General features: G+C 31.8%; 9 protein-coding genes and 1 non-coding gene across 14 annotated transcripts; 8 read left to right on the top strand and 2 right to left on the bottom strand.

Annotated features, from left to right (window-relative positions):
* Positions 1-353: 353 nt before the first annotated feature.
* On the top strand, positions 354-426 carry TRNAR-CCU (transfer RNA arginine (anticodon CCU)). Its single transcript has one exon. It is a non-coding gene; the product is annotated as a tRNA-Arg (tRNA).
* A 495-nt stretch (positions 427-921) lies between these two features.
* Positions 922-7856, bottom strand: LOC25495520 (probable inactive ATP-dependent zinc metalloprotease FTSHI 3, chloroplastic). The gene is made up of 4 exons (XM_024786640.2): positions 6593-7856; positions 5034-5357; positions 2187-2487; positions 922-1314 (listed from the first exon to the last, which is right to left on the bottom strand). Exons 1-4 carry the CDS (start codon positions 7592-7594, stop codon positions 1112-1114), a joined length of 1830 nt encoding a protein of 609 aa, XP_024642408.1. The 5' UTR covers positions 7595-7856; the 3' UTR covers positions 922-1111.
* Positions 7857-10172: 2316 nt separating this feature from the next.
* Positions 10173-16682, top strand: LOC25495518 (EVI5-like protein). 4 transcript variants are annotated; one of them, XM_013595742.3, is made up of 9 exons: positions 10173-10375; positions 12383-12605; positions 12718-12919; positions 13066-13236; positions 13319-13435; positions 14333-14530; positions 14616-14675; positions 14755-14853; positions 16138-16682. In XM_013595742.3, the coding sequence occupies exons 2-9, from the start codon at positions 12463-12465 to the stop codon at positions 16249-16251; spliced, it is 1104 nt and encodes a 367-aa protein (XP_013451196.1). In that variant the 5' UTR covers positions 10173-10375; positions 12383-12462; the 3' UTR covers positions 16252-16682. The 4 variants fall into 4 exon arrangements, with proteins under 4 accessions (XP_013451196.1, XP_039682585.1, XP_039682586.1 ...); XM_039826651.1 differs by lacking the exon at positions 10173-10375 and adding an exon at positions 11200-12016 and having other exon boundaries at positions 16138-16470; XM_039826652.1 differs by lacking the exon at positions 10173-10375 and adding an exon at positions 12051-12070 and having other exon boundaries at positions 16138-16470.
* Positions 16683-17685: 1003 nt separating this feature from the next.
* On the top strand, positions 17686-20154 carry LOC112422707 (protein MAINTENANCE OF MERISTEMS). 2 transcript variants are annotated; one of them, XM_024786278.2, is made up of 3 exons: positions 17686-18244; positions 18378-19099; positions 19202-20154. In XM_024786278.2, exons 2-3 carry the CDS (start codon positions 18896-18898, stop codon positions 19643-19645), a joined length of 648 nt encoding a protein of 215 aa, XP_024642046.1. In that variant the 5' UTR covers positions 17686-18244; positions 18378-18895; the 3' UTR covers positions 19646-20154. Both variants share the same exon structure in this region, with proteins under 2 accessions (XP_024642046.1, XP_024642047.1).
* Positions 20155-21659: 1505 nt separating this feature from the next.
* LOC25495516 (stress-induced protein KIN2) lies at positions 21660-23213 on the bottom strand. The gene is made up of 3 exons (XM_013595741.2): positions 23101-23213; positions 22777-22845; positions 21660-21763 (listed from the first exon to the last, which is right to left on the bottom strand). The coding sequence occupies exons 1-3, from the start codon at positions 23152-23154 to the stop codon at positions 21686-21688; spliced, it is 201 nt and encodes a 66-aa protein (XP_013451195.1). The 5' UTR covers positions 23155-23213; the 3' UTR covers positions 21660-21685.
* Positions 23214-24346: 1133 nt separating this feature from the next.
* Positions 24347-26012, top strand: LOC120575894 (stress-induced protein KIN2). The gene is made up of 3 exons (XM_039826755.1): positions 24347-24652; positions 24824-24892; positions 25760-26012. The coding sequence occupies exons 1-3, from the start codon at positions 24596-24598 to the stop codon at positions 25829-25831; spliced, it is 198 nt and encodes a 65-aa protein (XP_039682689.1). The 5' UTR covers positions 24347-24595; the 3' UTR covers positions 25832-26012.
* A 6323-nt stretch (positions 26013-32335) lies between these two features.
* On the top strand, positions 32336-33074 carry LOC25495514 (late embryogenesis abundant protein 2). Its single transcript, XM_013595739.2, has 3 exons — positions 32336-32420; positions 32714-32782; positions 32902-33074. Exons 1-3 carry the CDS (start codon positions 32367-32369, stop codon positions 32974-32976), a joined length of 198 nt encoding a protein of 65 aa, XP_013451193.1. The 5' UTR covers positions 32336-32366; the 3' UTR covers positions 32977-33074.
* Positions 33075-45740: 12666 nt separating this feature from the next.
* On the top strand, positions 45741-46400 carry LOC25495511 (stress-induced protein KIN2). The gene is made up of 3 exons (XM_013595736.1): positions 45741-45794; positions 46154-46222; positions 46329-46400. Exons 1-3 carry the CDS (start codon positions 45741-45743, stop codon positions 46398-46400), a joined length of 195 nt encoding a protein of 64 aa, XP_013451190.1.
* A 5736-nt stretch (positions 46401-52136) lies between these two features.
* LOC25495510 (late embryogenesis abundant protein 2) lies at positions 52137-52981 on the top strand. Its single transcript, XM_013595735.2, has 3 exons — positions 52137-52190; positions 52561-52629; positions 52740-52981. Exons 1-3 carry the CDS (start codon positions 52137-52139, stop codon positions 52809-52811), a joined length of 195 nt encoding a protein of 64 aa, XP_013451189.1. The 3' UTR covers positions 52812-52981.
* Positions 52982-57310: 4329 nt separating this feature from the next.
* LOC25495509 (stress-induced protein KIN2) lies at positions 57311-57990 on the top strand. Its single transcript, XM_013595734.2, has 3 exons — positions 57311-57369; positions 57742-57810; positions 57918-57990. Exons 1-3 carry the CDS (start codon positions 57316-57318, stop codon positions 57987-57989), a joined length of 195 nt encoding a protein of 64 aa, XP_013451188.1. The 5' UTR covers positions 57311-57315; the 3' UTR covers position 57990.
* Positions 57991-60948: the final 2958 nt, after the last annotated feature.

Here is a 60948-nt window from a genome sequence, read left to right as displayed (position 1 = left end):
GTGGTTGACCTGATAGCGAAAACCCGATAGAATGTGACTTAATAGATCTTAATAGAGGCTCTAATATCATCATCTTAGAAATCATGATTACGCCTAACACAACTCCACAAAATTGACTTTAATATAAGGATTACACCCACTTATAAACATATTGTTATGCCATCTTTTATTTTTTTATGTGGAACTCTTTTCCTGCTAAAGCGTTGTGTAACTTTTGTGAAATAAGCAAATTTTTCATTTGCATCCTCCAATAGGAAAAATATTGACAATTATTTCAAATACCACATTTTGTAGGTGCATATCATGTAAATTACATCAATGACTAATCAGTTAAACTACTTGTCCACCAGATGGCGCCTGTAGCTCAGTGGATAGAGCGTCTGTTTCCTAAGCAGAAGGTCGTAGGTTCGACCCCTATCTGGCGTGTATTTTTTTTTTATAGTAAATATGTTATTAACACCGTTTTTTTTCCCCCTTACACTTGAAAATATTGTTTTTTACTTATCAATTAATGACTAGAATTTCACTCCTTGAACCATTATCGCGGCAATAGCGAACCAAAGTAGTAGTATTTGAAGTGAATCCCCCAGTTAACTTAAATAGTCATGCATTACAATAGACGCACTCAATTCTCTAGCAAATACAAAATTTTTTTATTATCATTTTTTCACGTGTGCCTGCACTAGCATTCAAATAATGTCATTTGATTTCATCAGCATGTGCTTTATAAATAGTTTCGAACCTTGACCCTTGCATATTGCGATATACCTATCAATTGAGTTACTTAAAAGAAAAGGTTTACAAATACTCGTTACACACATAAGTAGTTGACAAATATCACTAAAAGGAAGGGACTAAATAATTCTTTCAAATTTTAAAGTGATAAAAATAGAAAAAATATATAATTTACAAAGACCAAAATCAAAACTAATTCATTTTATAGGTACATAACATATTTAACCTATAAATAAATACAACGGCTTCTCATTTTCTGTGAGAATATTTTCTTGAGCACATCATAAATGTGAACAAAACTTTTTGCATACAAGGAAATAAGTGTGAACAATGAAAAGGAAAAAAATGTACAAGTAAATTTGACAGGAAAACCAAATCATGAATTCAATGATTGATAACCTAATGGTCCTTGTATGTCATCTTGTTTCCTATCACTTCTTCCCATCAATGATGGCATCCAAGGGAACAGCTTACCTAGCTCCTTGCTTATTTTGCTAGACCTTAGTTGCTTATCATTGATTCCAAATTTTGCTCTTTCAATAGCTTCGATTATATCTTCCCTTGCCACAGTTTCACTACCTGCAGAGTGCAAATATGGATTCATATGACGTATCATTCGTGCAATTAAAAACGACTTAAATATATATACATATCATCATTTAATGTGAAGGTGAAAAGCTTAAAAAAAAATGTGAAGGTGAAAGGTCAATGAAGGCAGAGGGAAGCAGCAGGGGTGGGTGTAGGGAGGCCAATGGCCAACTAAGAGTGTATGTGGAAGAGCTTATTTGTATTTATCATGTCACATAAGCACTTAGGCATGGTTTGGAAAAACGATTTAATTTTACCGCTTATATCATAAAAGCCTTCATATAAGTGCTTTATGTATAATCAATTTCTATAACAAAAGATGAAGTAAAGTCTAATTGTTTTCATATAAGCTATAAGTTGTTTTTATGTTATTCTAAAGAGCTTATAGACATGTCATAAGTTGTTTTCATAAGCTCTCCAAAATAGCCTCAAAACTGCTTGTGCCATAGTTAACTCAAATAAGTCAATTCAAACAGACCCTTAGATATAACTACTTCAGAGAGCTTATAAAAGTAAGCTTACGACATGCTCATAAAGTTGTTTTCAACTTACTTTCATAAGTTTCCCAGATAGCATATAAAATCAGCTCAGAGAGCTTATATAGAGTTTACCTTCATACATTCTTTGATTTTAGAAACAACTTATACGTAAATGCTTATCATGTAAGCATATAAATTATAATTATGTTTATTCATTCAAACACTCCAAAACCCAATTTATATAGAATTAAGCGTCACACAAGTTAATACTATACGGTCAAATGATATTCAGTACATATTACATAGACAATCTAACAAAGAATTATCATTGGTGAATGCAAAAATGCTATAGTAACTATAAAAATTGTTAAGTTATTCTTATACCTCTTCGAGCAGCGAGCAAAGCGGATTCATTGACGATGTTTGCAAGATCAGCACCTACGAGACCATCAGTGACTGTGGCAATTAAATGACATATGATGTTAGCATCCTCCTCCAAAGGAACTCCTCTCAAATGCACAGCTAATATTTTTCTCCTTCCTTCTTCATCAGGTTCCCCTACAAATACTTTCCTCGAGAAACGACCGGGACGACACAGGGCTGGATCCAAGGCTTCTGGTCGGTTAGTTGCTGCAATGACAACCACTCTGATTTCTGATTCAAATCCATCCATTTCTGTCAGCAACTACATCAACAAAAAATTCTTTAAAGGTCGGATTAGAGCAAATAACAACACTATTGAGAGCACATGAATTATTTTACTTAAATTCCAATGAACATATGGAATATTTGTTTTCCATGTAGAAAGTATATACTACAAGTCTAATGCTATGAAATAATCTGATAAAGAAACTGGACTTCTAAACATTTTGACCATGGTTATCAAAAGGCCTATTTTCCGAATCATGAATCAAATCCTTATCCTTATCCTTATTATCTAATCCTAATGTACAATGTAAACAAGCCTTTCAAAACCTTAAACCTAGATTTTGAGCGGGAAATCTGGCTTCCAATCTCATTTAATGCAGAATTTGAATTTCAAATCTCCCACTAAATGTTTACAACTATGACCTAATCACACTGATTACTAAGTACATTAAATGTTGATATTCAAATCCTTATTATCTAATCCTAATGTACAATGTAAACAAGCCTTTCAAAACCTTAAACCTAGATTTTGAGCGGGAAATCTGGCTTCCAATCTCATTTAATGCAGAATTTGAATTTCAAATCTCCCACTAAATGTTTACAACTATGACCTAATCACACTGATTACTAAGTACATTAAATGTTGATATTCAAATTCAAATTTTCTTCCAAACCTCTTCCACTAACCCAAGGCATACCAGAGCTTTCATCTTCCACCTACATTAAATAATAACTGCGTAATTCCAATGCACCATACATCTTCTCATATATCATGTCCTCTCCCTATATATATACTACTCTACTGAGCCTCCTTTGTCCTACCCGCAACTCTTATCTCACGTTCATCAAGCAATGACTCACAACAATGTCTACGCTTTGCTATAATACCATTGTTTGACAGGTAAATGTTGATTCTCCATGGGAAAAAAATAAACATACTCTGTAGCTAATTTTTTGTTGTGTTTACGTGGCAGCACCTTTGGATCCCAATCATGTAGCTAAAAAAAAATTGAATTTCACTTCTCTCATTGATGCGCTATTTCTTCTCTCTGCCTTCTCTCCCTCGCCGCCTTCTCTGTTTTCGCCGTCGATTCATTCCGACATATGTGAAAATATTGCTGTTTTGGGTTTTTTTTTGTTTAAAAAAGGTTGTTGTTGTTGTTTTTTGGAGAAGAGTGTGAGGCAAAGAAAACAAATATGGAGATGAGGGAGGGTGAGGACGACAGTGACGGTGGTGATGACGAATGTGTTGCTTTTGTTCTACCCGCAGCTCACACAACAAGCGTTATGTTTTGGCATCTTTTATTTAGATCCTTGTCTGTCAAGGTTTTGTGGATGTATTGGATGTTTTGTGGTGTAATGGATCATTTGTTGCTATCTATGGTTTACGATGGATAATTCCAATCTTATTTTATCTAATATGTTCTGATTAATATTGAGTTAATAAGTTGATAATATACATGTCAATTTTCTACTACAGAAGTTGAAAGGGCTCAGACTCTTCTGGAAATTTAGAAAAATATACCCTATTGTGGCATACTAAAATGTTATGGTTCTGCTTTGGTGATAATATTCTTTTTTGGAGGATTAATGCAAATGTTTTGGCAAGTTGAAAGTTGAAGAATGCACTTATATTATTTCTATAGCATAGTGTTGTTGCCATAATTAAATTACTAGCCTATTCAGTAATAACAACCTAGAATATTAACTCTTATATTGTGTGTGTGATCATATGAAGACCTTAGTGTAATGACATGGATTGTAATCAGCAATAAACATGTTAGATTAAAATTCCTTAATATGTTGTGCTTCTACGAAATGAGTCGGATGGTGGCTGTTCGTTTTGCGTGCAAGGATGTCTTTATCTTAAATGACTCTGTATCTTATGCTTCTAAACTCCATCTCCAAGGTGTATTAATCAAAGCACAAGATTGTTGTTTCCTATACCATACCATGTGATTAGTAGATGCTATAAGCCACTAATGTTTCATTTTCCCAATGGCCATTATAGTTGGAATACAAACTGATTTCTTAACAAACCTTAAAGACTATTATTTTGAGATGAACAGAGTACTAAAAAATAATGACATTAAAACTATAAATTGTAATTGAGCTATTAAACTTTGTTTTTGCCTACTAGATATACAATGTATATGACCCGTGCGGCAGCACGGGTGCATAGTCTAGTCTTATTATGAATTATAGAATACATTACTAATAAACCCCTGTCATTTTTAAGTAAAAATTATAAGCTGATATATCATATGCGAACTTTACAGTAATTCAAGATTCAAATCATAAATCAAATGACATAAGAAAATTGATTGGTTATACAGACATAAAAAAAGTGGTTGGCTACATCAAGTTTAAGTAGAAGCTTAAAAAAGAATCGGGATCCATCATAATGAATCAACATTCAAGACAAGATTCATGTCCCAAAAAATACACACCAGAGATTCATATCGATTGAGTTCAGTATAGTATCGAATAAAGATACGACTCGCATGCATTATATGATATTGATAACTATGAGTTCAATAAATTGTTGCTAGAAAAGAAATACAAAATGATGACTAAACTTGCCTGATTTAGCGTTTGGTCCCGTTCCTCATTGAAGCCTCTTCCACGCTTGCCACCAACCGCATCAAGTTCATCAATGAATATGATTGATGGTGCAAATTTCCTTGCTCTACTGAACAGGTCTCTGATTCTAGCTGCACCTCTTCCAACAAACATTTCTACAAACTCACTAGCAGATACTGTGAAAAAGGGTACACCTGCTTCCCCCGCTACTGCACGTGCAAGTAATGTCTTGCCAGTTCCTGGAGGACCGACTAGCAACACTCCTCTGGGTAGCTTTGCCCCTAGCTTTTGGTAATTTATATCTCCTTGCAGACATGAAACTATCTACAAATAAAGGAAAGTGTCAATCTATGGAAAACAATTAGTTGATTAACCATGGACAAAAAAGGTTTACCAAACTTAGAAATGATCAAAACAAAAAGGCATGGCCATTTTCTTACTCACTCTAGATGCTATTAATTGACAGATTATGATGTAATATTCCTCCAATCTCCATGATTCATCCTTACCTTTTAACATTATTTCTAGAGTAAACCTTCAATTTGGTTCCTGAACTCTCACTCTCCTTGGTCTCTAAACAATAGAATATAATAAAAAGTCCCTAAATTATTCTCGATCCATTAAGTTAGTCCTTCAGTTGCTTTTATAATATGAGAGAGTGATAGTTCAAGGACTAACTTGATAGATTGAGAATAATTTCAGGGACCAAATAGGAGAGAGAGTGATAGTCTATAAAGCACGGACGGCACGACACCTATCATTACATTGAATTATATCATTTTCTCAAATTATTATCCATGTCGGCGTGTTGGTGTCCGGTGTCCGTGTTTGTGCTTCATAGGTGAGAGTTTATGGACCAAATTGAAGATTTATTCTTGTTTCTATTTCTATTTATCTCCCTCTCTTCCTTTGTCCCTCCATAACTATTCCAAACATTTAGTTTCTCTCTAATATGTTTTATCAGATGCAATGGTCAAATCTCAAAGCAATACAGAATGGAAATCAGTGAATACTCCATGCATATCAAACATTTCAAAGTCTAATATTTTGATGCAATCAGGGTTATTTTTGTGACAATGCATCTAAATGCCACAGGCTATACTATATGTCACCAATGTCACCCAACTCTTATGTCACACAAGTGCTACCCCTTATAACCATGAGAGCAGGGTAGCTTTAAAAACAACCTTTTAGCATAACTACTAAGTAACCTGGATAAATAATCAAATGGATTTGAACTTAATTATTGTTCTGCGATATAGAATTCTGAATTTGATTATCAGGAAATAATGATATAATCTATATTCTATAATATAAGTACAACCATTCCACGTCTCAAAAATCCAAAATCAAGAAGTTAGTTGAACTTTCTTTACTTCGGATACTCAAAGCTTTTATGTTTTGGTACCATGTCATCTACCACTTATCTATAATCCCAACTTCCAATAGATCAATTACTAGAAATTCCTAATGAGATAAATATCATTAGCAAAATTATCAATACAGCAAAATTATTTCTGTTACAAAATTATTGTAAATACTACTTCAGAAATAATTACCTCCATGAGTTCTACTTTTGCAGAATCAACACCTTGAACATCTTCAAATCCAACTGTCTGACTCTTAGGTTTCCGCTTTTTCGCTGGACTATTAGCGGCAGAAAGTTGACGATATAGAACCCACATCAACGGAATCAAAGGTATCCACAGTGTGATCACAGTTATCAAAGTACCCCTCATCGCTGCTAACACAGATTGAGGAGCCGAGCTAAATGTAACCTCCTTTTCCCTCATCAAACTAAGAAGGAATTTTTCGTCATGATCTATTTTTCTCGTGGAATACTGCCACTCAGGAACTGAAGCTCGTCTCTTAGAGAATTTCTTCAATTTATTCAACACAGGAATTCCACCAGATTTTACAGCATTCTCACTCACAACCTCGTCTATATCCTTATCCATCGAAACATCTACTACTTGTTGTGATTCTTCTTCATCAGAAACCGTATTGTAATATATACGCCGAGACCCTTCTTCAACTAAAACTTTCTCCACATTTCCATTTCGAAGACTCGCAATCAAGTCCGAATACGGAACCATTTTCACAGGCGGAAGTGAAGTAAATTTCAAAAACAAGAAACAAAGTGTAAACACAATCGAAAACGAAGTAGCAAACGCCACCGTCCTAATATTCTTCCTAACAAACACTCCAACCTCATTGAAAACAGATTCAACAGAAGCCCTTTTCATCCTCATAACCAATAACCGTAACCTTGGCCGCAATCTCAACGAAAATCTCTTCTTTAACCTGTTACCACGCCCCCCTTTACCATAATCACTCTTCCTATCATCCCTACTTCTACTACTAACAAGTGGCTCAATTTCATTACCAACACTATTTTGTTGAAACCTCAATGAAAAATTTCTACTTTTTCTACCATAATACTCAAATTTCTTATTCCATAAAAACCCATTTTCAAAATTATAGCATTGATTAAACTTAATTTTTAACCTATTTGGTGTCAAAAATGACCCAGTACAACAAGGTAAAGAAAAACAAGCCATTTCTATTCAAAATCAAATCTATATATTCATGAAAGCTTCTAGTGTTGTATAAACTGAATTATTTCACAGAATTCAACAAAAAAGTTGGAGCTTGAAGATGTAAAAGATAAAGAATTTTTCAGTGAAATTATTGAATGTGGAAATGGGTGTTATAGAAAAATGTGTAGAATTGAAGAAGTGGAATCTTGTGGAAGAGGAAGAACAGAGTGGTTTCTATTGGTTGTTTTGTTGGTGTCAGTGTTTGAGTATATCTATCTACTGAAAACTACTAGTTTCACCCACATGATTCTATGTTACACCCCTTGTAAGGTATTGAGAAGTTTGAATTGACTAAATTGTCCTTGAATTGAGTTAGTGTGTAAAGCTTGAATTGGGATTGTATAAAGGTAATTAAATTGGGTTTAATGGCATTTTGGGAATTAAGATATTTAATTTGTGTGAGAGAAGTGTGTAACTGGAAATTAATGGTGTAACTCATAAATATAAGTCTTTTTTTTTTTTTAATTTAAAAATTTGTTGTTTTTTGGGACATTCGATTTGTGAAAATTATATAACCCCACCACATGTTTAAACTTTAAAAATTAGAATAATATTAACAACACACTCTTAGATTATATTTTCAATACACACTTTTTTATCAATTAAATTTATATGGATTCAACCAGTATGATACACAAGTCATATATTTTGGTGGGATCCACACAATTTTTAATTGATAAAAAGAATCAAAAGCAAATCAATATGTCATGTGAGCATAGCTCGGTTGATAGGACAATGCATTATTATATGCAATGGTCGGAATTCGAACCTCGGACATCCTACTTATTCATCTTATAATGTGAATTATAGCCGCTAGGCTACCTAACAAAAAAAAAAGCAAATCAATATTAAATCTCTTAAGAGAAGGATTTTATTGTTGATTGTGATCTTACCTGTTCCGATATTTACATTAATTTTTCTTCGGATTTCAATTTCGATGATTTAGTTTAACTTCTTCAAAAGAAAAATATTTAAGATCCATAGAGAGTATATGAAATAATTAAATTCTATCGTTATTAGAAAAAAAATTCTACAAGTAAATACACACATTTTTTCATTTAGTTAAGTTTGTAAATTTATATCTCAATTGTTAAAAATGTCTAAATTGTTAGGCAAAACGTCGTGATCAGAATTCAAACCACGACTCTTTCGCATGTCGTGTGAGTTTGTGTTGGCAATTATAATTTCATCTATCTAAAAATACTACTGCTAGATAAAAAAAAGTTCTACTTGAAATATATTACAATACCCTTTTCTTCCTCTCTCTTCTCTCCTTTCCAAACCCAAGCCGTCACCCCTTTTCTTCTTCTTCTTTTTAGAGGGGTGATTTAGAGTTAATTTTGACCTAAAAAAATCATTCTTCCGAATTGTTTTTTCCTTCTACCCTAATTGAATAAGTGGTTTCACATATTTTCTAGTTTCTTTCGTTTGTTTTTGTGATTTCGTCGTCTCTGAACGACTTTGCTTGTTTTGATTTCCCGTCTTTGTGCGGTGTGTTTTTTATTTTCCGTCTTAGTGCAGTGTTTATTTGATTCAGGTTAAAAGATTAACTTTGAGCAAATGCAGATCCGATCAATGACAATGATTTTGGCGTGGTAAACATTGCAGATCCAGAGACATGAGTACTTCGGAGACATGAATGTAGTCATATTAATCATATTTGTAGACATAAGTACTTTGCCGTTTTATGTTATTAACATGGATGTTGTGAGTTTGTTCACGGATTCGTCATTTTTGTTTTTAGCAAATTTGAATTTGTATTGTATCGATGTACTCTATCAATTTGAATGAATGAATATTATTTATTTTTGTCAAAAAAAAATATTCTGCTTGGAATAAAAATTGTTGAATATTTTTTTTCCATCTAATCATTTTGCTTGGAATATTTTTTTAATAATTTATTTCCATTTAATCAAAGTTTGTAATAAGGGAGCTTCTACGGTACACCTCACAAATTGAGGTGTATCGGTACTCTGCTTCATAAATTTATAAATTAATGATATTTTATTAAATAAGTTGTTATTTGTCATTATTTATATTTTAGAAAACACCATCTCATGAGAAAAAAAAACATCATTTCATTGTTTATATGAATTATATTAAATTTTTAACATTTTCTCATAAAAAATAATCAATATTCTTCATTATGAGCAATAAAAATTCAAAAAAAGTAAATTTTATTTCATCGACGCTTTTGGTGAATAAGATTTAATTATTATAATTGTCAATGATAGAAAATAATTATTTTTTCTTCAAAAAACAATCAATTTAATTATTAATTTAATGTTTGATGTATAGTACACTCAAAATGTTGGGTGTATCATAGAATTTATCTTATAATAATCATATTGAATACACTTAATTAAATTCTTTACTTATGTACATATGAATAATTAATCAATCTTTCATTTCACTTGTCAAAGAAAAAAATCAATCTTCCATTTCAATTCTTTTAAAAAAATCAATTATTAATCAATCTTCCTTCCTTCAAAAAATAATAATTAATCAATTAATTCTTCAAAAAAATAAAATCCATATTAATCAATCAATAATTACACCAAGATTTCTTTATCATAGATGGTAAGTGCATTCAATTTCATCTTTACATTAACAACAACATAACTCACTTTTTCATCGTTTCTTCCTTCTTCCATCGATCGAACCTTCATTTCCGATTTCCGAGGTTTTTCCAACCACACCCACATCCAAAAATCTTCACTTTTCATCATTCACATTTACAAGGTTTGATCTTTTCTATATTTTCATTATTTTGGGTACCCGTTTTGACCCTTTTGTTATTACTGTTCATTTTCATAATTAGATCGATTCTTCTGTTATTTCTTCAACGCTGAAATGAAATTACATTGTATAATCTCAGATTTGTTGTATGGTTATGAAAAAAACCACTTTATTATTATTTTTTTAAAATTTTTGTGAAGTGTGTTTTTTTAGCTATTTCGTGAAGTTTAGAAGTAGAAGTAGCTAGTTTGTTGCTGTTGGTTTTTTGTGTTCAACATTGAATGTAAAAAACTTAAATTTATAGATATTGTGTCTGTGAAGCACAATCTATGAAACACTGATGCCAGACACAGACACCAGACACGGCACTCACACATCAACACTGATAATAATTTGAGAAAATGAATTAATTGAATGCAATCGCATGTGTTGGTGCCTGGGCCGTTCCTATGAAATAGGAGGCTCTGTTCTCACAATTTTTTTTGTAGCTAAGCTTCATTAAAAAAAATCAGAATCAAAAGAACTTCTAAACATGAAACAAAATAAAATAAAATTATGTGAAAGAGAGGTGAAATTTACCTAACGGTGTCGTTTGGAATGTCACTCCTACGTCGTGGGAAAGGGGAAAACGAATAGTTTATGCGAAAAAGAAATGATTGTTGTGATTCTTTCAATGAAATTGCTTTTCAAATTGATGATGGTTTGATAGCATCAAATTTATGCCCAAAAAGTAGAACTAGAGTCTAGAAAAAACTCATACATGTACCAAGAAAGTAAAAGAAGTAACATTTAATTTTTTTAATTTTTTAATTTTTTTTTTTAGGCCCATAGTTTTTAGAGGCCCGGCTTGGTTGAGATCCTTGCGCTCTCCAAGGTCCGGCCCTGGTTGGTGCTACAAACTGCACAATTATATCCTTCAGTTTGAAGCATGTTTTCACTTTTAATTTAATGAAGTATGTAAGAAGCATGCTTTTACTTTACCTTTTGTGATCTCAATTAATTTTCAGTAGTCAGTTACTCCATATTTGATAGTGGGGGCAAAGGGGGTGGTGGCAAGGTTCGGAATTGTGGTTGCAGTTACGCTACGAACATTTATATTGCCGTATAATGCAGGCAATTGCAAAGACCTCTATAACCTTTATATTGCAACCGTAATTTAGAACTATGGGTGGTGTAAGTTTTGCTTCTATAGGTTTATGAGTTTGTTATAACTTAGCACGTTAGTCTATTTATTAAGCATAGCAGAGATGAGGATGTTGTGTTGGATGTGTGGTAAAATTAGACTAGATATGATTAAAATGAGGTGGGGTGGTACCTATAGTACAAAATATGGTGGAAACTAGGTTCAGGTGGTTTGGGCATGTAGAGAGAACACCTGTAGATTATGTAATAAGGAGAGTAAATCAGATGAAGGATAGTCAAATCACTAGAGGAAGATCTAGAAAAACTAAAATAGAAACTATTAGGAAATATCTAGATATTAATGAGTTAGATAGAAATATGGTATATGATAGAGCATTATGGCAACGTTTGGTCAATGTAGCCGACCCCACTTAGTGGGATAAGGCTTGGTTGCGGTTGTTGTTGTAGCACCTTAGCCAATTTCATTTTGTTGATAATTTTGATTGACATATATCTGATAAGGTTTGGATGGTTACTTTATTTGTGTTATGGTTATGGCACAGGAAAGGGCATACTGTAATACTGTCCAAATTGATATTAATTATTGTATACTTGGTGTAAATTTTGCTTTTGTAGCTTGTGAATTTGTTATTAGTACCTTGGTCAATTTCATTTTGTAGTTAATTATTTTTGGTCAATGTAGTTAATTTTTTTATTAAAGTATATAGTCCAAATTGATCTTAACTATTGTATAACTGCAGTGCATGTTAATTACTTTAGATCAATTAAGAAAATGCTTTGTGTGTATGTGCAGATTTATTCTCTTTTCTTTTCAGTGGTTTTAGTAAAATGATAACGACGTCATCTTTTTTGCACTTCTGTTTTCAGGTTTTTGTCGTTGTATTGTTTATGGAGGCAAGCTATTTCATCGGTGTTCTGGTTTTAGAAAGCTAATTTGTGGTTTTTGAATGGAAAAGAAAAGAACCGATGACTATGAACCAAGTCCAGTTCCTGAACCAAGAGCGTTGGATAGGTTCGGTTTTATAAAACAGGATGCTAACACTTCTGAGGGTGTAGCTAAGACGAGTAGATCAGCACATGAGTATGAGAGGTATGTTGTTTTCTCTATCCTGCTCATTATGTGTTTCTGTGTTTTTAAGCATGAATGAGCATTGAAATATGACCGATGATTTTAAACTTCCTTGTCGTCTATCTTTCATCAGAATTAAGGAGGGGAGAAGGGTTAGAAAATGGAGGAAGATGATTGGGGTTGGTGGGAGTGATTGGAAGCATTACCTTAGAAGAAAACCTAATGTTGTTAAAAGGCGTATAAGGAAAGGAATTCCTGATTGTTTAAGGGGCCTTGTTTGGCAGTTAATATCTGGAAGCCGAGACCTATTGCTCATGAATCCTGGAGTTTACGAGGTAATTCAGTTAACTTATTCAGACGAAAATTGTGATTTATCTGTAATACATCTTCCTTGTTATTTTTGACAATGTCGTGAACTTTTTATTCGCCAACTGTTGCACATTTGTCGGTTTGCATTGACAAGACATAATGTTAATTGCAGCAATTGGTGATATATGAGACATCAGCCTCTGAACTGGATATAATTAGAGACATTTCTCGGACTTTCCCTTCACATGTATTCTTCCAGAAAAGACATGGACCTGGGCAACGGTCCCTCTACAATGTTCTAAAAGCTTACTCAGTATTTGACAGAGAAGTAGGATATGTTCAGGTTCTACTCAGAAACCCGTCACTTTTTTCTGCTTATTACAAAGTAATTCATAATATTGAATATTGATCCATTAAAATTCCAGGGAATGGGGTTTTTAGCTGGTCTTTTGCTTCTTTATATGAGTGAAGAGGATGCATTTTGGTTATTGGTGGCATTACTTAAAGGAGCCGTTCATGCCCCAATGGAGGGACTCTATCTGGTAACTACTCTGTTCCTTGAATTCGTTTATTGATTGTTGGTTCTGTCAATGTATTATGTCATGCCTTTTTCTTATAACATATGTTTTCTACGAGTAAAGATTTGGAAGTATTTAGATGCATGGTGTGACCTAAGAAGCCCAAATATGTAGTATCATACGGATATGATGTGGCACAAATACAGGAAATTTAAAAAAATCAAGATACGACACAACCAAGATATGTTAATAAGTTTGTGACGGGTTTAGGGCTCTTCTCCCCTCCATTTCTGTTAAGATACAACACAGCCAAGATACGGCAAATTGCTTATTAATACTTTTTTTTGACGCAGATAGTAATACATAAACATATGCAAAGTCAATATATGATGATTACAATTTACAAAAATGTACTTGTTAACATAACAAGTAGGGATAGTTTTGCTTTCAAAATTGCAAGCTTTTCCCCACTTGGTAGCATGAAGCTTCTAAATTCTAATCATAGCTTCACAATGACAACACATTCAAAGTCCAATTGACTGCAGTTCCAATTACACTGATAGTTACATATGTATCCCCCACCATCAGAATATATTCCTTCTATTATGAACGTGTCACAAAAAACATACAATTTTGTGTCTGTAGTAAGTATGATGTAACAAAGATGTACTGTATCCAGATGACAGTTGTGTTTATAGGTGGAATTATTTTTAAAATGAATTTAAAAAAGTATTTGGATGCTGTCTGGGTACATATCAGGAATTATGGTACATGTATCGTTATCAGATACCTGTCAGACTCCGATACTTTAAGAAATTTGAAGTATCTCTGCTTCATAATTTGTGACTATTATTTGCTCTTTGATTAGAACAATTATTTTTTTTTTTTTTAAATCATGATGTTTTAAAATTTTGGATGTAGGCAGGATTGCCTCTCGTACAGCAATACCTCTTTCAATTTGAACGCTTGGTGAGGGAGCATCTACCGAAGTTAGGAGAACATTTTACCCAAGAAATGATAAATCCGAGCATGTATGCAAGCCAGTGGTTCATAACTGTATTTTCGTATTCCTTTCCATTCCATTTGGCTCTTCGAATCTGGGATGTCTTTCTTTATGAGGTTAGCCACACTTTCCCCAAGAAGTTCCATTTGTTGCGTGCAAAAACTAATCAGTAATATAATAATTACATTCTTATCCTTTCAGGGTGTTAAAATTGTTTTTAAAGTTGGCCTGGCCCTATTAAAGTACTGCCATGATGACTTGGTAAGTATCACGTGATCTTGTGTTTTTTTATGACTGAAGCAAATCTCTACTCATTGTTTGTTTTCTGTTTGCTTATCAGGTGAAGTTACCTTTTGAGAAACTGATACATGCCCTGAAAAACTTCCCTGAGGATGCAATGAATCCTGACACATTATTGCCGCTGGCTTATTCCATCAAGGTTCTCTTCCTTCCTCTGCGTTTCAACTTATTTCCATTTGCCTTTTGTCTGTCAACATCAAAGTTTTAAAATTTATGTTGCACTATTGGTTACCTTTGAACTCTTATTTGTTGATACAAGCTCACATGTTTCTCTAAAATGTAAAGATATGTTGAATTTGTGTGCAGAAAACATTTGTCATGATATAGTTTTTGAGCTTTTTCAATGGTAATATGAGTGAGAAATATATATAAAGGATTTGCAAGGTCTACAAGTAGGAAAGGAGAAACCAAACAAACTGTAATTTTAGAGTAGATAATAAATTTTTTGCTTATTCATGGGAAGAGACTTAAAGGATTCGAAGATCGTTAACCAATCTGCTACAACTTAGGACAGATATAAAAAAAATACGAAAGTTGAATGATAGAACAAAAATATATATCAGATTATACTGGGCAGTGTCTTATGGGTATTCAATCCCTATTCCTTCTCAATCCTTTTACTGTATCAGTTATCAAAGGGTTATGTCAATCTGTGGACACAAATTGAGGAAATACATGTATAGAAAGTAATGGGAAAAAATTCATGTCTATTGCTACAGCCTAGGACTGTATATAGAAGAAATTACGATAAACGTTGTCCCAATAATCAGGAACTTATTGGTTGAGAGTGCTCTAGACTCCTTCGCACAACCAATCGTCTTTACAAGACTTTTCCCAGGAATGGCTGAAAGAGAGTCATCTGCAATCTTAATTTTGCGGTTACCTGCACTTGATATTATGAAGAAAAAAGACTAGAGTCTCTAGTCATATGATCAACAGGACCTTAATTGATAATCCACTCATGACTAGGATTGACACTAAGGAGAGCGATATTTAAAAAATCCTTTATGAGCTATAGAGAAAAATGGAGTTTGAGACTTGAGGAATTGGTACGCGATGGGAAATGAGATTGAAGAAGTTGAAGGAGGCTACTTTTCCTGACCAGAGGCTTTCAATTGAGTGCGATGCTTCAGTGACTAAATTATTTACTTCTCAAACATTCTGATCTCAACTTCTAGAAGCATAGTCTCCTTCTAGAAGTATAGTTATTGAGCTAATGCTTGATTTGATTTTTACTATAGTATATAACTATATATGAATAATAAAATAGTTATATCATGCAAGTTGTTTTGAGTATGTTTTCATATCTTTCTGATTCTGTTTCTCTCATATCAAATGCAATACGAAATGAACAATAGATATAATATTTGTCCAAGTAAAATGATTCTTACTATTATGCATCTAAATTTTGTTTTCCTATCAGATAAGGAAGCGTTTAGAGGAACTGAGACAAGAGTATGAGAAGAAGAACGGAAAGATGAGTCGATCCGGAGAACTTTCTGAAAAGCCAATTCTTCCAAGCATCCAGACCAGCTGAAGCAAGAGTACAACAAGCAGAAAGAAATTATTGTACCTGAAAAACTATTAGTAAAGCAAACACCTCTTTTGCTGCTAGTGTGAGAATCTTAACCTTAGATTCTTTATATGTGACCATATGCCACATTCTTTGTACAGTTATATTAGTTATGTCGATTCTTATCATCTAATTGTGTTCTTAGGCATATCAGTGAGTGTGAAAGTATTTTGTATATCTGAAGACTGATATGGGTCTTTTGAGTCGGTTCATTCTTCTTGTTTCCTACAATGTAAAGAATGAAATTGTCGTAGAAATTGTGATTATTGTTCTTGTGAATGTAGATACAGATAGTGTTGAGGTAATTGTAATCCCTTTGGACTCATAAGCAACTCATATCCCAATTTTTCCCATTTTAATGAAATGAAACCACAAAGCAGTAAAGTCTTTTCCCATCTCCCAATTAAATACATTATAAGACAAGAAAATGAGCAAACATTTTATTATTTTTGTCTATGTTACACTTGAAGAAATTGTGGATAGTTTACCCATCAATCTATTAAAGTTAGCCATATTCAAAGCCTCACATCCATAAGAATTCCAGATTCAAAAGAAGGAGCATCAATAAGCACATCAGGATAAGGGTCTTTGACATCTTGATCAGCTTTCAAAATCACATTCAAACGTGATCCACCATCTTTGGAATTAGAATTCTGCTCTTCACCCAGCACAAATCATTTGCGCCCTACAGCGTTGCCTAAATTATCCCTGTGCAAGTTAAGTCACGTGCGTGTTTTAACTTGCGCACGTTGTATTTTGTGTGTCACTTAAGTAGCGCAGCGTGAGTTAACTCACGCAGCAGTTACTTAAGTCATTTATCAGCAAAATTGAGACAAAGTTCCTCATTTTTCCAACTTCTCCAAACATGAAATTTTCCCCTCCAAGTGCGATTTACACCATTCTTGCACCATTCAAAGCCAATTTCTCCCACAATATCAAGTAAGTGATGATTACCCTACTTAATTGCATTTAACTTGTAGAAATTTTAGTTTTTTTGAAGAAATATAATATTTTTAGGTTTTTATAAATTTTGCTTGCCATGTTAGTTTTCATGATTGTTAGTGATGAATTAACTTAGGAATTGTTGTTTAGAGTACAATGTGGTAGTTTAGGGTTTACAAATTGTTAGATTACCTATTTGTTTGAAAATTGCACACTATGTGTTTGGTAAAATGTCTCTATGGTAATTATTTTGTTTTTTTGGATTGTGAATTATGAAATTAGTTAGCATATGGTTTGTTAATTTTGATTATAATATGTTTGACTACAATGTGGTAGTTTACAGATTGAAATGAGATTGTTGGAATTTTACTGTTGTTGAATTGTTGGAAATGACACAATGTGAGTGTGAAAATGTATCATTGAATTTGTGTTTTGTTAAATGTTGTGCAGATATGCCTCGGAGGAATACGTCTCAGAGACCGCCTGAGCCGCCTCAGGATATAGGAGTGACAAACTTAGGGCAGGGAGGCTTGCCCCTACTGGTAGTGCACGGAGGGAGAAACAAGCATTACACCCTCCTATGGCTGGTCGAGGGAGAGGTGGGGGAACAAGACTTGCTAGAGTTGATGTTGCAGGGGGGTCAACGTCGCAGACGGGTCCATCCCAGACGGTAAACCCGACACAGTATCAGCATGATTATCAGGTGTATGAGCATGTGCAGGATCAGGCGTATCATTTTCAAGAGCCTCAGCCTCACCAGTATCAGTTTGATGCGTATCAGCAACATCAGAATGAGGATCATCATGAGCAGCCTGGTATTGAGCAGGAGCAGCCTGATATTGAGGAGCCTCAGCAACAGGATGATATTGAGCAACCTCAGCAGCATGATAGTGGGGGTCGTTTTCAGGGGGTGTACGAGGTCGGACCAGACGGATATGCAGGGGAACCTTCTGAGCTGACGCTTTTACCTCACTTTGGTGGACATCTGGCATGCAGGGTATGGGTCGATGCCAATGTAAGTATAATTTAATTATTATTTTACTTATTTAATGTTAGAATTAAATTTTATGTTAGCATATATTTAATGTTTGTTTTACTTATTATTTATTTAACGGTGTTGTTTGTTGTTTTTTGTTTTTGTATTTTAGTTTCGAAGAAAACATAGGGTGAAAGGTATCTCGCACGGGAAGAAGCTGAGCATTAAAAACTTGACATTGCCTATGCCTGGGGAACAAAATGAGTGGTTTTGGTTAGAAGTGAATATGTCTGGTCTTACTCCCTTTCTGATTAGTGGGTACGAGAACATCTCTCACGGGTTTGTTTGTGCGATGACAGAGAGATGACATGAGGAGATCAACAGCTTCCATCTACTGGTTGGGGAGATGACCATCACAATAGATGATGTGGCGTGTCTCCTAGGCATCCCCATCAATGGGAGACTCCTTCTAGATAAAGAGTTAACCCGTGAGGAGGGGCTAGAGATGATGCAGACAGACCTACTTTTTACAGTGGAGGCTGCTGGTAAGGAGCTGACAAGACAAGGTGCCTGCTCACATCAGTTTTGGTGCACTGAAGACGCGGTACGTTGAATAGGGGTAACCAACTGCTTGTGCCTGACATAGAGGAGGAGCAAGCTCGAGTTAGGTTGGCCTGCATTAAGGCGTTTATGTTGCTCTTGCTTGGATGGACCATTTTTTCCGGCAAGAACAACAAAAACATTAATCTTCTTTGGCTGCTTGCGCTGCAAGATATGGACGAGTTGGACAGTTGGACATGGGGTGGGATGAGACTTGCTTTCCTATATGAGCAGCTATCTCTTACCTCCGACTCATTTGTGGTCTCCTGTGGTGGTTACATGACATTGCTTGTGGTAATATTTGTTTATCTTCTTTTTTACTTATTGGATCGTAAATGTTTAGTTGTTTGTATAATTATTGCGGTGATATAAATATTTGTTTCTTTGTGTTTGCAGGGATGTACTTTGGCGAACTTCTCGAACATCATTCCGAGGATTGATGATGATGCCTACAACACTACTGTTTCCCCGCTTGTGAGTCAATGGAAACCTCCAAGGGACTTTTCTAATCCCGGACACTACAGAGCTGCCATCGATTCGTTGGACCATTCACATGTCACTTGGAGGCCGTACGAGACACGACGACACATCACGCCCTTTGAGGACATATGCTGGTACTCCAGATGGATCATGGCTAGCAGCGATAGGATGGTCCGTCACTTGGCAGAGCGGGTTCTTAGGCAGTACGGGTATGTCCAGACTATTCCCAGGGCTCCTATAGACATTGAGCTTAATGCGGCGGATGACGTGGCCCAGGCCTTAACGGAGTTTGCTCTACATGTCCTCAGCCATCAGCATAGGGATCATCCGGTTCCGGATAACCAGCTGTGGGCTCATTAGAGTATCACATCCTATTGTGAACCCCCTGCTCCATTCCTGACTATGCAGCTGCTGCCCCTCCTCGTCCTGTCCCTCCTTACGAGGAGGTTATTCCCTGTATAGTAAATTTCACTTGTAAACCTGTGATATTTTCATTTTGCAAGATAGTAGTAACTGGACACTTTGAATCACCGGTTTTCGCTAGTCTTAGTCCACCTTTATGGGGGTCTTGAGTTGCTGGAAAAATGTAGTATTCACCACCTGGGATAACAGGGTTACTATTTGTGTCCAATACTTGTTCATCATTTGAGAAAGCTGATGAAAGATTGGTGATGAAAGCAAATATAAGGCGATCATGTCCAATGATGTCGTCAAACCATTTCCAATTATGTTAAAAATCAAATCTATAAATCAGATACCAAACACAACACTGACATGTTGACATTGATAATAGTTTTAAAATTTGATAAAATTGAATGTAATTGTGTATGTCACCCTCGATTCAAAGTGTGGATGCTATAAAGGTTAAAACGTATATTTATTATACTTACTTTGGTTAATTCTTTTTTGGGTAAATAGTCAATTGATCTCTTAATATGTGAGGTGTTATCATTGTACTCCTTGAATTTATCGAAATTGCAAATACAACCGCGAGTGTCACTTTAGTTAGTCATTTTAATCCTAGAATATGTATTTTGTTTGTAATTTTGGTCCTCAAATGTGTTTTTCATCGATCAATTTAGTCCATAAATTTTCAAACAAAACAAACACTTAGGGACATATTTGCAAATTTTTAAACAATCAATGACAATGTCTCACACATTAGGGGACCAAAATGACTATTTATTTATTCTTTTTTATACCATGATTTGGGAGACTGCTTTCCAGATACAAAGTTTGACATGTAAATGAATTAAACATGACTTTTGACATGAATCACCGACAACAACACGAAACACTTGACACAACCCTGAACTGTTTTTGCTCAAAAAAAAAAAAACTAAACCATTAATAATTTGAGAAAATGACATAATTGAATTTAATCACATGTGTTAGTGTAGTGTGACACACCTCCGTTCGGTGGCACAAAGCTTTTGACATAACAATGTATTAAATGCTGCTGCTGGTTTAGTTTCAATTTTGTTACTACTGCAAGCTTTTTAAGCGCAATAAATGGAAATTCTCACCGTCTTAGCTTGGTAGTAGTGTTTGTGATCATGTCTTCTTGGCTATTGGTCATTGCCATGGTTCAGTAGAAATTAATCAAGGTTGTGTAGTGGAGCCATATATTGTCTTGGCTATTTTGGTTTGAACGAGCTAAATAAGTTGTTATCGTTAGTGTGGTTGAAAGCTAAAAATATAACTTTTGTTTTTGAAACTCAGATGTGGTGGTCAAGTCTTTTGGTTTGTTTGGGCATTGACTAACCACCGGAGGGTGTTTTCCTCTTGATATTGTTTCCTTGTATGTTGGTAGTAGTCTTTTAAGCACACCTTGTGCTAAGAGATTGCTATTGTTTTTGGTAATATAATTTCATTTTGACTTGTTCAAAAAAAAAAAAAAAGTTGTACCATGATCTAGAGGTCTCACCCGTTTAATGTATAGTTCGGTTTTTAAAATATTGTTTTTTGGTGTTAATTAGTGTGTTTTCTTTAAAGGTATAATTGGTAGTCACATATGTATAGACAGCTACATGTAAGTGGTTTGATTTTTTTGTTGGTGCCTGAAGTTCGAACTCCGAGCTTTACATATATTATGCATTGTTCTTATCAATTGAGCTAAACTTACGGAACAGTGGTTTGATTAATTCAATCAATAAATTATAATGCATTACTGATGAATGATGATTATATGTGTAAAGATTTTGGACACCAATTTGGAAGTGAATGTAATAAATTTCTATTCCATTCAAATTTGAAACTTGAATCTTCTAGCTAATAAAAATGTAACATTATTACATTTGAAAATAAAATGTTCTTGCAAAAAAAGTTAACTATCTGAACATATTTTATTTAAGGGAAACTAAATCTGCCATAATCATCCATTTTGCTCGATCATTGTAATTAGTTGTTGTTCATCCCTGTTGCATTCTTCACTGCATCAACAGCTCCTTGTGCTTTAGCCTGTGCTTGCTGTCCAGCCTATAAACAACAAAACAAAGCCTTAATTTTAAGGGTCTATTTTATGAAAATAAATCAATAAATATGATGGTTCTCTGGTAGGTTTGCATGCTGCCTGTGGGATATTTTCCATATAGATTACGAAACCGTTGGCACAATTGGTTACAATTGCGACTTTAGACGTTCTATTTTCATATTTAGCGCGAAGTGAATTGATGTGCAGATAAGTTAGCCAATCACATTCACAATATTGTTGGTGTTGTTTGGTGGGAGACTATGCCTCTATTTTAGGGGAGGATTTCTTTCGGGATAGAGACTACCGAATTTTCGATTCCCTAAGATTGTTTTCTCTTGTTTCATTTTTCTATTATGTTTTGCCTTTTTGAGGGTTTTAGTTTGATCCCCTTCTTATATATATTTTTCTTTTTTTTAATAATATATATTTTGAGTTAGCGGCAAAGGATAGGATCCCTGGAAAGTGCTAACCTAGTTGAAATGTCTTAATCTCTCCATGCTTCTCCTTAACTTGGTTCATATAATAAAAAATCAATAAATATAAATAAAAAATTAGTAATATTATTTCTTACAAATGATATATATCAACATATATAAGTTATCGATCTAAATCATGTTTATTAAGATTAAAAATCTACCATGAGAAGCACCCATGGCCTAATGGATAAGGCGCTTGACTTCTAATCAAGTGATTGTGGGTTTGAGTTCCATTGGGTTTGTTTTTGTCATTAAAAAAAATTTGACATTTTAATCTTATATTTTTGACCCGATTTATCAAAGTTGAAAAATTTGTCGTCTAATACTAATCTTACATACTAGATTGCATGATCACATCAAATGTGTAATTTTGTTTGAATCTTATATTTTTGACCCGATTTATCAAAGTTGAAAAATTTGTCGTCTAATACTAATCTTACATACTAGATTGCATGATCACATCAAATGTGTAATTTTGTTTGAATAGAGTGAATTTATTCAAATGAAAGACTAAATGTTGATATTTAATTAAAAATAAAAACCTCTTGAACGGATTCTTTTGCAGATTGAGCAGCATTGCTAGCCTTGTCTGTCATGGTGCTAGCCTTTTCCTACAATAGCATGAAAATTTGTTAGCATATTATGAAGAAAGCAAGATTTCAAATAGACGACTTCAAAAGTTCGATTCCTAGAGTCGTCCATTTCAGAAGCAAACCAACCTCATGTAAAAGAAAATCATATTACAGTCTCGAAGATTAGTCTTGTAGCGGATTTAAAAAACTAATTACGATGAATAAGAAAGTGAAAAACATCAAGAGATATGAAATGAAGAGATTATACGATAGTGAGATTTCATTAAGGCAGACCTCAGTTTGGCCCTTGGCTTGTCCAGCATTGTAGCTCATCTTTTGTGAGTCCATTTTCTATGAAAGTGTTTAGAAACTTAATGAATATGAAATGTAGAGTTAGTTTTGTTTGAACTTTGTATGTTTGAGATGGTTATTTCTCACTGTGTCTGTTGGAACTTAAATAGTTTTTCAAATCATTGGAGTATTCAACATGTGTGCAAATTGAGATTCACAATTTGCTCCTTCATATCCGTTTTCACAAGAGAACATTTCATACTACTATTCTTAGAAAGAAAGCTTAGGAACCATTGTAATATAATATGTGAAGGAGATTCGTTCATATAATTAATTAGCATTGACAGAGTTCATAGCGAAATTTTAATTAAATTGATTGATGTAATAAGTCAATTAATTTATTGGGTACAAAACTTTATTCATATAACAATATATTAGATACTAAGATGTGTTTATCCTCCAAGTACAACTCTTTATAACTGCAAGAATAATAATATATAATGATAGGTGTTCGAACTCCCGATTCTCCACACTTAAAGTGTGTGATTTGAGTTAGTAGGTCATTTGACTAAAAATATAACACTAAAATGAGTCTGGATTATAGTAAAGGGTCAATTTTTCTCTCTTCCTATCAAATATGATTTTAATAAAAATGTATATACGGTACCATACATTGAAAATAGATCTTACATAAAGTCTGAATTATACTATTTTTTTAACACTCTCACACACACTTACTTTATTATTGGATGAAATTCAAGTGTACCATACATTAGAAATAGATCTGACATAAAGTGGTGAGATCTACATGGATTTCACCACATCAGAAAGTAAATGTTACATAGAATGATAGAAAGAGAATGTTTTTAACATTTCTCTTGTTTTTCTAAATAATCATTGAACATATTTTAGTTACCTAAGAACTTGGATTATTATTCACCACCAAAAGAAAGGATTTGGATTATTCGACAACACACTACCTATCTAAAGTAGAGGTTAAGACAAATAAAATTGAATTTTGAACCACAAATTTATAACAATTTTAAGACAATAGAAAATATACAAGACAATATAGATATTAGCAGCACAATAACTAAAACAAGTTAAAAATGATTGAAAAAAACTAAAATAAATTTTTATAAAGAGTTGTTTATTAGGTTTACTCAAAATGGTTGTCAATATTATATTATTTCTCTTTAATTGATTCCTGTATCACATTTATTAAACATTAGTCCAAACTCCAAAAACACTGTATGTGGCTCTCAAATGATAACCTCAAAATAGTAAAGGAAATTTTCCTGATCAAACTGATCCATATCTCTTTCACACACACTCCCAAAAATAGCTACAAGAACCACAAATAGTGCAATATCCATGGTAAACATTGCGTATATATTGAGTTAATTCTCAACATTAATCACAACATTAATCTTTCATTCAACTATTTCTCATAATCTTCAATTCATTCAGTTGATTAATTTCATATTCACAAGATAAGATGGACTCTTCTAACAATGCAAGCTACAATGCTGGTCAGATCAAGGGCCAAACCCAGGTTTCCCTTCTCTTCTCTCATACTTCAATAATTTTTTTAATAAATTTAAGTTAGTGAATTTTTCTTATAGTAATTAATGTCCTAGGAATATATACATATAAATGTTAATGCACTCAATTTTAATTTATATAGTAATCTATTAATTACATATATTTTTTGTGTTGATTATAGGAAAAAGCTAGCAACTTGATGGACAAGGCTAGCAATGCTGCCCAGTCTGCCAAAGAATCAACACAAGAGGTAATAGTTTTTAGTTTACAAAATTAATATAGGGAGTCCCTAATATGGACCCTAAAAATAAAGGTCCATCCATGGACCTGTGCAATTACCTACTACAACAGGTTACCTTAAAATAAATTACAAAAGGTTAGAGCAAGGAATGAGAGGGACAGTGGTAGTTTCACAGAAGTTATTGGAAGGTGGATGGAATTGAAAGAGAGTTGGAAAGGAAGATTTGGTTGAATCTTACAAGAAAATAATCATTAATTTCTACATAGATCTATGATGTTGGATTTTGAACTTTCATCATCACTATTGCATTTTGCACATAAGTTTTAACTGGAGGTTGAGAACTTGGAACTTATTTCTTATTCTTTTTCGGTAGCTCAATTTTTTTTCCGTGAACATTAATATTAATTCACATATGTCAATCCTTTTATTTTACTGCTTGTGTAATCTCTTCCTGCATAACAGAAACAAAAACCCAACTAATTTCTGTTATTTTAATTTTAATTTCATTTAAATGTAAAAAAATGATTCCCGGGGTGAATTAACAAAATAAAATAGCAACCCAATGTCACTTAATTGTTGTTAAGTTGTATCCATAAGCTTGCTTATCAAATCTCAAATGACTTTACTGCAAATCAAAGTCATGCGGGCTAGTGCTTGGAGAAGAGTGAATTAGTTGGGTGATTTTGTGATGAAGATAATAAAATTCATTTTTTACTAGGGTAACATGCTATAGCAGGTAATATGCATGGTTCATTGGTGGATCTTTATTTTTGAGGTCCATATTAGGGGCTCCCATTAATATAGCTTATACATAAAATTCATGGGCCTAAATATAAAACTGTTGCTTACATTTTTTTCTTCTTTTATTATGTGTAGGCTGGTCAGCAGATGCAGGCAAAAGCTCAAGGAGTTGTTGATTCTGCAAAGGATGCAACAAACAGGAACTAATTATGTTTGATGAATCCTGAATCCGTCAATTTTTATTTTTTTTAGATAGGCGAAATGACTGTTGTCATCGCTTGAGAATTCAATCACATAAGTTGATAATCTAGGGTTCGAACACTTATCACGGTGTTCGATCTTGCAATTTCAACAATTTTACTAGTTACTAGGATTTGTGAACGTCAACCTTCATGATTTTGAATGTTATTTTATTTTTAATGTTTGAAAGAAAATTTTAAATTATACGTTGTAGATGCATTTTTGTTTTATATTTTTCTTTCTTTTGTTGGACTTAATTCACTTGAACCATAATTGAGAGGTCTCATCGGTTGAATGTCTTGTTCATTTTTTAGAATATTTCTCTTCGGTGTTAACTAATGTACTTCGTCTGAAGTTATAATCAGAATCATAATATATGTATAGACAACTACATATAAGTGGTTTAATTAAATCAGAATATTGCGTTAGTTATACACTTTTGTGTATAGATTTTGGAAACCAATTCGGAAATTAAATAATTTGAAACTTGAATCTACTCACCGATAAAAATGTAACATTATTACATTTGAAAATAAACGTAATTCCAAAATAAATCAACCAGCTGAAAACATTCTGTTTAAGGGAAACTAAATAAATCAATAAATATAGTCTTTGTTTGTTGTCCAACCTATACACAACAAAACAAACATTACTTTTAATGGGTTCATTTTATGAAAATAAATCAATAAATATAAATAAAAAATTGTGAACATTATTTCTGCAAATCATATATATCACCATTAGTTGAATTTGAATAGCCTACTCTAAAAAAAAAAAACCTGAATTGCTTCAACATGATCATGTAATTTTCGATTTGAATCATCTTATTAAGATTAGACGACTCACGATTTCTATCAAATATTTTGGAACCAATTTATCGAAGTTAAAAAGTCGATCGTCCAATACTAATCTAATAATGTAGTAATAGATTGTATTATTGCATGAAATGTGTGGTTTTTAAATGAGATGCTAAATATTAATAATTAATTTAAATTAAAAACCTCTTACATGTGGTTTTTTTTTTATGCTAGCCTTATCCATCATGTTTCTAGCCTATTTTTACAACAGCATGAAAATTTGTTAGCATATTATAAAGATTTACCATACATCAAAACTACTCCCTCTATTTCATACCTCTTGATGTTTAAGGGATGAAACACATAGATTGAAAAATAGCTGGATGATAAATTTCTCTCGAATTATTAAGATTATAGTTGAATAAATAATTAATTAAGAAATCAAATTTTGAAACATCACTGTTCTTAAAATAAAATTGAAAGATTAATTCAAATGAACGACTCCAGAAGTTCGATTTATGGAATCGTCCATTTGAGAGGCAAACCAATCTAGTGAATTTTTTTTAATGTCATCTTATTGACTTGGAGATAGTCTCATATCGGATCTAAAAAGCTAATTGTAATAAATTATTAAGAAAGTTAAAACCATTATGATGAATAATTTGATTGTCATCTTCTTCTAACAATGACTTGCTGATTCACATGATTCTCCTTCAGAAGACCTCCCCAATCTTCTAAGGAGTTAGTCTGTTGGAACTTTCCCTCGAGAATAGTCTGTTTTTGTTTTGTTTTGTTTTTATTAGCTTTATAAAAAAAATGAAAACTAATATTATATGTAGATCTCACTTCCATTGGAAGTGATAAAGAGTATATTTATACTAAATCTTAAATCAAACTTGTTTTTAGAGTGAAAAATATTCGAACATATTAATTTAGTGTCTAGTTATCTTTTTTAGGTAAAAGTTATTTATTATTATTGTATTATCTTGAGTGAATAGACTACTTATTTCTTGAAATTGTGACCATTAGTCAACTTCATCGTTGAATATTTTAAAATAGCCAATTCATTCCTTAATTTGCTTCATGTCTACCAATCCGTCAAGTCCGGACATTAGACATGCACTACTAAATGTCAATGTGTCCATCGACGTGACCTCCCACTTATGCAGGTACCAATATGACAGTGAAATTTAATAGGGATCAATTTAATAATGAAATTTGCATCATCCGAAAATCTAAAAAAATGACTAAATAATCTATTGCCCCTTAAAATTGTAACTTTCGTCAAAAATCCTTATGAATTTTGCAAAACATCAAAAATCCTTTTGAAATTATTGAACGTAACTCAAATACCACTTCGTAAATTTCCTCCATCTAACATGCTGACATGGTTGTTAACTGCCACGTGGCACTGCCACATGATCAAAAAAGTCATGCCACGTCACAGGGGGTAATTGACTATATTTTTAATTTCTTTTCTTTCTAAAAATCTGTTTTTTTTTTTTTTTTCAAAATTAACATTTGTGCCACGCACTCACCTTGCAAATACCTTCCTCAAATTTAACATTTACGTACATATACCCTCAAATTTAAAACTTAAATTACACCATAGTTGAAGGGGATATATCCCCTCCAATACTCCCAAGGTTCTTCGTTTTCTGCATTTTTTATCTCTTTGCAAATTAGACACATGAGTTTTCTCAAAGACTTACTCCTATTGGTATCTTTCTTATGCCTATGTGAGTTAGCAGAAGCTTGTCTTGCTTTCACTTCAATACTCTTTCTGTCCATCTCAACAACTTGTTTTCTTTTGTGACTTTTAAAAGCAGTAAGTGACATTCAAAAGCTCTTTGCCACTTGCTTTCATTATGAGAATTTGTAATTGAAATATTGGATGTATTTGGATGACATTATACTATATATCTGGAATTAATTTGTTATTGAATCCACAATTAACACCTGCTTTGTGATGAGGTTTTATATTGGTGGCCACCGGTAGATACTTTAAAATCATTGCTTTTCTTGAAAAGGCAGTTACAATCTTATATTCAAAATGAGATAATAGGTACCAACTTACATTCCTTCAAGCTAAAGATGTATTTAAGGATTTGCTGCAGGCCTACCATGGTAGGATCAAAATTTAAGTTTCTTTGATGAACATTATAGACAAGAAAATATAATAACTTTTTCTTAGTTAGACTTAATTCTACCATTTAAATAATTTTAAGGTGTAATTTGTATATAAGTAGTATAAATTTGAGGGGGTACATGCACGTAAATGTTAAATTCCAGGGGGTATTTGCAAGGTGAGTGGGTGACACAAATGTTAATTTTGAAAAGAAAAAAAAGATCAGATTTCTTTATAAAAAAAATAAAAAATATAGTCAATTATCCCCTGTGATGTGGCATGATTTTTTTTATCATGTGGCAGTGCCACATGGCAGTTAACAACCATGTCAACATGTTGGATGGAGGAAATTAACGGGGGAGGGGGAGGGTATTTGACCGTCGTTTGACAATTTCAGGAAGTTTTTGATATTTTGCAAAATTCAAGGTTTTTTTTTTATTTTTACAAAAACTACAATTTCAAAGGAATAATTGACTATTTACTCTCTAAATAATTCATCATAAACCTAGTACTTGGTGAAAACACATATTTCCCCTTTCTCTTTCATCCGTCAATCTATCCATAAAATACAACATCAAATCCATAAATAAAAAACTCAAATCTTAGTCATTTATCATCAATCAAGATCTTCCAAAATAAGGGCGAAATTAATCTCTATTGTTTTTTTTTTTTTGAGATCCTCTTCATCTACGACACCCTCTACTGCCAAAAATATAGGTCGTTAGATCTTCTCCATCAAAAAGTTGATAAATTTTAGCATCAAACTATAAAACATAGAATATTTGAGATGGAGCTCTCATTTATTAATCGTTTCTCACTAAATAATTACATCTTGCTTTTCACCTTTGTCTACTTTTGGTGTTGATCACTCAAAGATAAAAGAAGTATGAACCTAGAGAGGTATTTGATTTTCCACTCCATATTATTTTTCTTTTGCATTTGGTGGAAAATCATGATTATCAAAACAATTAAAATTTGGCGCTTAAAACAATTTTCGGCATTTCAAATATACCAAAAAAATATTGGAGTAACATTATGAAGAGGCACTTGATAAACAACCTGCAAAAAGCATTTTAATATGAAATAGACCAAAATGATGAATGACCGATGGAAGTGCTCGCGCAAGACAATTTCAAAAGTAGTGGAGACATTCTTCAGTGCGGTAGAAGACATTCTCCAGTGAGGGGAAGGGACTTACATAACATATTAGCACTCCGAAAGAGATTGAGAACGAAAAAGTGTGCGAAAAGTGGTAAAATATGATCGGACTTTTGATGTGGCACAGATACACACTTATATAGTGGAGTGTAGTTGTTTATGACCGTGATAGACAAAGCAAGGAGCAGGAGGCTATAAGAGATTAGATGGAAGGTCCATATTAGATGAGGCATGCGTGCGGTGAGGCACACATGAGGTCTTATGTGTTGCCATGTGACGAGGTTAAGGGTTAACGAGCCTTTGTATATTGAGCTGACGATATGGGTTGCGGCCAAGTCCGGAACACATTTTATTAAAATTTGGTTGAAAATCTTAGCCAAGGCATTAGAGTTTCATAGTTGGAATATAAAAGATGGGCGAGCTATATATGTATAAACACAACCCAACGACTTTTCATTTTTTTTGATTCTAAAATTACTTCATCGTTTGATGCATAAGCGTAAGTGGAGTGAATAAGTTCCTTAAAAACGTTGAATTAATTCATCTTGTTCAAACATCCGCTAAATTAATCTATTGAGTGACCTTTACTTTTGTTTCCATCGTGTTCATGTTGTCTCTCTAATACTTCTTTCAATTTACCTCCATTTTTTTTTAAGATCTAAATTTCTCTCTTATCATAAAAGATCTATTGATTGATGAAAGATGAGGAAGAGTTGTGTTTTTTTTATTTTTATTTTTATTTGGGAGTTTGATGTTGGTGAAATTTATAGTTAGTTTGATTGATGAGAGAAGATGGATTTTTCATGAAAGTTTAGATATTTAACGAATGAGTTTTTCTATGGTGTATGTAAATTTAACTTTTAAATTGGTCCATGTTAAATTTCAGTATTAAATTGATCTCGTCTTGTGCGAGAGGTGACATAGATCGACACGTTAGTATTTTACAACACATGTTAATGTGCCTAACATTTGATATTAATGGAGGAACTCATTTGATAGGCGTGCAACAAATTAAGAAATAGTTTGACTATTTCGAAAAAATTCAAAGAAGTTGATTGATGGTTACATATTCAAGGACGAAGTTTAATATTCACATATTATCTAAGAAGCTAAGATTTGAACTTGAACCAATTTCTCAAACTCCTTAGACGTCTTAACTCTTGACTCAATGAGTTGATCTACATCGTGGGCAGGAGGGACGGCCGCGCCTAGGGCACAGTTTTACAAGGACACCAAAATTATTATTTTAACTTAGTAGTTAGTATTATATACATATATTTTCTTTTTAACTCACTCTAATTGCATGTTTGCCTCTTATGTTTATTCTAGGTTTTCAGTTAGTTTCTTATGTTTTAAAAGTTTCAAGTTGGTCATGTATGTTTTAAAAGTATCAAGTTGGTCCAAATCATTACTCACACATGAATAAGTTAGTCCCTTCAGCCACACTGTTGAGTTTAATAAAACAATAAAAAAAATAAAAAATATTTTAAAACTGATTTTATAAATAAATTCAAATATGGCACCCATATTCTTAACATTGATCTCTAAACGGCCAAGTGACGAAAGGACTAACTTATTTTAATGTGAGTAACGTTTTGGACCAACTTAAAACGTTTAAAACATAAAGAACCAACTTGAAACGTAAAATAAACATAATAGATTAAACATGCAATTTAGTCATAATTTTACTAAAAATATTTTCAGATGTCGTGCTTATGAATAAATCATTTGCATGAAAACATGCAGGATAAAGACATTAAAAAAAACACATAACTTTATTGATTCGTTTAAAGCCCCAAAAGTCTTAAAATCGGCCCCGATAATAGGGTAATTAAGTTTAAAACAAATTTGTATGATTGTAGAAGAAATATTTGTTACCCATACCGTACTTGTGTTTTTTTTGGTGACACCGTACCGTACTTGTTTGATTCTGAATTACATTCCCCATATCGAATATTAAACAAATTAGTTTTCCTAAAATTTTATTGCTTCCGGATCACATTTATCAAATATTGGTCCAAACTCCAAACACCTTTTTTTTTTTTTTAAGGATCCAAACACCTTTTAAAAGTGATGCATGAGTATTTTTTTTTTTTTTTTTGTTTGTTAATTTAATGAAAATATATTCCACAAACATTCTGCATTTCATGTGTATGTGGCTCTGAAATAATAACCTGAAAATAGTAAAGGAAACATTCTTTCTCACACATAGTCCACAAAAATAGCTACAAGACAACCACAAAGAAAGTGTTGGTACCATATGGCCTGTTAAAGTTGAGTGAAAGAACGACAAGTATGGGAAACTTTGCCTATATATACAGTTAAATCTCAACATTATTCACAACATTAATCTTTCATTCAAATATTTCTTATAATCTTCAATTCATTTAGTTGATTAAATTCATATTCACAAGACAAGATGGACTCTAACAATGCAAGTTTTAATGCTGGACAGGCCAAGGGCCAAACCCAGGTTTCCGTTCTCTTCCCTCGTAGACATTTCTTGTTTTCAAATACGATGAAAGATATATTAATATTAGTGATTTTAACTATAATATAATTTAACTATATTTTTATGTCATTTCTAAAAAATATATCTCTTATTCGATATAAGTTTTGTACCTTCCAATATGTCAGTTTTATTTTCATAAAACATGTTTTCAGGAAAGACATTTCTGATGATACCTTTATTTTTTATGAGATCGAGAATATTTTTTAAGATTGGAGGAAGAGATATATAAATATTTTTGTGTGTGTTGATAATAGGAAAAGGCTAGCAACTTGACCGACAAGGCTAGCAATGCTGCTCAATCTGCCAAAGAATCAATGCAAGAGGTAACATTTTCTTTTTACAAAATTAAGAGTATATTGCATGAAATAGACATATAGCACAAATTCATGGCTTAAATGTAAAAATGTTTGTATTTATATATTTCTTCTTTTATTATGTGTAGACTGGTCAGCAGATGCAGGCAAAGGCTCAAGGAGCTGTTGATTCTGTGAAGGATGCCACAAACAACAGGAACTAATTATGTTTGGTAGATCATGAGTCTGTCAACTTTAAATGTTATTTTTAGATAGATGAAATGACAATTGTCATTTGAGAATTCATCCACATAAGTAGATAAGTCGGTATTTGAACTCCGATCATGACATCCGTCCTAACAATTACGACATTTTTGTCAGTTGAATTAGGACTTGCAAACGCCAACTTTCAATTAGTGATTTTGAATATTGTTTCATATATTGTTTGAAAGGGAATTTTAAATTATATGTATGATGTTTTTTTTTATTATATTTTTCTTTCTTTTTGGATTGAAAAAACTTGAACAACAATCTTGAGGTCTCATCAGTTTAACGTTTGATTCGTTTTTTAAAATATTGCTTTTCGGTGTTCTTTAGTGTACTTTCTTAGGTATGTTTGGTTGGAGAATGAAAGTGTAAGGAAAGAAAGATAAAGAAAAGATCGTATGAGAAAAGAGAGTGGAAAGTGAAGTGATTGTTTTAGTTGTTTGGTTTAAAAGAAAGTGAAGTAGAAAATTGAAGGAAAGAAAGATCTATATTTATTAATTGACATAAATACCTTTGAATAGAAATAATGTATATACATATACATTATTAGTATAAAATTTTCAAGATGAATATACATATAAACATAAACATGTATACATTTTCAATGTCAATGAAAGCAAAATTTGGCAAGTTGTGTAAATTGCATGCCTTGTATGCCGTAGACATAAAATGAAGTGGTGAAATAAAAAAGAGTTTGTGTTATTTGAACAACCATTTTAATGACAACTTTTGATACGATCATAATTTACAAAGAAAAAGATATTGACACAAAAACCAAAACAATAGAGAGAGAAAGTAAAAACATAATGTAAGTATAAGAAAAAAATTGTCACAAAAGTTGTCAAAAAATGGTTGTTTCTACCTCTAATGCCTACTTCTCCTATGAACTTCATCTTCATCTCTTTGATCCTATAGTTTCTGATACTATATGTGTGCAGAAAGGTTTTCTAGCTGGTTCCCACTGAAATCTTTTTCCTTTACCTTTTTAGAGAGTTCCAGACAATAAAAAATGTTTCTTTCCCTCAACTTTCTCTCCTCTTGGCTTTCTTTCCTTTAAAACAAACACATCCTTAATGTTATAATAATCAAAATCATCATTGTATGTATATACAACTACATATAAATGGTTTAATTAAAATCAGAAATGATAGTTCACTAATAAAATTATTTTTAAAATAATAATAGTTATACACTGATATGTGTATAGATTTTGGATACTAATTCGGAAATGAATAATTTGAAACTTGAATCTACTCACTAATAAAAATGTAACGTTAGTATAATTTGAATTGCCCTATCTCCAAAAAAATAAAAAAGAATTTGAATTGCTTCAATTTAGGTGATTATGCAATTTTCAATCTGAATCAACGTATTAAAATTAGACGACCAACCTGATTTATCAAAGTTGAAAAGTCGATCGTTCAATACTAATCTAACAGTCTAGATTGTATGATTACGTCAATATTTTTTTTTTGTAAGGAGTGGATTTATTTAAATGAAAGACTAGATATTGATAATTAATTAAAACTAGTCTCGTAGGACAATATATTATTATATGCAGGGGCCGGGGTTCGAACCCTGAACACCCCAATTATTCACCTTATAAGGTGAATTCTAGCCACTAGGTTACCTAAAAAAAAAAAACTAAAAACCTCTTACTTGGTTTCCTTTGATTGAACAAAATTTCTAGCCTTGTGCATCATGTTGCTAGCCTATTCCTACAATGGTATGAAAATTTGTTAGCATATTATAATGATTTACCATGCATCAAAACAATCCTCCTCTATTTCAAACCTCTTGATGTTTAAGGGATGAAGCGCAAAGATTGAAAAATTGTTGAATAATACGTACTTCAACTAAAACATGTCTATTTTATTTTCTAATAAATCATTAATTACATTACATTTTTCTAAACTATCTCTCCAATTATTAAGAATATAGTTGAATACATAACTAATTAAACATCTGAGTTTTGAAAGACTCCAAAAGTTCAATTTATATAGAGTCCGTCCATTTGAGAGGGAAACCAACCCGTGTGAAAAAAAATTGAATTCTATAATGTCGACTCGAAGATTAGTCTCCTAACAGATCTAAAAAGCTAATTAAAATCAATAATCAGAGAGTTTTGAAGAAATCCGGGCAAGGACCTTCGCAGGGCGAGCCAAAGCAAGGAAAGGCGAGCAATTTCAGAGAGTTTTAAGGAGAAAGTGTAGAGCACAATCGAAGGGTGAGCAACAATTCACTTAACAAAGAAAGGCAGTCTAGTGACTGTTTGAATACCAGCTAACCTTACCCTCCACTTGAAGAAATCACGATTTGCTTGGCAAACATAAATTCTCTCAACAAACCTGCACTTTTTGTAATCATTATTTTTAGTAAATTATGAAGTCCCAAGTTTTGAGAGAGAGAGAGAGACAGAGGGAAGCTAGTTTTCAGGATAGGAGGCCATTGGAGCTCGGATTGAAGCTTGTTAATGCTCCTTCTTCATCACTCTGTTTGAATAATCTCAATGTGTTTGAGACTATATATATAGGTATCTAGGATTTTGATGTATTACTACTATTGTTCAATATTAGCTTTGGTTTAATTATATGTTTTAACATTTTTTCCGACGTTCACTTAGAAAATGATTTTTAGACTTCGAAATTGGGCGACACTGTCTTGTTATTTAAGGGATATGTTTAAAAGCAATGTATAGATTCTAATGCCTAAACATATGGTTAAGTTTATATTCATATGCAACCATCCAATCATATATGTCATTGAATCAATAGACTATTTTTCTCAGCATTGGAAGTTGATTGATATATAATGGATTTTGTGCTTTTAGACATACATGTCAATGTACGATGAAGGATCAATATAGTTATATTGAATCTTAGAAAGTATACAATCGATCAATATAAACCATTGAATGAGGAATTATCAAAGTCTAATCCCATCACAACTTTTCTTTATATTTTCAATCCATCATTTAAAATTCTTTTAAACAAACAACTTCGCTTTTAATTTGATTTAAAATCTTACGAATTTAAGAAAGATTTGAACTAATACGTTATCTTTGTTGTTTGATATTGATAACCTAAAAAATGTTGGATATTACCTTGCACTTATCCTCCATGTTTTATAACATTTTGAATGATTATATGGCCTATAACATCTAAGCAGCGACGTTTTATGAATTTAATTAGTTTTAATTATTTTTTATTTATTTTGAAATAGTAATGCTTGTTATGGTTGGTTTTGTGGAACATGATGAATATTTAGTGTGGCGACAAACGAAGAAACATCATTGGAAAGGATTTGGACGATGCATGAAGATGCAATGCTAGGAAGAAGTCTAGAGTTGTATCGTTGAAGGACGCCGAGTATGGTCGTACAAGTGTACATAATCTTGGGGTCGTTGTTTACCCTTACTTGGAGACGAAGTTTGATGAGCTGTCTGCAATAATTGTAGTACGAGAAATAAAATAATATGCTGATTACAAAGAGAATAAGACGAGGTTATATGATAGAAGAAATTACCAAAAAACACAACTTGTAGTGGTTGGACTACTACCTAAAAAGTACAACCACATTGTGGTGCCAAGGGTCCAAGTAGGGTTAGCAGTCACTAGAGTTTTCAATCTATATAATCTCTTCCATAGATGAGCATGAGTTTTAGTTCTTAGTGATGCAAAGAGCTCGCCTCTTTCCATTTTGGAGTGTAATCATCTTTTAACTATTAACTTCTCTATTAATATACCAATTATGTTTTCATTCATCTCTTCTTTACTTGTTGCTTATGTAGTTAAGCTCATTATGAGCAAAACTCCATCAGTGGTTTTGACATGATTTGGTTATGGTTATATTTGCATAAGATTTGAGAGTTACAACTTCAAGATTCCTTTAAACAAACTATTTTCACCATAATTTTAAAAGTAAAACTTGACCACTTTTACATTGATTGTGAAATTCCTTGAAACCGAAAGGAGAAGGGAATGAAATTGTTTGTTTAATATGAGTTATGTCCCTAAGATTGAAAGGAGATGTGAACTTGAAAGACTACTTGATATGAGCATAGTTTTTTTTAGCGCCAAGAGAAAAGATCTATCTAGATTTTATGTCATACGCAAAAAGCTTAGTCTCTCCATGAGAATAGGTACTGAGACCTAACCAAATAACATTTCATGTTAAATATTGTGAGTGAATTCCGAACAATGTGTAGTCCCACGTTTAACATGATGGTTGTTTTGAGAGACTCCTCAAACCACCAGGTTACCAATAAGCTATACAAAGTTACATCTCTCTCTCTCTCTCTCCCTCCCTCCCTCTCCAAAACCATGTCATAACTGATTAATATTCTAAGCGACACTTCTATTCTTGAGAGCTTCTAAGTGTTTTAGCTGCTTTCCTAAACAACTATTGCTTTTAAAAAATTATTTTATTACATTAAATGATTTCCTGTATTTTTATGCAAACAAGTTTACCACTAGAAAGCTACAAAAAGCTATAACGCCCCGGTGGGTTCGATCATTTTAAACTATTACTCACACCAGTAAGACTCCTGAAAATTTAAAGTGTTTTTAGAACTACCAGATAGGGGTGTTCAAAACCGAATCAACCTAATAGAAAAACCGCAAACCGAACCAACCCAAATTAAAAATCGCAAAAACCGTATTTGGTTCAGATGTATTCATATCACATTTTTACTCAACCGCATGGTTTGGTTTGGTTTGCGGTTTTTATTTTAAAAACCAAACCAAACCGCAACATAAGAGAAACATTAACTAAACTTAGGTCACAAACCTAGTACTCATAGAAATTCAATGAGAAATTTTTATAGAATGGCATGTTTTTCTCTTCTTTTTTTTTTTTTTTTTTTTTTTTGCCTAAAACATATTGTTCCTCTTGTTAAGTTTTTTTCTATGCTTCTGATTTTAAAATTGCATTTATATGGTTTAATTTAATTATATTTGCACTTTTGCATATATGTTAATCTTAGATATATCTTGAATAGAAAACTCAATATAAACTTTAAGATAATGATAAAATCTGAGACCTTTACGTTTCTTATCGAAGAGATTTGTGTTTTGGTCCATGTTTTTAAGTTGGTCTATGTTGATTGAAGAATGAAAATAAAATTGTTGGATCAAATTTAAAACATTGTTAAAAATAAGTTGTTTTAACTTTTAACTTGATTTTAACGTTGAAAGCAAAAAATTGCATTGTCTCGCAAAAAATTGCAACAACTAAACCAATCCAAAACACATTTGTTTGGTTTGGTTTTCATTTTAAAAGTCAACCGTACCAAACCAAACCGCATGTTTTTTTATTTTACGGTTCGGATGACTATTAACCTCAAAACCGTACCAAACCGCACCGCGAACACTCCTACTATCAGATACATAATTTTTCATAAACCCACACAATAATATTTACTATTGCGTAGAGGATACACTAACATCTTTTTTTTTTTTAGATAGATAGATGAAATGGCAAAGCCATTATAAACTCACACACACAAGTGGAGGTACCGGGGTTCGAACTCCGGTCATGACATCCGGTCTAACAATTTCGACATTTTGCCAGTTGAGCTAAGACTTCCGGATACACTAACATCTTTTTATCATTTAGAAATGTTGACATGCACTATTAACTATTAGAGGAATGATATATTGACATCATTTTTGACAACCAACAACTATTTTGCTATTTTTTAATATTTTTTTAGTGATTTCGATTTGCGTGCTCCTCACAATATTAAAGGTTGTTGTATAAGTTGTTCAATTTTAGTTGTACAAATAACATTGCTCTAACTATTAAATGTTGATGTGTTGGCCCATACCACCTTCCACGTATATAGGGACCAATATGCTAGTGAAATTTAACGGGAGGCAATTTGATTGTGAAATTAGCCATGGACCAATTTTTTAATTAAATTTCCATCATTCAAAAGTTCAGAAAATTCATAAAAATAACTCATAACTTTATCCAAAAACCCATAACTTTGTGAAAAAACATTTTTATCCTTTTCTCTTTCATCCATCAATTTGTCCATACACTCCAACAACATCAAATCCATAAATAAATAAAACTTAGATCTTCATATTTTTCATCAATCAAGATCTTCCAAAATGAGGGAGAAATTCACAACTAAAAGAAATTGATATCTTGTCTATCTACAACACATTCCACTGCAAAAATTTGGACGATTTGATCTTCTCCATCCAAAAGTTCAGAAATTAGAGCATCAAACAATAAAACGAGAATACTTGAGATGAAAATCATGATTCGCAGAACAATTAAAAGTTGGCGTTTGGAACAATTTTTGATATTTGAAATGTACAAAAAGAAAAATTGAGTAAGAATATGAAGGGGTGTACTTGATATATAGGATCCTTCAAAATGTATATTTCATTAAAATTTGGTGGAAAATCTTAGACAAGGCATTAGAGTTTCATAGTTGAAAACTAAAATTGGGTGATATAGATGCATTTACAAACTGGAATTAATCCATCTTGTTCACAAATCTCCTAAATTAATCCTCGTATTGTTATATGAAGATAGTAAGTGACCTCTACTCTTTTTTATTTCCCATGTTGTTCACTTTATCCCTCTAGCTTCTTCCAATTTTCAGTCAACTTCTTTTTAAGTTCTAAGTGTCTCCTTCATTATGAAAGATCTATCGATTGATGAAAGATGATGAAAATTTGAGTTTTTCAATTGGGATTTTGATGCTGTAAAATTTTATTGTTAGGTTGATTGATGAGAGAAAAGAGAGAAGAATAATATTTCATGAAGTTTTAGATATTTGACGAAGTTATGAGTTTCTTTATGAATTTTTTAGATTTTTTGTGATGTCAAATTTAACTATTAAATTGATCCTTGTTAAATTTTTAGGCAAATTCTATGGTACATCTAAAAATTTGAGTGTATTGATACCCCAAATCAATAAATTAATAGTTTAATGTGTTATTTTTTGAAGAGAAAAATTGTTTTCTATCACATATAATTAAATGTTATTTACCAAAAACTTCAATGAAATAAAATTTAATTTTTCTGAATTTTTAGTACTCATAATAGAGACTTCTGATTATTTTTTATAATAAAATGTAAAAAAAAAATAGTATGATTTTTATAAACAATGAAATGATGTTTTTTCTTATGAAATGACATTTTCTAAAATATAAATATCAACAAATAGTTCTTTATTCCATAAAAATAATAGTTAATTAGAAGATTTTTGAAGTAGGAGTACCGATACATCTTAATTTGTGGATGTACCGTAGAAGTTCCCTAAATTTTACTATCAAATTAGTCCCTTCTTAAGTGGGAGGTGACGTGGATCGACACATCATTATTTTACGGTGTACGTCAGCATGTCTAACAGTTGAAACTTTTTTTTTTTTTGTGGTTTCCGGAGTTCGAACCCAGACCTTGCATATATTATATATGCAATGTTCCTATTAACTGAGTTAAACTCACGAGAACTTTAACGATTGAAACTGCCATAAGGACTATAGACGAGAAACAAATTGAGGTAAAAAAAATTCAAAGACAAAGTTGATTGATGCTCACAAATCCTAAGATGGAGTTTTTTATTCACTCATATTATCATCTTAGCATCTAAGGTTCGAACCTCTTTCTCAAGCTCCTTGGATATCTTAGCTCAATCACTTGAGCTACATCATAGAGTAATTAAGTTTAAATTTGGGTTTATATGAAATAGTTGTTACCCATACCATGTTTTTTTTTCTTCTTTTGAATGACATGTTAATTAATATTTTCTCCTTTGTTAAAATTCAAACTCCAACCTTTTAACTCTAACTCCTTTAACCATTAACTCAACCAACTAAGTTATCCATCCGTCCTCCACACATTAACAAACATTGGTCCAAACTCCAAAAACTTTAAAAGTGATGTTTTTTTTTCTTTCTAGTTAAATGAAAATATATAGCAGAAACATTCTACATTCATCTGTATGTGGCTCTCAAATGATAACCTCAAAATAGTAAAGGAAATTTTCCTGATCAAACTGATCGATATCTCTTTCACAAACAAATAACCGCAAGTAGTGCAAAATTAATAGGAAACATGCCTATATATATAGTTAAACCTTAACTTTAATTTCAACAATCTATTCATTCGATTCTTTCTTATAATCTTCAATTCCATTTAGTTGATTAATTTCATATTCACAAGATAAAATATGGACTCTAACGATGCGAGCTTCCATGCTGGACAGACCAAGGGCCAAATTCAGGTTCCCTTCTCGATCTTCCCTTATATTTTCAAATATAATGCAAAAATATTTTCATATTTAGTTTTTTTTATATGATCAAATTTAACTATTTTTTATATCATTTCTAAAATATATATCCCTTATTTTATGTAAGTTTTTTACTTTCCAATATGCCTCTTTTATTTTCATAAAACAAGTTTTCATGAAAGACATTTTTGAGGATGCCTTTATTTTTAAGGTTAAATATGTTTTTGTCTCTATAAATATATCAAATTTTCATTTTAGTCCCTCTAAAAACATATTTAACCCTTGTTTTTATGAGATCGAGAATCGGTTGCATCTAAAATATATCCCTTATACATCTTAAATGCCTTTTAATTAAAGATATTTTTTGTGTTGACAATAGGAAAAGGCTAGCAACTTGTCAGATAAGGCTAGCAACGCTGCCCAGTCTGCCAGCGAATCAACGCAAGAGGTAACAATTTTTTGTTTATAGAATTAATACACCTCCGGTCACTATTATAATAAAAAATCATTATTTTAGATTCCTTCATTAAATGATGTGTGTGGTATATAATAAAGATCATATACATCATTTAATTGAATTAATCTAAAATATAATTTTTTGCTTATTATAATATTGATCGGAGGGTGTATGTTGTACGAAATAGACTTATGGCACAAATTCGGCTTAAATGTAAAAATGTTTATTATATCTTTCATTTTTTATCATGCGTAGACTGGTCAGCAGATGCAGGCAAAGGCACAAGGAGTTGTTGATTCTGTGAAGGATGCAGCAAACAAGAGCTAATCACGTTTGATGGATCATGGATCTGTCAACTTTAATTTTAATTAGTTTTTTTAGATAGATAAAATGACAATAGTCATTTGAGCATTCCTCCACTTGTCTGGAGGAATCCAATTTTGAGTTCCGATCACTATATCCAGCCTAATAATATAGACATTTTTCCCATATGAACTAGGAGTTGTGGATGTCAAATTTCAATTAGTGATTTTGAATATTATTTCATTTTTATTATTTTAAAGGGCATTTTAAATTATATGTTAAAAGATGCTCTCTTTTTTTGTTTTATATTTTTCTTTCCGTTTGGATTTAAAACACTTGAATCATAATCGAAAGGTCTCATCGGTTCATTGTCTAGTTTGGTTTTTAGAATATTGGTTTTCGGTGTTAATTAGGAATCATCATATATGTATAGAGAACTATATATGAGTGGTTTAGTTAATTCAAGACATATGTAATGCATTACTAATGAATAATAGTTATACACTTATATGTGTATAGACTTTGGATACCAATTTTGAAATGAATAACTTGAAACTTGAATCTCCTCACTTATAAAAGATGTAACATTGTTACATTTGAAAATAAAAATTTCTTGCAACATAAATTAATCTACTGAAACATCCTATTTAAGGGAAACTAAATCTTGAATAATCATCCATTATTGTAATTAGTTCATCCCTATTGCATTCTTCACTGCATTGGCAGCTTTGTGCTTTAGCCTTTACTTGCTGGCCAGCCTATACACAAGCGAAAGCATTATTTTATTTTATTTTTTGTACAATAGAGGACAAAAGCCAAGAAGGAAAAGAACTAAACAACTAAATGAAGAGACTCTTTTGCTCACTAGGAGGGTTCTTCAAAACAACAAAATTCCAATAATTCACAGTAAGGCTGAAATTAACAAGTCAATCAGCACTTCTATTGCCTTCTCGTCAAGTATGATAAACCTCAACGTGCCAACTACGGTCGAATAGATTTCTGATATGTCGAATCAACCAAGGGGTCGTACCATTAGTCTTGCAATTATTTGAAACCATGTCAATAAGCAGTTTTGAATCACACCAAGCTAGCTCCAAACCCAAATACCAACACCACGTTTCTGCATGCAGAGCATCACGAACTCCAATCTTGCGCACAAATCCCTTGAGTCATTTGTCATTAGTATCTCGAAGAATACTATCACACCCAAGGGCGGATCTGGACTTTCAATACCAATGGGGCACATTTTTTTGGTCAAATAATTAAATAATATTAAATCTAATAAGAAGTTATATTAAAAATAGTTGTAACAATTGTTGAAAATGAAATAAAATCGTATCATTACTAATTGTTTTAAGAACTTCTCTTTCTATATAGGTTACAAGAGATGTCAAATGCTCTAGTAGGATATCTGTGCATACGAATGAGTGACCATGTTGCACTCTTTTTATGGAAGCAAGTCCCAATTGCATAGAAATTATATAAAAAAAAGTCTCTGTATTGATATATGAATAAAAATAGGCTTAATTGCACTTTTGGACCCCTATCTTTCCAAAAGTTGCGGTTATGGACCCCTAACTAATTTAAATACAAAACAGTCCCCTATGTTTTAATTCTTTGGCAGTTTTGGACCCCCAAGGCAAAAAAAAAAAAAAGACACGTGGCACCTCACTTAGGGTGCCACGTCAGCGTTGACCGAGTCAACAATGGACTGGGGGTCCAAAACTGCCAAAAAATCAAAACATAGGGGGCAGTTTTGTATTTATATTAGTTAGGGGTCCATAACCGCAACTTTTGGAAAGATAGGGGTCCAAAAGTGCAATTAAGCCATAAAAATATAGACATGTGTATAAATTAAAAAAAAAAAAAAGGTCCCCGTATTAATATATAAGTTAAAATATAAACACATGTATATTAAAAAAAATAGGTTCTCTTATATGAGTAAAAATATAGACATGTATATAAATTACACAAATAATTATGTCCCCGTATTAATATGAGTAAAAATATAGATGTGTGTATAAACATAAAAAAATTAGGTATTTTTATTAATATATAAGTAAAAATATACAATGAGCCGATAAATAAATAAAAGTATTGGACCTGAACTGGTGTGACACCTGCCACACCATGCCTTGTTCAGGTCCGCTCCTGGTCACACCCCACATGGTCTCCATTCTCTTTGCACGCCCCATCACAATTGAGTTTAATCCATCTCTCATGAGGACGCTTCCAACCAATAAAAATTGTTTCAATGTGTCGATGACCAATATGTAGAAGTTTAATCTGGCCCTGACGCTTCTTTTAAAGATCAAAATTTCTCGTTCATTTTAAAAGATTCATTGATTGAATGAAAGATGATAAATATTTGAGTTTTTTTATCTGGGAGTTCGATGATGTTGAAGTTGTTAGGTTGATTGATGAGAAAAAAGAGAATGAATGTTTCACGATGTTTTGAATATTTGACGAAGTTATGAGTTTTTTGATAAATTTTTTAGATTCTTTTTTATGAGGTCAAATTTAACTCTCAATTTGGTCCATGTTAAACTTCATTATAAAATTGGTCCCTTCATATGTGGGAGACGACATGGATAGACACATTAGTATTTTATCGTCTAAGTCGGTGTGTCTAATTGACGTTTTTACGGAGGGACTCATTTGATAGAAATAAAACAAATTTAGATAGAGAATATTTGACTTTTTAAAAAAAATTAAGAGATGAAGTTGATTAATGGTAAATACAAAATGAATTTGTCTATTCCCTCATTACCTTAGCAGCTAAGATTTGAACGTTGAAACTTATTATCAACTTTCTTAGATTTTTTTAACTCAATCACTTGAGCTAAATTGTTGGTAATTAAATTTAACTCAACTTTATATTTGATCCTAGATGAAATATGCGTTACTCATGATGCCTTACTTCATTTATTCAAAATTACACATGCCTCATCCAAAATACACTACAAGAAAAATGGACTTAAGCATCAGCAGAAAACAAGATGCAATAAGACAAAAATTGGACGCTGACAGCGCTTAGCGTCAACATAGCATCCAAATAAGACAAAAATTGGACGCTGATAGCTTTTAGCGTAAGCATAGCATCTAAAATAGTGACAAGAGTAAAATTCTTGAAGCTAAACACTAGCTTCCAACAGCCGCTAAAATAGCGCCTACAAATGGACGCTAAAATTGAGGCTAAAGGCCTATTTAAAGTGCATATAAATATAGACGCTAATTAGTGTCTTAAATATATTTACGCCAAAAAATACTTTTAAAATCGGTTGGAAGGTAACCCACTTTAAATATTTATTTTTAAACAAATTAGATTTTCTAAAATTTAATTTGATTGATTCCGAATCACATTTATAAAACATTGATCCAAACTACAAACACATTTTAAAAGTGATGCATAATTATTGTTATTATTTTTATTAATTTATTGAAAATATATTGCACAAACATTGTACATTTGTTTTGCATGTGGTTCACAAATGATAACCTTGAAAATAGTAAATGAAAGTTTTCCTGGTCAACTGATCTTTATCTCTCTCATATACTACCACAAAGAACCGCAACTAGGGCAAAATTCATAGGAAACTTGGCCTATATATATATAGTTAAATAACATTAATTAATCACAACATTAGTCTTTCGTTGAAATATTTCTTATAAACTTCAGTTCATTTAGTTGATTAATTTCACAAGATAAGATGGACTCTAATAACGCAAGCTACAATGCTGGACAGGCCCAAGGCCAAACCCAGGTTTCCCTTATCTTTTCCTCTTTTCAAATATAAGAAAAAAAATGTATTTATGTTTAGTGATTTTAAATACAAGAAAGTTTAACAATTGTTTTATGTCATTTATAAAACACCCCTTATTAATGTAATGTTTACTTTCGAATATGATTATCTTATTTTCATAAATTATTCATGAAATAATTTATTGAGAATGTCTATTTTTTTATATGAGATCGATAATTAGTTTTATTTAACAAATAATTTTTATAAATCAAGTTAGCGAATTTTGCTTATAATTAATTCGAGAATGAAATATATCTAAATATTAATGCACTCAATTTTGTATAATAAACTTCTTCTTTTTTTGTGTGCGTGGATAATAGGAAAAGGCTAGCAACATGATGGACAAGGCTAGCAATGCTGCTCAGTCAGCCAAAGAATCAATGCAAGAGGTAGCAATTTGTAGTTAAAAAAAATATTGTATGATATATATTTCTACTAAAAATTCATGGCTTACATGTAAAAATGTTGCTTATATATATTTTTTATCATGTGTAGGCTGGTCAGCAGATGCAGGCAAAGGCACAAGGAGCTGTTGATTCTGCTAAGGATTCTACAAACAAGAACTAATTATGTTTGATGAATCATGTCTATGTCAAATTTTAATAGTTTTTTTTAAAAGAGGAAATGACAACAATTACTTTAGAATTTATCCACATAATGGAGGAGTCAGGATTCAAACTCCAATCATGATGTTTAGTTTATAATATATATTGGTATTATTCTTCAGTTGAACTAAGACTTGTGGACGTTAACTTTCAATTTTTGATCTTGAATATCGCTTCATTGTATTGTTTTATACTTTTCTATCTTTCTAGAATTAAAACACTTGAACATGATCTAGAGATCTCAACGGTTCAATGCCTAATTTAGTCGCTTTTCGGTGTTAATTAGTGTGCTTCCTATCAAGTTATATTCAGAATCATCACTTATGGATAGACAACTATATATAAGAGGTTTAGTTAATCCAGTAAATAAATTATAATGCAATACTGAAGGATAACAGTTAAATACTTACATGTATGTAGATTTTGGATACAAATTTGGAAATGAATGTAACATTTTTTTATTTTTTTTAGATAGACAAATGAAAAACGTTGAGGTTTGAACTCCGATTATGATGTTCGATCTAACGATTTCGATATTTTTACTATTTGAGTTAAGAGTTGTGACAATGTAATGAATTTATATTCCATTCGGATATGAAACTTGAATCTACTCACTAATACAAATGCAACACTATTACATTTAAAATAAAACGTTCTTGCAAAATAAATGGATCAGCCAAAAACATTTTATTTTAGGGAAACTAAATCTTGAATAATCATCCATTATTTTAATTAGTATTATGAATCTTAAGATCGAATAGATGAAGATGAATTTCATAGGAGAAGTAGGCTTGATAGCTTGATACAAAGGAATACTCCTTATGTTTCATATTGATTAGATTGAAAGAGATAATGGAAATGATATGGTGAGTCTTCCTATATACATATAGAGATTAGTTGGAGTAAATAACTCTAACCAAACTTCTCAAACACTCTAACTAACCATAATGTAATAATTAGTTCATCCATGTTGCATTATTCTCTACATCAGCGGCTCAATATGCTTTAACCTTTGCTTGCTGCCCAGCCTATACACAACAAAACAAAGCATTAGTTATGAAGGGGTTTTTTTTTTTTTGGCAAAGTAGAAAAGATATTAGATAAAAAGAAAGAGATACGAAGACTGGGGGGACATTAGACCTAACTCCAGGAATAACCTAAACGGGAATACAACGTGAAAAATCAGTCCAAGTGAATCAACTCTATATCCTAGCAAAAATACACTAATCATAGGCGCAACCCAGCGAACCCGCGTACGGGTGCGAAACCAAGTTACAAAATAATATGAAAAGTGAATATATGAATAGAACATCTAGAGTTTATAAATGGTGAGTGGATCGATCACCAACACGGTATCAAAATCCAAGTGTCAACAGCTCCCTGATCAACAACAAGCTTAAAAAGCTCTTTCGAGCAATACCATAGTGAAGGTAGACATACCATAGAAACCTGCAGATCTCAACAAATCTGGAATATCAGAGAATTGAAAAAATCATACCACCAAACACAACAGTTTCAAACAAACGCGTAAGAACTCAGATCGAGGGATGAGTCCAATATGTTAGTGTCAGTAACTGGTCCCTTTCGGGTTTTTGAATCACACCAAACCCTTTCGGCTTTACGAAACATTCAATGGCAAAAAGGTCAAATCTAAACCCACCAGTCTATGAATAAGCAACAGAACACAACAACAACAACAATAAAAAGATAAAACAGCAAAAAACAACAATAAAAAAACGAACAAAGCTACCCCAAGAACAAAGCACCCTTACGACAACAACAACACACTCCTTCACTATTGGTGTGAATTGAAAACAGATTAAATCCAAAAATATGGTTTTAACCTTCCAAGACATTGAATGTACAATTTCACAAATTAAGTTTCTACATTTGACTTCCTAATTTGTACCTTAAAGGCACAAATTAGCATTTTCCTTTTCAAAATAGGCAATTCATCCCTTGATTTACTTCACGTCTATCAAATAAATCTCATTGCCAATGGACTTGCACTGTTAAATGTTGATGTGTCGGTCCACATCACCTTCCACGTATATAGTGACCAAAATGATAGTGAAATTTAATGGAAACCAATTTGATTGTGAAATTTTAAATCAACCAATTTTTTAGTTAAATTTCCATCGTCCGAAATTCACGAAAAAAAAACTCATAACTTTATCACTAAATTTAAAGAGGAGTGATATTTGTACAACTAATTTTGTACAACCTTTGAGACATCCACTTTTTCTCTTTTTTTATTGGACAAAATCAATAGAGTGAAAGAAAAAGAGAGAGAATAAAAACACATGTAAATATAAGAGATGATTGTTTCAAAATTGTCAAAAAATAATTGTACAAATATCATTTCTCAAACTTAAAAACTTCTTAAAATAACATCTTCTCCCATTTCTCTTTCATCCATGGATCTATCCGTACACCCCAACAACATCAAATTTCCTAAATAAAAAGCTCAAACCTTCATCATTTTTCATCAATCAAGATCTTCCAAAATGAGAGAGAAATTTATATCTAAAAAAATTGGGATCTTCTCCATCTACAACACCTTCTACTGCCAAAATTTGGCGTTTGAAACAATATTTAGCATTTGAAATATATAAAAAAAAAGGAGTAAGAATATAAAGGGGCACTTGATAGATTTTTTTTGAACAAATCAGGGGCACTTGATAGATATATAACCTGCAAAATGCATTTCATTAAGATTTAAGATTTGTTGGAAAATCTTTTCAACTTACTCGTTCTAAAATTACTTCATCGTTTGTTGCATAAGCATAACTGAAGTGAATGTTAGTAAAAAAAACGCTGCACCAATCCATGTTGTTCAGAAATCACACAGAAATCCCATAAATTAATCCTCGTAATTTTATATAAAGATACTATGTTTTTTTGTAATAACAAATTTTACTCCCTTGATCTAATTTAATTGTTACTTAACATTTTTTCGCTATCTTAAAATAATTACCACTTTAAAATATCAATTATATTTTAATTTCATTAATATTAACAAAACAATTAATATATTACTTCTCAAACTAATGATGATATTTTAGCAAATGATACTAATTTTACTATTGAAATAAACTCTTTTAAAAATCGCTCACAACCCTAAAGCAACAATTAATGGTTTTTTAGTAAATGATATTAATTTTATCATTGAAATAAACTCTTTTAAGAATTGCTCACAACCCTAAAGCAACAGTTAAAATGAGACAGAGCGAGTAGTTAATTGTTATATTAATATATTTTCTCTCGTCTGGATTCAAACCTTGAAACTTTAACTTTTTTTTTAACTATTTTAATATCTTAACACAATCAAATGAGCTATCCACCTACATATAAAGATAGTGAGTGACCTTTGCATTTGTTTCCAATGGGTGATGTGGATCGACACATTAGTATTTTATAGTAAACATCAATGTGCGTAATGTTTAAAATTGATCGAGTAATTTTTTTGTTAAACATGAAGTAATTAAATTGATAAACAATTAGAATATTTTAAAAAAGTTAGAGACGACAAAGTTGATTGATGGTCACATTTTCAAAAACGAAGTTCTCTATTTACTCATTTTATTATAGGAGCAAGGATTTGATCGTTGAACTCGATTCTCAACCTTTTTAGATGTCTTAACTCAATCACTTGAGCTACATCATGAGAGGTAATTAAGTTTAAGTCAAATTTATGTTTGATCTTAGATAAAATAGTCATTGCCCATGCCTGACTTCTTTGATTTCGGAATTACCAGTGGCAGAGCCAGACTAAAAAGTTTGGGATGGCCGCGATCAAAATATAACTTATTCATCTCTTTCAATCTTCTTAGAAAACGAATTGATTTTTCGACTCATCATCTTAACTTTTTTATTGCAAAGAAACAAATTTTATCAAAATGATACTCATAATTATAGTATGTTGTATCTTGTAACAACAAATTCAAATAAAATCAGAGAACCAACATTGTTACAAGGACTGAGGTACAAATTGATGATTGAATACAAAGACACAGTAGGTAGAACTAGAAGATACTAACTATATAGTGACAGGTCAATATCTGAATGAAGAAGTAACTTAGAAAATAATTTCAAATAGAGACAATGATGATGAATTTTTATTAGGTAAAGCAATTTCAATATCAGTAAGAAGTAATTAAGATACTTCTCAATATGCTAATTATGTCCAAAGACTCTTGATAGTGCTAAACAATTTCAAAAAATGAAATTCAATGCTCTGATAAACAAAATACAAGAACGGAAAATATATGAATCCTTCCTATATATATACAAGTGAACCAAAACGCATAGATGATAGTCAGTATTTCATCAAATATATACAACAATAGGCAAGCCTTCATTCAATTAAATAGTGGATCCAAAAGAGAGACTGTTAAATTATGGAGAGGAAGTGAAACATCGTTTAGTGATATATACATATTTATAAACAGTTAATGAATTCAGAGTGAAGTGAAACATGGTTTAGTGATTTCAAAAGGGTTTGATTAAGGTTATGTGAAAATTGAAGGTGAAGGTGAAACCAAATTCATTAACAACAATTTTCAGCAAAACTGAATGAACAAATAAAGGAAGAGTCAATCCCAAAAGTTGGATAGCGGTGCAACCGCTATTTGATCAAAATAAAATTAAATATTAAAATCAAATCTCATTAATCATAAACATTCATAAATCAAAACAAGCAAATATCCATAAGTCTGAATCACAACATTAAATTCCCCAAATTTATGAATATGCTCAAGTTCCAATTTGATGCCATAACAAAAATCAATAATATTATGGTATAATTCAAGTATAAACGAAAGATTAACAGAGAGAACATTAACATAGAGAATTATCAACTAGAATTGGAAAAGAAAGAAAGTTGCAGATGAGTTAGAGGCTTACTAGGTTTCACGAAAGAGGAGAGAAATTGATGAGAAAATATGCTTCTGTTGGTTAGTGAGTGGCATGATAGTAATATTAAAATTAACTCAAGGGCAATATGGTATTTTCACAGAATAAATGGGTAGGCCATGGCCAGCCCCAGTCCACACGGAATTACACACCCCCATTCAAAATAACAAGTTGATAAAAAAATCTCAAACAAATTAGTTTTCCTAAAATTTAGTATAAATGATTCCAAATCACATTTAACAAACATATTTCAAGAGTGATGTGTGATTATTTATTTATTTTAAGTGTCATGTTAAGAAAACTATAAAAAAAAAAAATTTAAAGTGAAAATAATACTTTTTATTCTTTTGAGTAGTTGACAGCACAAATTCTAATATAATAGTACTTTACAATATTAGAAAATGGAAGTTTTGCAACGGTTAACGGTTAACATTTCCCTTTAATTATTGAAATATAGTTTTGCACAAACAGTATACATTTGTTTTGCATGTGGTTCACAAATGATAACTTTAAAAATAGTAAATGGAAGTTTTCCTGGTCAATTGATCTACATCTCTCTCACATAAACTCCCCAAAAATAGCACAATATCTTTAACACTACCACAAAGAAAATATTAGTGGCCTAAAAAATTGAGTGAAAGTACCTCAAGTAGTGCAATATCCATGGGAAATTTTGCCTATATATACAGTTATATCTTAACGTTAATCACAACATTAAACTTTCATTCAATTATTTCTTATAATTTTCAATTTATCCAGTTGATTAATTTCATATTCACACAAGATGGACTCTAACCAGACAAGCTACAATGCTGGACAGGCCAAGGGCCAAACCCAGGTTTCCTTTCTTTTCTCTCATATCATTTCCCTTTTTCAAATATAAGAAAAAATATATTCATGTTTAGTGATTTTAGATACAAGAAAGTTTAACAATTGTTTTATGTCATTTCTAAAATATCCCTTATAAATGTAATTTTTACTTTCCAATATGATTCCCTTATTTTCATAATTTAAGTATTCATGAAATAAATTATTGAGAATGTCTATTTTTATATGAAATCGAGAATTAGTTGTATTTAACAAATAATTTTAATAAATTAAAGTTAGTGGATTTTGCTTATAATTAATCTCCAAGAAAAAAATAATCTAAATATTAATTCACTCAATTTTGTATAATAACCATTTTTTTTTTTGTGTGTGGATAATAGGAAAAGGCTAGCAGCATGATGGACAAGGCTAGCAATGCTGCTCAGTCTGCCAAAGAATCAATGCAAGAGGTAGCAATTTGTTGTTTAAAAAAAAAATCTAATGATATAGATTTATAGCAAAATTTCATGGCCTAAATCTAAAAATGTTGCTTATATCTTCTTTTTTATATTATGTCTAGACTGGTCAACAGATGCAGGAAAAGGCTCAAGGAGCTGTTGATTCTGCGAAGGATTCTACAAACAAGAACTAATTATGTTTGATGGATCACGTCTATGTCAACTTTCAATAAGTTTTTTTTTGGATAAAGGAAATTACAATAGTCACTTTAGAAATTATCCACATAATGGAGGAGTCAAAGTTCAAGCTCCATCCATTGTGTCTAATCTACAATTTTGACATTTATTTCCAGTTAAACTAAGACTTGTGGCGTTAACTTTCAATTATTGATTTTCGAATATGGTTTCATTTTATTGTTTTATACTTTTCTCTCTTTTTGGATTTAAAACACTTGAATCAAGATCGAGAGTTCTCAACGGTTCAATGCCTAGTTTGGTCGCTTTTTGGTTTAATTAGTGTGCTTCCTATCAAGTTATAATCAGAATCATCACATATGGATAGACAACTACATGGAAGAGGTTGAATTAATCCAGTACATAAATCATAATGCAATACCGAAGGATAACAGTTAAATACTTACATGTGTGTAGATTTTGCAAAACCAATTCGGAAATGAATGTAATAATTTCTTATTTGGTAGACAGACAAATGAAAAATATTGGGGTTTGAACTCGATTTATAGCTTCCGGTCTAGCGATTTCAACATTTTATCAAATGTAGACAATGTAATAAATTTATATTCCATTCAGATATGAAACTTTAATCTACTCACTAATAAAAATATAACTTTATTACATTTAAAATAAAACGTTCTTGAAACATAAATTAGTCAGCCGAAACATTTTTATTTACCGAAAACATTTTATTTAAGGGAAACTAAATCGTGAATAATCATTCATTATTGTAATTAGTTCATCCATGGTGCATTCTTCTCTGCATCAGCAACTCATTGTGCTTTAACCTTTGCTTGCTGCCAAGCCTAACAACAAAACAAAATATTACTTATAAAGTTTCATTTTATAAAAATAAATCAGTAAATATAAATAAAAAAAATTGTTAACATTTAAATTGCCTCATCTTTACATGATCATGCAGTTTTCTATCTGATTCTTCTTATTAAGAATAGAGGAGTCACAATTTGATCTTATATTTTGGATTCAAATTATCAAAGTTGAAAAGTCGGTTGTCCATTAATAATTTGACAATTTAGATTGTATAATTGCGTCAAATGTGTAATTTTAATTTATAAATATTTAAATGAAATATTAAATATTGATAATTAATTAACTAAAAACCTCTTGAATGGTTTCCTTTGCGGATTGAGCAGCATTGCTAGCCTTATCCATCATATTGCTAGCCTTTTCCTACAATAGCATGAAAGTTTGTAAGCATGTTATAAAGATGGAGAGTGTTATAAACACTCTCTTATTGGGTGAAATTCGTATGAGTCACAAATTTAAGTGAAATCTATTTTACAAGTGTGAGACCCAATAAATTTCACTTAATAAGAAGTGGGTGTTTGGAAGAGTGTTAAATATAAAATGTTTATAAGATTTCTCTATAAAGATCTACCTTACATAAAGACTACTCCCTCTATTTTCATACATCTTGATGTTTAAAGGATAAATCGCATAGATTGAAACATTGTTGAACGATATGCACTTAAACTAAAATATCTATATTTTATTCTCTAATAAATTATTAATTACATTACATTTTTCGAAATTATCTCTCCAATTACTAAAGTTATAATTGAAAAAATAATAATTAAACATTGAAGTTTTGAAACATCTCTTGCTTTAAAATAAAGTCTAAAGACTAATTCAAGTATAGAAGTTCAATTTTTAGAGTCGTCCATATGAGAGGCAGACCACCCAGAGTGAAAAAATTGAATGTCGTATTATCGACTCGAAGATTAGTCTAATAACAGATCTAAAAAGCTAATTACGATGAATATTTTTAAGAAAGTCAAAAATATCGAGCTTAATTAATTGAATGAAAATTAATATTATCTCTAATTCTCACTTCCATCTGAAGTGATAGAGTGTAGTTTATATAAATTGAATTGTTAACGGTATAGGGTTTCAAAGAGAAGAGAGAATTACACAATAAAGACAGCTAAGATTTCATTAGAATAACTAACTACATAACATCTGAAAATAAAGTTTTTGCATGATAATATATAGTAATATCTATGGACTCTACAAATTAATAAACATAAATGACTCAATAACATAAGTCCAATAATTTACTAAAAAAAAGGAGTAACAATATGAAGGGGCACTTGATAGCCAATCTGCAAAATGCATTTTGTTGGAAGCGACGATAAGCTAAACGTTCAAAATCATTAAGAGAGTTGGACACCACATCTCCACCTAAAACTTTAAGCCATTAGGTATATGTGTTCCCTCTGTTATATTATATATCCAACATTTCCTCCATGTTTAATCGATGTGGGACATAATCACTCACACTTGATTTTGAACGTATTTTATTAAAATTTAGTTGAAAATCTTAGGCAAGGCATTAGAGTTTCATTGTTGGATACTATACATTTAGAGAGCAATACTTGTTTGATCGCAACCCTAAATTTAAATGATTTGAACAAAGACATAAAAATACATCTCAATTAATTATTTTAAAACAACATTAGTTAATTCATTGTGATTTAGGGTCGTGTCCAAACAAGTATAACTGAAGTGAATATTCATAAAAAAAATGTTGAATTAATTCATCTTGTTCAAAAATTTCCTAAACTATTCCTCATATTTTTATATTAAGATATGAGTGACCTCTCTGCTTTTGTTTCCATCTTGTTCATTTTGTCACTCTAGCTTCTTTCAATTTCCCTCAAGCTTTTTAAGATCTAAATTTCTCTCTCATTGTAAAAGATTCATAGATTGATGAAAGATGATAAAGACAGAGTTTTTTCTTTGGGAGTTCGATGTGTTGAAGTTGTTAGGTTGATTGATGAGAAAAAAGAGAGGAGATGAATTTTCATGAAGTTTTAATATTTGACCAAGTTATGAGTTTTTTGATAAAATTTTTAGATTCTGTTTTATGAAAATTTAACTTTCAATTTGATCCATGGTAAATTTTATCATCAAATTGGTCCCTTCATATGTGGGAGGTGACATGAATAGACACGTTAGTATTTTATTGTCTAAGTCGGTGTGTCTAACGTTTGAAATTGATAGAGTGACTCATTTAATAGACATGAAGCAAATTTAGAGACAATTTAACTTTTTCAAAAAAATTCAAGGAAGAAGTTGATCGATTGTTACAAATAAAAAAAACAAAGTTCTCTATTCACTTATTACCTTAGTAGCTAAGATTTAAATGTTGAACCTCATTCACACCATCTTTGGATGTCTTAACTCAATCACTTGAGCTAAATCATTTGTAATTAAGGTTAAGTCAGATTTATGTTTGATCCAAGATGAAATAGTTGTTACTCGTATGGGTAGGAATAGGCTAGGCCGAGCTAGGCTTTGCAAGGCCTAAATTTGCCCTGCCAATTTTTTTATAAAGCCTAAGCCTGACATGGGGCCTATCACAAGCTTGCTTTTTAGACCTGAACCTGGTCTTATAAAAGCCCGATACGACATGCTAGCCTGTTTAAAAGATTATATCTTATTAACATATTTAAATAAGCAATGTTGTCTAAGTTTAAATAGACTGGCGAATTAATATATCAGTTAGATTAAACTCTATTTTGATAATCAACATGAGGTTTTAGAGAATTTGACAATATCTTGTATCATATTTCAATTCTAGTTCATAATAATACATTTATAAATGCAAAAAATTAATGTATACTAATAAGCTTAAATTACTGAAAAAGATAACAAATTTATATTTTAATTCAAAGTGCAAAATATAATATAATAATAAGTAATAATAATCATGTTTACTTAAATATGCCGGCTTAAGAGGCTTTTTGATGGTCAGTGGTCTGACCTTTTAAGCTAAATAGGCTTCTAAAAAATTTAGGTCTTCTCTATTTAAGAAAAAAGTCTGACTTAACCTTACCTATCACATACTAGGTCGTAGGCTCCTGTAGACCGACCTGACCTATTTGCATCCCTAGTTACTCATGATGCCTTACTTCTTTCATTCAAAATTACACATTCCTCATCCAAATAGAAGGTTGCGGAAGAAAACAACTCAATTTTAAACAAATTTGTTTTCATAAAATTTAGTTTGATTGATTCCAAATCACATTTATCAAACATTGATAAAAACTCCAAACACATTAAAAGTGATGCATAATTATTATTGTTATTTTTATGAATTTATTGAAAATATATTTCACAAACATTGTACATTTGTTTTGCCTATGGTTCACAAATGATAACCTTGGAAATAGTTCTCTCAAAAAAAAAAAAAAACTTGAAAATAGTAAATGAAAGTTTTACTGGTCAATTGATCTACATCTCTCTCACATATACTCCCCCAAAATAGCACAATATCTTCAACTTTACCACCAAGAACCGCAAGTAGTGCAAAATCCCTAGGAAACTTTGCCTATATATACAGTTAAATCTCAACACTAATCACAACATTAATCTAATTTCATTCAAATATTTCCTATAATCTTCAATTCATTCAGTTGATTAATTTCATATTCACACAAGATGGACTCTAACAATGCAAGCTATAATGCTGGACAGGCCAAGGGCCAAACCCAGGTTTCCCTAATCTTTTCCCCCTTTCAAATATAAAAAAAAAATGTATTCATGTTTAGTGATTTTAAATACAAGAAATTTTAACAATTGTTTTTATGTCATTTCTATAATATCCCTTATTATTGTAATTTTTACTTTCCAATATGATTTTCTTATTTTCATAAATTAAGAATTCGTGAAATAAATTATTGAGAATGTCTATTCTTTTATGAGATCGAGAATTAGTTGTATTTAAGAAATAATTTTAATAAATTAAAGTTAGTGAATCTTGGTTATAATTAATCTCCAAGGAAGAAATATAAGAGTATCAAAATGTTAATGCACTCAATTTCAATTTTTATAATAACCTATTATTATTTTATGTGTGGATCATAGGAAAAGGCCAGCAACTTGATGGACAAGGCTAGCAATGCTGCTCAGTCTGCCAAAGAATCAATGCAAGAGGTAGAAATTTGTAGTTAAAAAAAAAAATTATGATATAAATTTATAGCAAAAATGATTGCCTAAATGTAAAAATGTTTGTTATATATATTTTTTTATATTATGTGTAGACTGGTCAGCAGATGCAGGCAAAGGCTCAAGGAGCTGTTGATTCTGCGAAAGATTCTACAAACAAGAACTAATTATTTTTTATGGATCATGTCTATGTCAACTTTCAACAAGTTTTTTTTGGATAGAGGAAAGGAGAATAATCACTTTAGAATTTATCCATATAATGGGGGAGTCGGGGTTCAAACTCAATCATAGCGTTCAGTCTACAATTTTAGTATTTTTTTTCCGGTTGAACTAAGACTTGTGGACGTTAACTTTCAATTATTGATTTTGAATATCCTTTCATTTTATTGTTTTATATGAATATCCTTTCATTTTATTGTTTTATAGTAGTACTTTTCTTTCTTTTTGGATTTAAAACACTTGCACAATGATCGAGAGTTCTCAATGGTTCAATGCATAATTTGTTGCTTTTCGATGTTAATTAGTGTATTTCCTAACAAGTTATAATCAGAATCATCACATATGGATAGACATCTACATACAAGAGGTTTAATTAATCCAGTACATAAATTATAATGCAATACTGGAGGATAATAGTTATTTAATTACAATTGTGGAGATTTTGGATACCAATTTGGAAATGAATGTAATAATTTCTTTTCGGGTAGATAGATGAAATGAAAAATGTAGGAGTTTGAACTCCAATTACAGTGTCTGATCTAACGATTTCGACATTTTTACCATTTAAGTTAAGAGTCGTGGATAATGTAATAAATTCATATTCCATTCAGATATGAAACTTGAATCTACACAGTAATGCAAATAATGTAAAACTATTACATTTAAAATAAAAAGTTCTTGCAAAATAAATGAACTAGCCGAAAACATTTTATTTAAGGGAAACTAAATCTTGAATAATCATCAAATATTGTAATTAGTTCATTCATGTTGCATTCATATCTGCATAGGAGCTCATTGAAAAAAACATATTGAAATATAATATTAAAAAATAAAATAAAAGGTTCCCAACATGAGTTGAAAATAGGTGATTGTGAAATAAATCGTCGAGAAGTAGTTTTTTAAAGTAACATTCAATAACTTTTGACCAAATTCCACTAATTAGGAAATTACAAAAATGCCCTCCTAAGGGCAAAATGGAAAATCCATATTGCTTCAATTTTAATAGTAGTAGTATATATAGACAAATTTTACTCACTTGATCTCATTTTTTTTGTTTTGCTTTGGTACACACTTGATCTAATTTAATTGTTACTTTAACATTTTTTTTCGCTATATTAAAATAACCGTCATTTTAAAATATCAATGCAACATTTAATATTTTAATTTAATTAATACTAACAAAACAATTAACATATTACTCCACAAACTATAATTAATAATGATATTTTAGTAAATGATACTAATAATAAAAATAAACTCAACTAATAATTTTTAAGAACTGCTCGCAGCCATAAAGTGATAATTAAAATGAGATAGAGCTAATAGTATGTTAATTGTGATGTTAATATTTTTTGGTGTGGATTCAAACCCAGAATATTCTTTAACTTTTTAACTATTTTAATATCTCAATCAAATGAGGTATCTAGCCACAAATAAAGATAGTGAGTGACCTTTGCATTTGTTTCCATCTTGTTCACTTTGTCCCTTCAAGGTCTTTCGATTTGTGGGTGGTTTGAGCGGTGTTGATGTCAAGGCTGGCCGAATCGGAGAACGAGAGGGTCCGGCGGTGGGAGTATTAGGAGTAGGAAGAGTTTTAGGGAAGCGGTCGTTTACCTTATCCTCCTGCAGCTTTGCGAGACTGATGGCGTGTGGTAATGAAGTGGGTTGAAACGCCTGAACCTCACGGCGAAGCTCCGGTTTGAGTCCGGAGATGAAGCAGCTTAAATAACACTGTTGAGATAGACCAGTGATGCGGTTGGCTAACCTTTCAAACTCCGTTTGATAGTCCTTGACAGAGGAAGTTTGACACAGCTTGAACAGAGCGCCTTTGGGGTCGTCGAAGTGAGACGGTGCGAACCGGATTTCCAGAGCGTGGAGGAAGTGATTCCAAGATAGGAGTTGAGCATTTGAGTGCATCCACTGATACCACGTAAGGGCCTCACCGTGCATGTAGAACGACGCCATACGGAGGCGCTGATCTTCCGGCGTCTGATGAAACTCAAAGAATTGGTTAATCTTGAAGATCCAACCAAGGGGGTCGGAGCCGTCAAAGGTGGGAATTTCAAGTTTAATGGAAGCTGGAGAAAACAAGGGTTGTGGTGGTGGATCTGCTAATTGGAATCCCGGAGGACCCATTCGAGTGCGGATCTGATTGACCTCAGTGGTGAGGGAGGAAAGGTCAAGGAGAATACGGTGGAGGAGTTCATCGGAAGTGGGAGGAGAAGACATCAATGAAAGCACCAATGAAAGGATAAGGTATTGAAAAGGATAAATGTACTATAGCTAACAAATAAAAACAGAGAACTTTCTTCTTTAATTTCTTTGATACCTCTTTATTCAATACTTCAACCTTATAAAGGCACGCTAGTGTAGCTAAATGATTGGTGACTCATGCATTCTAACAAACTAGAGTGAGTCAGCAACAAACATTGATACAAAAGGAATATTCTAAACATCATTCTAGAAGGTCTGATCTTATCATTTTAGTACAGCTGATATCCATTCAGCCTCTTGGGTTTCTGCTTGTTTCGTTTGGGCCTAATTCTCTTGACAGGTCCAACAGGTTCCTCTTCAGCTAATTCATCATCTCCCTCTTCTGGCTCAGTGTTCATTTCATCCCTGGATCCATAGAGAAACACCTTGTCCTCAAGGTGTAGTTCTGGGTACGTCAACTGAATGTCTCCTAGTTCTTCCCATGTTGCATCTTCCGGATAGGAGCCTGCCCACTGTACTAAAATCTGTGTTTCTCCAGTTGAAGGATCTTCCTTCCAGTCCAGAATGCTCAAAGGTGTGATCACCGGATGATTATCAATTGAAGCCGGGGGTAAATCCAAGGAAGCTTCAGAATCAGCATAGCACGACTTCAGTTGGGATACATGAAAGACCGGATGTATCTTGCTAGTAGTA

This window comes from Medicago truncatula, chromosome 6 (assembly GCF_003473485.1).
Source record: "Medicago truncatula cultivar Jemalong A17 chromosome 6, MtrunA17r5.0-ANR, whole genome shotgun sequence".
NCBI lineage: Eukaryota > Viridiplantae > Streptophyta > Magnoliopsida > Fabales > Fabaceae > Medicago > Medicago truncatula.
Note: the sequence above shows the minus strand (reverse complement) of the source record. Positions and strands in the feature narration are given on the sequence as shown.

What these genes read in the sequence shown, in the direction of transcription:
- LOC25495509 (XM_013595734.2), top strand. Translation starts at nt 57,316, where the DNA reads ATGGACTCTAACAATGCAAGCTATAATGCTGGACAGGCCAAGGGCCAA. An exon ending in AGGCCAAGGGCCAAACCCAG is followed by an intron (nt 57,370 to 57,741) that starts GTTTCCCTAATC and finishes TGTGGATCATAG; the next exon opens with GAAAAGGCCAGCAACTTGAT. An exon ending in CCAAAGAATCAATGCAAGAG is followed by an intron (nt 57,811 to 57,917) that starts GTAGAAATTTGT and finishes TATTATGTGTAG; the next exon opens with ACTGGTCAGCAGATGCAGGC.
- LOC25495510 (XM_013595735.2), top strand. Translation starts at nt 52,137, where the DNA reads ATGGACTCTAACCAGACAAGCTACAATGCTGGACAGGCCAAGGGCCAA. An exon ending in AGGCCAAGGGCCAAACCCAG is followed by an intron (nt 52,191 to 52,560) that starts GTTTCCTTTCTT and finishes TGTGGATAATAG; the next exon opens with GAAAAGGCTAGCAGCATGAT. An exon ending in CCAAAGAATCAATGCAAGAG is followed by an intron (nt 52,630 to 52,739) that starts GTAGCAATTTGT and finishes TATTATGTCTAG; the next exon opens with ACTGGTCAACAGATGCAGGA.
- LOC25495518 (XM_013595742.3), top strand. Translation starts at nt 12,463, where the DNA reads ATGGAAAAGAAAAGAACCGATGACTATGAACCAAGTCCAGTTCCTGAA. An exon ending in GGGATGTCTTTCTTTATGAG is followed by an intron (nt 14,531 to 14,615) that starts GTTAGCCACACT and finishes TTATCCTTTCAG; the next exon opens with GGTGTTAAAATTGTTTTTAA. An exon ending in AGTACTGCCATGATGACTTG is followed by an intron (nt 14,676 to 14,754) that starts GTAAGTATCACG and finishes TTTGCTTATCAG; the next exon opens with GTGAAGTTACCTTTTGAGAA.
- LOC25495514 (XM_013595739.2), top strand. Translation starts at nt 32,367, where the DNA reads ATGGACTCTAACAATGCAAGTTTTAATGCTGGACAGGCCAAGGGCCAA. An exon ending in AGGCCAAGGGCCAAACCCAG is followed by an intron (nt 32,421 to 32,713) that starts GTTTCCGTTCTC and finishes TGTTGATAATAG; the next exon opens with GAAAAGGCTAGCAACTTGAC. An exon ending in CCAAAGAATCAATGCAAGAG is followed by an intron (nt 32,783 to 32,901) that starts GTAACATTTTCT and finishes TATTATGTGTAG; the next exon opens with ACTGGTCAGCAGATGCAGGC.
- LOC112422707 (XM_024786278.2), top strand. Translation starts at nt 18,896, where the DNA reads ATGTTGCTCTTGCTTGGATGGACCATTTTTTCCGGCAAGAACAACAAA. An exon ending in GTTACATGACATTGCTTGTG is followed by an intron (nt 19,100 to 19,201) that starts GTAATATTTGTT and finishes TTGTGTTTGCAG; the next exon opens with GGATGTACTTTGGCGAACTT.
- LOC25495511 (XM_013595736.1), top strand. Translation starts at nt 45,741, where the DNA reads ATGGACTCTAATAACGCAAGCTACAATGCTGGACAGGCCCAAGGCCAA. An exon ending in AGGCCCAAGGCCAAACCCAG is followed by an intron (nt 45,795 to 46,153) that starts GTTTCCCTTATC and finishes CGTGGATAATAG; the next exon opens with GAAAAGGCTAGCAACATGAT. An exon ending in CCAAAGAATCAATGCAAGAG is followed by an intron (nt 46,223 to 46,328) that starts GTAGCAATTTGT and finishes TATCATGTGTAG; the next exon opens with GCTGGTCAGCAGATGCAGGC.
- LOC120575894 (XM_039826755.1), top strand. Translation starts at nt 24,596, where the DNA reads ATGGACTCTTCTAACAATGCAAGCTACAATGCTGGTCAGATCAAGGGC. An exon ending in AGATCAAGGGCCAAACCCAG is followed by an intron (nt 24,653 to 24,823) that starts GTTTCCCTTCTC and finishes TGTTGATTATAG; the next exon opens with GAAAAAGCTAGCAACTTGAT. An exon ending in CCAAAGAATCAACACAAGAG is followed by an intron (nt 24,893 to 25,759) that starts GTAATAGTTTTT and finishes TATTATGTGTAG; the next exon opens with GCTGGTCAGCAGATGCAGGC.
- LOC25495520 (XM_024786640.2), bottom strand. Translation starts at nt 7,594, where the DNA reads ATGGCTTGTTTTTCTTTACCTTGTTGTACTGGGTCATTTTTGACACCA. An exon ending in CAAAAGTAGAACTCATGGAG is followed by an intron (nt 5,358 to 6,592) that starts GTAATTATTTCT and finishes CTTTATTTGTAG; the next exon opens with ATAGTTTCATGTCTGCAAGG. An exon ending in TTTGCTCGCTGCTCGAAGAG is followed by an intron (nt 1,315 to 2,186) that starts GTATAAGAATAA and finishes TGCACTCTGCAG; the next exon opens with GTAGTGAAACTGTGGCAAGG.
- LOC25495516 (XM_013595741.2), bottom strand. Translation starts at nt 23,154, where the DNA reads ATGGACTCACAAAAGATGAGCTACAATGCTGGACAAGCCAAGGGCCAA. An exon ending in AAGCCAAGGGCCAAACTGAG is followed by an intron (nt 22,846 to 23,100) that starts GTCTGCCTTAAT and finishes ATGCTATTGTAG; the next exon opens with GAAAAGGCTAGCACCATGAC. An exon ending in CAAAAGAATCCGTTCAAGAG is followed by an intron (nt 21,764 to 22,776) that starts GTTTTTATTTTT and finishes TGTTGTTTATAG; the next exon opens with GCTGGACAGCAAGCACAGGC.